This window comes from Triticum aestivum, chromosome 7D, assembly GCF_018294505.1.
Source record: "Triticum aestivum cultivar Chinese Spring chromosome 7D, IWGSC CS RefSeq v2.1, whole genome shotgun sequence".
NCBI lineage: Eukaryota > Viridiplantae > Streptophyta > Magnoliopsida > Poales > Poaceae > Triticum > Triticum aestivum.
In genome coordinates this window covers 11,082,530-11,154,618 of record NC_057814.1, presented here as the reverse complement: position 1 = coordinate 11,154,618, position 72,089 = coordinate 11,082,530, and the positions used below count along the sequence as shown (strand labels likewise).

General features: G+C 47.1%; 3 protein-coding genes across 6 annotated transcripts; 1 reads left to right on the top strand and 2 right to left on the bottom strand.

Moving 5' to 3' along the window:
* Nucleotides 1–11,365: 11,365 nt before the first annotated feature.
* Nucleotides 11,366–16,849, top strand: LOC123166302 (uncharacterized). 4 transcript variants are annotated; one of them, XM_044584086.1, is made up of 11 exons: nucleotides 11,366–11,503; nucleotides 12,117–12,193; nucleotides 12,308–12,614; nucleotides 13,073–13,231; nucleotides 13,686–13,727; nucleotides 13,829–13,891; nucleotides 14,915–15,007; nucleotides 15,104–15,247; nucleotides 15,715–15,822; nucleotides 16,285–16,336; nucleotides 16,430–16,849. In XM_044584086.1, the coding sequence occupies exons 3-11, from the start codon at nucleotides 12,501–12,503 to the stop codon at nucleotides 16,465–16,467; spliced, it is 813 nt and encodes a 270-aa protein (XP_044440021.1). In that variant the 5' UTR covers nucleotides 11,366–11,503; nucleotides 12,117–12,193; nucleotides 12,308–12,500; the 3' UTR covers nucleotides 16,468–16,849. The 4 variants fall into 4 exon arrangements, with proteins under 4 accessions (XP_044440021.1, XP_044440020.1, XP_044440018.1 ...); XM_044584085.1 differs by having other exon boundaries at nucleotides 12,258–12,602; XM_044584083.1 differs by having other exon boundaries at nucleotides 12,258–12,614.
* A 19,282-nt stretch (nucleotides 16,850–36,131) lies between these two features.
* LOC123166901 (brassinosteroid-responsive RING protein 1-like) lies at nucleotides 36,132–37,196 on the bottom strand. The gene has a single exon (XM_044584715.1). It carries the CDS (start codon nucleotides 36,999–37,001, stop codon nucleotides 36,537–36,539), a length of 465 nt encoding a protein of 154 aa, XP_044440650.1. The 5' UTR covers nucleotides 37,002–37,196; the 3' UTR covers nucleotides 36,132–36,536.
* Nucleotides 37,197–41,881: 4,685 nt separating this feature from the next.
* On the bottom strand, nucleotides 41,882–43,243 carry LOC123166900 (brassinosteroid-responsive RING protein 1-like). The gene has a single exon (XM_044584714.1). It carries the CDS (start codon nucleotides 42,914–42,916, stop codon nucleotides 42,431–42,433), a length of 486 nt encoding a protein of 161 aa, XP_044440649.1. The 5' UTR covers nucleotides 42,917–43,243; the 3' UTR covers nucleotides 41,882–42,430.
* Nucleotides 43,244–72,089: the final 28,846 nt, after the last annotated feature.

Below are 72,089 nucleotides of genomic sequence, written 5' to 3'. Positions count from 1 at the left end.
AACTGGGTATAAGCTCGCAGAACTGGCTTCCCTCTTGGCTGGATTTGGTTTGTTTGGGAAGAAGAACAATGTGCCCTTTGTTCGTTTAGTCGCTACTATTCGGATCCAGAAATGGACTAGTGAGGAAACATAAAGCGGCCCCGCAGCTGAGTTAATTTCATAACCACTGTTTTCTGTACTCTGGTGTACCAGACGCACTTTATTAAATGTCGTCGGACATGCACACACTGCTATGCTATATGCATTGGTCTGGTATTCAGACATCACAATTCATTTCCGCAACAGTGGCGCACATCCCGAGGAGGCAGACGATCGGCAGTGATTACGGAGTGCGTCGTCGCAGAGTGCTCCTAGTCCACATCCCATACATACATACATATATACATACATACATACATACATACATACATACATACATCTGTAGCATATTTGTAATTATTTTATGACACCGATATTTGTAAAATTAGTTGCTTCAGTAATTATTTTATGACACCGATATTTGTAATAAAATATTTATGTCTATGATTATTATGATGATTATCATCTGTAGCATATTTTATCTAATTACAAACAACAAACCAAGCCAACGGAATCCAATTAAATTAGACATATAATTCTGAGCAATGAAAACTATGCATGGGATGTTTGCTAGTGCTAAGAAAATAATATAATGTGTTTCAATTTAGAGAATTACAATTAAAATTGAAGCTAATTTAAAAAAATTAAGAATTAATGTGCATGTGTCTATGTGCTATTTCAAATGATCTTGTAGATTAATTGTACCTTAAGTGTGTGATATATATGTAATTTCTGTTTATGCAAACGATCGACTACTACTTGCATCTGTGGTTGTCTGTATTTCATCCTTATTTCTAGTGGAGCTATACTCGTTCGCATATGTGTGAGGCTGCTTTTTTTTCGAACTTTTACTTTGACATAAATGTTTAGTGTATTTGTCGATAGTTTGTACATAGCTTTATATTATCCGTATGTTCTCTTATTGCATCCACAATCAATAGTCCATATTTAAATTGATGTATCACTACCACCTAGCATTACTGACTATTCACTTTGTTTCATAGAACAATTTGCCACATTCATAATGATTCAGAACTTACACGTGTCTAACCTCTTTCAACGAAATTAAGAGTAGAAATATAGTAATAACAACACTACTATTGTTTTCCTCAACAGAAGATTGTTTTGAAACAGATTCTCTTGAAGCCAAAGATGCTAACCGTCAAATGAGGAGAGTAACTTGCAAATTGTAGTTTGACGACCCACCTGGAATGAAGCTACCTTACAAAATGGATACTTACTCTTGTTCTCTTTATATCCCACTGTCATCTCTTAGCTCGGGATACAAACATGAGTTACTCCATCTGATATAGTATCATGTCTAAATGCTGGAAACCCTTAGAGCATCTCTAGCAGACCCCGCATAAGTGGTCAAACCCGTAAATTTTTTGCGTTTTACAGTTTTGGACGAAAAAAATGTCCAGAACAGAAACTGTAAAAGTGGTCCAACCCGTAAAAATTTGAAGGGCCACCGCAAATGCACACCCGAAACCCTTATCTTTGGAGGTTGGAAGGCCGACTCTAGGGGGCCCCGTATACCGGTCAAACCTCGTCGGAGCAAACACGCCGCCGCGGAGTTTGCCGGAATCCGCCCTAAACTCGCCGGAATTCATCACCGCACACCGGAAAAGGCCGCTAAGCGTCGCAATCGATCGCCGCTGGTTTGAATTGGACGAGCACGACATAGCTGTGGCCTCCCATGACCTCAGTCTGGCCGCCGGAATCCTCCAGGTGCGGCAGGCAAAGGGGCACGACTCGGCTGGCAATAGAGTAAGGCGCGGACGGCGGGGCGTGGCCGGCAGGGCTGGGCGCGGACGACGGAGGCGACGGGGCATGGCCGGCGCGGTGATGGGGCGCGGCCGATAGGGGCGGGGTGCGGCCGACGGGCGACGGGGCGCGGCCGACGGGCGACGCGGCATGGCCTGCGGGCGATGGGCCGCGGCCAACGGGGTTGGACGTGACCGGCGTGACCGGCGCAGCCAGCTGGGGGAAGGGGCGGCAGCGGCCGGACTGGAGGAAGGAGCTCTTTATTCCAGTTTTACAGTTTGTTTTACAGTATTTGTTCGGCCGCAGCTAAAATGAACCCTTAAAATGCATTTTTTCCAACCCGTATCCCAGTTTTGCAGTTTGCGATTTTAAGGGGTCTGCTAGAGATGCTCTTAGATATAAACCAACGACTAGCTCAACAATCCATATTATTCATCCAATATAGTAGTAGAAATTATTGGCTCCTCAGTTTACTCATTGTAACTATCGCGAATAACCATCTAGATAGACTAAGAAAACAATAGATCTGAGAGTGAGTTGCTGAGAAATAACCATGCATATCCTTGTTAGCCAAACCTTCTTACATTTTTCAACACCTTTAAGTTGCCTCGATAAACAACATTTCAAAGAACATTCTCTTCATGCCGAAGACACTTATAGTAAAACATAGAGAGTAACATGTAATCTGTAATTGAACGACCCACCTCATCCTAAGCTACATTAGACACAAATGACCATCATGGCAAATTAATAGCAAACGAAAACCACAAACAACAAATAAGCAATGACAAGCGAGGGAATCACATACATTTACTCCTTCACACAGATAAAATGGATGATTGGATTGAATGCACTTTTTATTGATTATATGTATCTAATACAAACTTGTGCAATATGATATTTAAATCACTCTCAAAAAATGGCCAATAAAGCCTTTGTTGGTGAAATAATTTGCCTCCTTGTGCTTTGGAGATTGTTGTCAGAAACGGTGAGGGACTAATGTTTTTGCTAGTGCACACAAAGATTATTGATCCCTGTAGTCAAGAGGAGTTTCGTACAAACTCCGAAGATAATCACCTGCGCAACAGTGAAGATTATCATCAGAGATTATGCGTGACGCAGTTGACCCCCAAAAATTACTGAAGTAAAACAATTGCTTCGGTACCTGGTCTGAGTGTTTTGTCTGCAGCCGAGAAGAATGAAGATGGAGAAAAGACGTAGTGTTTTTGTAGTTCATTTTCTCTTTATCGAGTCATTAGACCACCGTACTATCAAGAGGGTGATATTGTTTGAAACTTTTGTTTCTCTGATGCTAAACCGAAACCTATGATAGTTTGAGAGAAAATCTCTTTGTGTACTGTAACAATGCTCGCCAGCCAGAGATGTCATTCTTCGGGGCTGCGGGAGACTTGATTCAGACTAAGAAGTCATCTTACTTGTTCCTCAAGTAATGTTGTTGGGTTGGTATGAAATCCGATCATTGGAAACGTGTTGGTTGGTCATTGGCTAGATGTCATTTCCAAATTGGTCTTTTCCCCCTTGATAAGACCGCGACTATAAATATGCACCGATCTCCAACGTTGATCGTTGGCTACTCCATATGATTCTGACAAGTTTTTTCTGAGCACGCACTCTCCGAAAGATTTGAGGGTAAAATTCACCGAGAGAAAAAAACCCCAGAGCCCAAAAACTAGATGGTGGTTTAGCACCACAGAGATCTAAGTTTAGTATGCTCCACTTGTTACTCTTGAGAGCTGCCAACTCTCTAGACGGATAGGTGTCAAGTTCTTTAGCAACTAAGAGTCGTTGTGATACGTGAAGACAAAGTCTGTGAAGGTTTGGAGATCACCTCAAGCATCTACCCGAATGATCGGCACAAGTTGACGAACTCATTGTCGAGGAGAATAGGATGAAGAGAGTTTATCTTCTGTGTTGAATCACAAGTCCCTCCAACCAGACATAGTCCATTTGCAAAGCGGCAAACTGGTCTACCAAATCTCATGTTGCCATCGAGCACAACTAGTTTCATCTTAACTCTGTATTACTCAGCGCTGTTTATCATCGGTTAAGTTTCAGCTATCATCGGTTAAGTTTCAGCCATGAAATTTCACCTTGATTCATGTCCTTGTATTGCTTCGGAGTTTTCTATCATAATATATTTTTTTCGCTATTGTGTTATGAGAGATTTGAAGTTTCCCGAAAGAAAAATTAAATCTACCATTCACCCCGGCCCCCTCTGGTAGACATACTTTGTTCCTATAATTGGTATCAGAGGAAGGCAGTCCTTGTCTCTGCTTATTAAGGTCTAACAACCTTGGTTTTTAAGCAGCGCTGAGTAATTGGTATCAGAGGAAGGCAGTCCTTGTCTCTGCTTATTAAGGTCTAACAACCTTGGTTTTTAAGCATATCTTCAGTGAATTACAAGACGAGTGAGAAGGTTCCCATCTTTGACGGAACTGACTACCCATTCTAGAAGGAGAAGATCACCATCAGCGTAATCAAGAACATGGACGCCACTTGAATGCCATCCCGTGATAATTTGTATCATGTGATTTCATGGCTTCATGCATCTCGGTTGGAATGTGACAGCAATCAGTTGAGAATGGTTCGAGTTGAGAATGGCATCGCTGTTCTTGGCTGCAGACCACTGTACATGGCAAAATCAATGGTCTAAACCATACATATATAATCTTGACGTTGCAGCCTTGCAAGATGATGTTTGAGATGTCTAGATGGACAGCACATCAACATTTATGTTCCATTGGCTACGGCCTAAAAAGGAGGGCAATGCCTATAAAATGAAAGATCCCTCCAATGACACAGATGAAGCATTAGAAAACATAGCAGTAGAATAGTCATGAGATGACCAGTTTCCAAGCCTAAGACATCAAGAAATACATGACTATCAGTACGTGGGGAGTGGGGTATTACTAATTAACTGAATTTCCAACATGAATCCACTGTGAGCAATAACAAAGCTTGTCACAACTCACATGTTCGTCATTGGTTGCACTTCAAATAACATGTTGCCAACCGACTCTCCTCCTTGTTGTATTTCTTAGCACGACAATGATGTGAGACTGATTAGGAGGAGTCCGAGCTAATTCTCAATGATGGCAGCCATGATGTGTGCCCCCACAATTTAGAAGAAAATGAGGAAATCTTTGTAATGATATTTGAAAGAAAATTACAAATTAGAGTATAAACCAAATGTAGTATTTCTTTCTCATTATGAGAAGCTTGAACTGTACGTACCTTCCAGCATCTTAATCACTCAATATAGCAATCTTTAAATGGTGAAATGACATACGCATCTTAATTACTCAATTAGCATTCACTGTACAAACCAACTGACAGGTACGATACCTGATGGCAACTTCAATCTGTTTAGTAAAACATCTTCACGTATCAACTAACCATATAATAAACTAATTATACAACCTGAAGAAAAAAAGGGAGAAATCATAACCTAAAGCAACCTGTAGTCTGGGCGCTCGTATTGGAAAAGCATTCATTACTCCTGCTCAATGATGACCTCTGTGGCCATGAACTCGGCTGCACAAACAATAGAAATTTAAGAAATCAGCACAACCCGATCTTCTCGGCCTCAAGACACCAACCAACTTCATTCAAAGCTCAAGATCATCATCATCATGCATGAACTCCACACAAATAAATCAAAATAGGGCGCCTTCATCAGATCGAGGAGATTGAATTAATTATCTGATGGTTTACTTGGCTGTGACGGACGCTGCAGAGAGAAGAGTCCACAATAAGATGGCTGGAAGGACTCGCAGTTGGACCGTGATCCCACGGAGAGTTCGAAATCGGCGACAACCAGTTTCCCGTCAAGCTCGCCTGGGGCTGCTCTTATGAATTGAGGGTGACCATGGATACCTGGCAAGGAGAAGAACGCCTCGCTCGCCATAATGACGCGGCCGAGGCACCGCACATGGGGCAAGCAGCGGAGAATAGGACGGTGAGGTATCCTCGATGGATCCTCTTTTTCTTGGAGGGGAATCCATGGCTGGATGGCAAGGGGCCGACCGAGAAGCTAGATTATGCCATTGTTTTTCCAGAACAATCGTCGTGTAACATGAGAGACGCTACAACGCACGTAAGAGTTTGGGCGTCCCCCGAGGGAGACGATCCAATGACGATTGGAAGAAGAAGGCATATAGGGAGATATAATGCGTGATGATTCTTTGGAAAAGGTAGGATCGATCCTGAAGTTTATAGGAAGTACGATAGATTGTTTTTTAACAGCTACGCTATATGTTGTTGTTTTGTTAGAGCGCAAGCCTCAAGTTTTAGGAAGTACGATATGTAGGTTATTTTTACACGTACCCATGATTTTTTTTACAGATACACCAGGTTTTTTTTCTTACAAAATTTGCAAGGATCATATGAGTGGATCTACACCGTTATAATTCGGCCCCACCAAATTAATGCCGGTAATTTCTAATTAACGTGGTAATTTCTAGGGAGTCTGTGATTAGTATAGGTATAGATAGATAGATAGATAGATAGATAGATAACGTGGTAATTTCTAGGGAGTCTGTGATTAGTATAGGTATAGATAGATAGATAGATAGATAGATAGATAGATAGATAGATGTGCTGTTTTCGTTCTATAAAAAAGGAAACATAAATAAATGCATACAATCACAATATCACGTGCGCACCATTCGGCACCCAAAGAGAAACTTAGTGAGGTATCATGAAAAATAAGAAAAACAATGGCTCACAGTATAAAAGAGCAAAGATATGGCGCATCAGTATATTCTTTTTCTCACATAACAACCATGCTTATGACTCATTTACATGAAAAGCATATATTTGCTCATGGATGCAACTCCGTGGCAGGTGGACCGGGACACTTGGGGTCACAGGCGGGACATTTTTGCCAACACTCCTCTTTAGAACCGAAGCACGGCTGGTCCGGCGGCAGAAGCTCACAGCAGTAACAGGGTCTCGGACGAAAATCCAAATCGGTGCCCAAGCTCATCTGCTCCCGGTCAGAAAAAAATTCAAAACAAATACTAGAAAAATTCAAAAAATTCCAACTTTTTTTGTGTGATAGATAATTTGATGCATGAGGTCCGCTTCAAATTTCAACTCATTTGGATATCTGAGCAGCTCTCCTACATAGTTACATGATTGCATCACTGAGAAATACAATCGTGTGTATATATATATATACTGTGCTATAACTGCAAGGTATCCGATGAGGAGCAGGATTACTGTCAGCGAGGAAACCAAGCCGCTGCCTCTCATGCTGGGGCGCCCGGTGAACTGGCTACCTGAGAGTCGGATTGTGAGCTAATGGCAATGGTGTAGCCTCGCGGTCGTGCTTGAATATATAGATAGATGGGGGAAATCAATTGTGAGATGCATAGCAGGTGAATTAATATTTTTATTATTTGGTGGTGGAGCAGGCTAATTAATATGGAGATCATGTCGATCACACCATTAACTTTACTCCAGCAAAATAAATTGGAGATCATGCAATCAGCATATCCTTCTAGAATCAATTTAGTATATTGCGGCAACAAATTAATGTATATGATCTAGTATATATTACTTACCGTTTGTGCGTGTGTGTGTGCATGTATGAGATACTCCTTCGGCTCCAACATGTAAATAACGTGCAATTGAATTAGAGGGAAAATGGTGCTGCCCAATTTTTGCATGTAAATAAGATACTCCTTGTGTATATATATATTGTGTTCGATTTTTGTCAAAATGGTGCTGCCCAATGTTTGGTTTCAATATATGATGTTGTGTAGTACCTAGATCCGTGATTACTAGTCATTGGTGGCTATATTTTTGATAACATGCATTACTTGCTGCAATGGCTATCATTGTTTGCTGCTGTGAAGAACTTCTAAATTCAATATGGTTGTCAAGTATGTTAGTTGACATGTATGGCTGTAGTGCACTTTGGTTGGTTTTGGATATTTGGTATGTGAACAAGACTTGTATGACCGGTTGCTTTTGTATGTGGCAATTGAACTTGCTACCTTATTGCTACATTACGATATTGTTATTGAAAATTGTGTTCTGTGTGATGTCATTTAAGTGTCATGCTTCTCAATATATAGTTATGTTGTTTTTCTTGAAAATACAAATGAATGCTGCCAATTTTTTTGACATATTGTTATTCCATTTTTCATTCGGTGCTTCAAAACCAAGCACGGGAACATAACCAACCCGTTCTACTTTTTGCTCCTACTATACGAAGAAACGAACCAACCCATTCCTCTGGAATGTAACAATCCATGATAGTTGGTTCCTCAACAAAATACACCCTAAGCTCGCAGGAATTGAGCCCCTGGTGCGTTGTGAGGAGAGGTCGTATGTTACTTCGCCCATAGTGCACGTACAATGTAGTGTAACTATTTGTTCACTGTAGGGGGTTTCTCGTGCCACAGTCACCGCCGTCATCTGAGAAATTTGCCCCCCTGACCTTCGGCTGCCATCTTGGCGCTGAGAGGTGGGGGAATCTCGGATCTTCAAGACCTCTATGTTCTTCATCAACGTCTAGTGATCATCATAATTTTGTGAGAATAAATTTTCTCTCAATCTTTTGGCGGTGCCATGAGGTTAGAGAGTTTTCTGTCCTCGCACATCCGATTATTCGGATCTAATGAGTTTATGTTGCCGTGTCAAGCTTTTTTTTGTTGGTTTGACTTTTGAAGGAGGTGAAATTTTTCATCGACACCATTGTGATGATATAATGATTTGACGGCCTGCATTTTCAGGGGATCATGCCCAGGCCAAGTACATTCGTCGATCAAGGCTTCCCATCTTTTTGCATGGGCGACTCAAGACACTTTCAAAAGCCATTATTGGTAATGTTCGTGTGGGTGAAAGAGTGACAACAACATTGTTGCTCCAATCCAATTGCAGCCTCTTTACCAAAGCCTTTGGAGTATTTCTTCGAGCAGAGATTGATGTTCGTGTGGGTGAAAGAGTGACATTGTTGCTCCAGTCCAATTGCAACCTCTTTACCAAAATCTTTGGAGTATTTCTTTGAGCAGAGATTGATACGGCGAAGAAGATGTTTTCAAGAGATTTCATTGTAATGTTTAGTTATAAGAGTTACTTTGTATTTTCTTGGATCTTAGGTCCAAATCGGTGTAGCTGTAATTGTTATGAGTAATAATAAAGTTACAGGTGTTTCTCAAAAAAAAATTATTCACTGTAGCCCCCTGAGTTGCGGTAGCATCTAAGTTTTAAGACGTTTTGTTTCATTTGAACATTTTTTTAAAGTGAATAATTTTAAAATTCTGAATATTTTTCAAGACAACCAATTTTCTTGCAAATTTCTGAACTAAATTTGGAATGGAAACATTTTTCTGAATTTGTGAAATGGGAACATTTTTTGAATTCTTGAACAATTTTAAAAACAGGAACATTGTTTAAATATATGTAATTTATAAAATGGGAACTTTTATTTTGAAGTTTTGAACAACGTTTGATTTTTTAAAATTCCACACAAATTTTGAAAACAAAAACTTCTTTGAAATTCTGGATTTTTTTACAAAATTCCAAACATGTAAAAAAAGAATTTTAAATAAAAAAGAAAACAAAAAAGGTAAAAGGAACAACAGGAAAAACAAAAATGAAAGAACCAAACCTGAACCGGCCAGGAACTTTCTAGAAAAGTTCACAAAACCGGGATCCGTGGAACACTAACGGCCCGGCCCAATTAGTAGCTCGCTTCGCTCGGTTTGTGTGTTTGCTCGAAAAATCGACGCAAAGAGCGTCATATAGAATTTGCGGCGTGCTGGACTAATTTTCCGAGAATTTTTATTCGGTTTTTCAACTAAACACGAATAACTTATTTTTAAAATGTGATAATTTTGAAATTATGAGGAAGATTTATAAAAAGAGAATCTCATTTTTTTATAAAACACAATCAAATTTTGAAAACATGTACATTTTCTGAAATTTTCAAACAATTTCCAAAATACGCTTTTTTCAAAATTTTCGAAACACATTTTAAAAACACTAACATTGTTTTATGTTTTTGAGCATTTTTAACACGAATTTTAAACATGGATAAAATTTAAATTCAGAATATATTTTTCAGATTTTTTAAACACGAAACTTAATGAATTTTCTTAAATATTTTTAAAAAATTGGAGAAGAAAATTGAAAAAATAGGAACACTTTTTAAAATTATGAATAATGCTGGGGAAGATCAATCCTCTATTGACAATGACCCCCTGCACGAGAGGGGCCTTCTTGTTCCTCCCCTTATCCCTGCAATGCAGAGACTACGCCAATGTGAAATAGCATGGGGGCCACTAGCACAACTTGTTGGCCACCATTTCGATCATTTCCTCGGCTCAAGATCGAGAGAGAAGATGGGTGGTGGCTGCGTTCAAGGGAGATGGATGGAATTGATCGATTACTACAATCATAACAGTTCGCCTGACTTGTTATTTATATACTTGTTGTTGAACAATCATCACGGGGGCGATCTCCACCTGAATACATTAGTTAAATGGAGCCAACAGTTTGGCCAATTTACAGAGTTGCGTTCGGACACGAGGAGAGGTAGTCGCAGGAAGACATGGCAACAATTTTTACATTCGGTTGAATGAACAGATGAGTCCAAAGAGTAAAATCCAAAACAATGTTCTTCATGCTAGGCGGAGGTGGATGGTCCCGTTGTAGAAGACTTCAGTGTTACACGAGTCCCAAATCTTTCAAAGTATGATGAGGACGACCGAGGGCCAAATGTTATCACTAATGCTGGTCCGTGTTGGACGTTCCAAACATCTAGGATAGTGTTGTTACCCTTCTCTTCTAACCCTATCACCATGCACGCGTCCTTTTCCGGTCCGAATCGACTGATGGAAGCTGGGCCATCACCCCCTTCCCCCTCAACCCGCGCCTATCCTCACGCCCAATGGTCCCACGCCAGCCTCCCTTGCTCGGCCCACATGAACCGGCACACTCTACGATCCCCCGTGCCGTCCCATCTCCTTTCTTATGCTCACCTGCGTGCCGCCCGTCGCATGTGCTTATCCGCTCGCGAAATCCGTCACCTGCTCACCACTTGAACTCTGGTGGCCTAAGGATTACCACCGTCCTTCTAATTATCCAATCACATGTTGGTTCGCTGAAAATCACCGTGTTGAAAGTTGAAACTCGCAGCAAAAATAAACCCTTCTCTTCTCTCACAACCTTCACCTCCCCTCACGCCCAATGGTCCCACGTCAGCCTCTGTTGCTCGCCCCACACAAACCGGCGCACTCTACGATCCCCCGTGCCGCCGCATCCCCTCTCGCATGCTCGCCCCCCCCCCCCCCCCCCCCCCCCCCCCCTGCGCGCCGCCGCTCGTCACATGTGCTCCTCCGCTTGCCAAAGCCGCCACATGCTTAGCACTTGAACTCTGGCGGCCTAGGGATACCATCGTCCTTCTAATCATACAACCACATGTTGGTTAGCTGAAAATCACCTTTTGAAAGTTGAAACTCGCAGCAAAAGTAAACCCTTCTCTTCTCTCTAAACCCTATCCCGCTCTGATTTCACCCGAATCGGGGGTCCTCTTCCCCCTTTTCCCCACTCCACCAGCAACACAACAGACGAGCGCGGCGGCGGCGGCGTCCAGCGGAGGTCAGCGGCGGCGGCGGCGGCGCAGGTGAGCTCCCTCCCGCGCCCTCCTCCCCCCCCACCCCCCTCTCCCCGGCGCCCCCATCCCCCTATCTTCCCTGCGCCGTCGCCTCCGCCCCGACGCGCCCGCCACAAGCCCTCCTCCTCTCCCATCTCAGGCGTCCAACCCCCCTCCGGCGCGTCCCCCCCACCCCCACCCCTCCACCATGCGCTACCCAACAACCCCCTCCCCGACGCGACCGCCGCAGCCGCCCACGCCCTGCTTCTCCCCTGCTCTCTGCGCATCCTGCCTGCATGCTGTCTGTTTGTGATTTGTTCTAGCAAGTATCTATTCATGAGAAAAAATTACTGGACCAGCAATTACTTGTTCTAGCATGTTTATTTCAAGCAATTTGTGATCCATGCTGTTGGATGAACCAATGCCTGCGCCGGGAGACCAGCAAGGAACTTTAGTTTTCTCACCAGCATTCACTTATCCTGTTGTTCATGTCGACACACCATTTGTCCTGGTTCCATGCCACAACTGCTGCAGAAAATTTATTAATGTGTCTCTCTGTCCAGTTCTGTTTCTCTTCTCAATAAATTCCCTCTGCCTCTGGTGTACAGCAAGTTGATTGTTCTGTCTGTATATTATTGTGCAGATTCTTAGCCAGGTGTTCGTCGATCTGCGAGCCGGTTTAAGCTGAATTGGCCGGTCCAATTCAACACGGAGCCAAGTGTATGTCGAAACTTTTCGTTCTCACCAGTGCTCTTTCGGCTATCCTCTCATTTCGCGTTAGCAGCTGTCGATGAGGAGTTGCTATTCTTCTTCTTCTCTCTGTGGGATTTCCAGAGCGGCGTGGAGGCACGCGGTGGCCGGCACCCTGACTCTGAGCGGCATCCGCAACCAACACCACCACCAGCACAGTCTGCGCTACCTGCCCCTCAGGCCTCCCGTGCCGCCCATTGCCCTTGGCCTTGCTGAGCGTTTCTTCTCTTCCTCCTCACCCAAGCGCTCCACCAAGAGATCCGCGGCGAAGAAGGGCATGCCGCCGCCGATGGACTCTGCCGGCGGCGACCCGTTCTATGTCGTCCGCAAGGGGGATGTCATCGGCATCTACAAGAACCTCGCCGACTGCCAAGCTCAAGTCAGCAATTCGGTATTGAGTTCTGTTCTTTTTATCTTTGTTTTACCTTCTCCTTACTTGTCACCTTGTTACACTAAGCATTTGGTCTATTATTGTGACGATTATCTGCATTCAATGTCTCCCTTGAAGAGAATGTTAACACCTGCTCACCTGCCAAATTTTTCAATGAATGTAGCATCATAAGAAGACATATCTACACTTGGTAACTGTACCGGTAAATGCTTCCTGGAATAAGGATGGATAACGTAACACTTTACATAAGTCCTGAGTTGTATTCATGCACCTCATAGGGTGCTAATATCATTGTTGCGCTAGAGACTGCATCTCATAGTATTGCTAAAACCGCTGTGTTCTTTCTTGCGTTGCTGCAGAGTTCATCTGTCTGTTACTGATAAGGCGATACTCGATGAAAGAAAAACTTATTATTGCCATTTCAATAGACATTTCTTATGTGAAAATTATAATTGTAGGTCTGCGATCCTTCTGTGACTGTGTACAAAGGCTATTCTCTCCGCAAAGACGCCGAGGAGTATCTCGCGGCCCGTGGGTTGAAGAATGCTCTGTATTCCATTAATGCAGCAGATGCAAGAGATGAATTGTTTGATGATCTGGCTCCCTGCCCTTTCCAGGTAAAAATTCGTTGTGCAATTGTAGTTTCCAACTATTTCCCCTGATATTATGTCTGTAACATGCCAGTGCAGTATAGATTTATTAATCCCTTTCCGCTTACCTATGGAAGCTACCATATGCTCTGTGTTCTACTGTATTTTGCAAACGCTTTGCAATGTGTGGCGGCATTGACGCTACGACTTATAACCAAACTTGTGTTTTATGTGCTTGTTGGTTGTATAGGCATGGTATTAATCTTGATAGAAAGGGTCACCACTAAATTTAATTTTGTAATCTCTATATACTATATATGCCATGATAGCCCATAATTCCAGGGCATTAGTTTTTCTGGCACATAGTTCCAAAGCTACCTTGACAGTTGAGCTGATCTTTCTGGTATATCCTCAAAGGTGGTTGCATTGCTAGCGCATTTGCCCATAAACTCTATTTTTATTGTGTCACCTTTCGTTTCAGCAACCTGATGGAACCTCTACTTTGAAAAGGCCACAGGAGACGGTGAGTAGAGATCTTTTTCTCACTCCAAGCTAAGCGTGAATAAATGCTTGTCAAAAAGTTTTCACATCTCATGTACTCACACCAATAATTATTTGCTGAAGGAAACCGGACCATCAAAGAAGCATCCCAAAGTCGCTGAACAGGAGCTATTACCTGATAGTCATGTGAGTATGGATACCATGTTTTAACCTAAACTGCATGAATACGGTGATACAGTTACAAATATGGACACTACGGTACCGTGATACGTTAATTTTTTTAAACACAGATTTAAACTACAATATGGGTATACGGACACTGCAACATGTGTAGTATAGAACAGCCTAGCAATCAAAGCATCAAGCTTGCTGCGAGTTTCCAGATTGAAGCTTGCTTCAATAGCCGATGACCTCCTTCTCTTCCTCCCACTGATTCCATCGGTTGGCAGCAGAATATCGAGAGGCATGTTAGTAGCCATTGCATTAGCCCTGTGTTGTTCACCTTTGAGCTGAATTAGAACATCAACTTTCACCTTCGGACATGGCTTGACACCATAATTTGACCACTTCAAGAGATGTGCTTTCACTCTTGAGTACCTCCCATTAACTTCACGGTTACAGATCCTGCATATGAGCTTTGTATTCCCTCCTTGGCCTCATCTAGTCTTCTCGATCTTCTGAGCATACCTCCACAGTGGCGACTTTCACATCTTCAGAACCTCTAGCGGCGCTAGCCATTGCTGACCTTAAGAGGAGATGAAGAAATATTGAATGACAGAGAACAGCGGCCTGGATCTCTCCTCCTCCGGTGCGGCGGGGCTCAGAACAGAGGCGGGAGCAATGGCGGACCGGTGGCAGCCGGCCTTCCTCGCATGTGTGCTGTATAGCGGCGGTGCAGAGCTCAGGTCGGATGAGGCCAGAATTAGGCGAGAAAAAGGGAGAGTGATTGTTGTGGGTATTGATAGTTGGCTTAGGATTTTCCTGTGTTAGGGGATAAGTATCAGCTGGTATCCGGATGTATCTAACTCCCAATATGTCGTTTTCCTGCCATATCCGTACAATTTAGGTTCTAACTACTAACAAGCCCTCTTTCTCTGTTCTATTTTGTCATTATGATTTTGATATTAAATATGCATATTTGCAACTTATCTTCACTGAGGAAATGTTGACTTATTCAGTTATTCTCATCACTGAACCTCGTCTTTACAGCTATCCTGCATTCTTGAATTTGATGGTGCATGCAAAGGAAATCCCGGGAAATCAGGCGCCGGTGTAGTAGTAAGGCGGTCAGATGGATCTGTGGTATGTACGCCAACTATTACTGTCCTGGTTTGTTTTCTTAGTGTTTAGTTACCACGACTAGCTGATGCTGAATATGTTCTTCTACTTTAACTGAAGATTGCTCAACTACGTGAGGGTTTGGGTATTGCAACGAATAACGCTGCTGAATATCGTGCATTGCTCCTGGGGTTGAGATATGCTGCTAAGAAGGGATTCAAGTATGTTCGTGCTCAAGGCGATTCTAAGCTTGTCTGTAACCAGGTCTGGTGTTCTACCTTGGCTACTTTGCAGCCTTTATGTTCTACCATGGAACCGCCAATAGATAACTGCTCGATGTGCAGTTTGTACTCACTCTTTGCAGTCCACCAAAACAATAGACTTGTGGTCAAATTAAAAGAGATTGAATGACTTTTGTTTTTTATTTTGTACGTTGTTTCTCCTTTAGTTTAATTTGATCATCATGGTCCTCTGTTTATCCTCGCCAAGGGAAAGTTTTATGCTACATCTATTAAAACATTTACAGGTTATAATATAAGGTGCCCCACAGTCTATTATTTTATTTGGGCAAGGAATAATTGGATTAAGGCCTTCATTCTTAGTGTTAGGGCATTCAAAATCTGGTGAAACTAATCAGAGCTCTTTCAAAAGTTTCTCCAGTAGCTGGAAGCTTTATTAGCGTTCAGTTTTGTTTCCTTCACATAAATAACACACTGAACTTTCTGAAGCAGGTTCAAGATCTCTGGCGTGTTAGGAATGATAATATGGCTGACTTGTGCAAGAAAGTCAAGGAACTGAAGGGAAATTTTCTTCAGTTTCAAATCAACCATGTGTTGAGGGTAGGTATCATATCTTTGCAGTGCCATCTGATATGGTTCAAACTTATTTGTATCAGCCAGCTTGGGGATCTGTTATATGAATGCCTTGCAAACATATTACATACTTGTGCTCTTGTATACAAAAGGCTACACCTGACTGAATGCCTTGTAAAAAAGATACCAGGTGGCATGGATTGATGCTAGTTTTACTTTTGTTTTTGTCAAAAAACAAGACCATTTTTGCTCTTCTTAGGTAGCTCGCCCCAGACTCTTAGTTGGTCTCGGGGAGGCAGGCTTCCCTATCGTTATCCTCTTGTGTTTGTGGTGCTTTTGTAAACCTTTTTGTTCGCTGGGTGTGGTTTGTGTGTGCTTGGGACGGACTGCCCTTGCCTCGCCCTTTGTACTATTCCCTATTAATGAAATGACTGAAGTTGAGCAGCTACCAGCTAAAGCTTGTGACGGTTCCACTTATTTGGTATGCAGGAATTTAATGCGGATGCTGATGCCCAAGCTAATTTTGCTGTTGAACTTCCTGGTATGGAATCATTCTCTGAATCTATCTTGTGAACTGTTATAGTGTCTATCTACGTACGTGTAAATAACACCTGATGCCTTGCTCTCTCTACAGTTGGTGAAATTCAAGAGCAGTCAAACTTCACATGCTAGTGGCTGTGCTTCAGAGTAGTTTGCGGCGCCTTTTTTCTTGCTCATTTCACAATGACAGAAACAGGGATTCATTGTTGAGCAGCTGGTGCGTAGTTTGCAGTTGATCCGTATTTACGACGAGGAGTCGAGATGTTGGGGTAAGCAGAGGGAACTGTGTCTAGATTTTTGGATGAGCAGCTTCAGTAGCCTGGCACTAGTGTTTAGCCTATACTGATATTATGCGTACTGCATACAACGTCAGATACTATTTTGTAGCATAGTTAAATTCGTAAGGGAAAGAAAGATGCTACTGCTGCAATATGTCTGTCTTTTAACGTTGTTCAGAGTCGCGATGGAAGCATATTATGCATACAAAAAAACTTGCAGGGACGTTCTTTTTTCATTTTTTTGCAACAGAGAGGTGCAAATTTGTTGTGATAATTCTCACAGAGCGGTGTTCGACCGCACGTCTACAGCAGCTCCCAGGTGGCTAACCCACTTTGCCGGGTCTCTAGCTAGGCCAAACTGTCCACGCACTTCATGCGCCTACGTGCGCCCGCACGCCCTGCATGCCAGGGGTGCCGTTGTACTCTCTCTCTCTCTCCCTCTGTGTACTCCCTCGATATAAGCCCATCGAGGCCAATGTAAACTGTGTGCGAGAGATATACGACTCAACTTGGTATCAGACACCTCCGATCCTTCTTCTTCATCTCTGCTTCCGCCATGGATCGACTTCTTCGTCGCTCCCGCTCTGCCGACCTCGAGTCTGCCTACGCCTCTCCCTCCGCCCGGCGTCTCTTCGCCGCGGACCCAGTCGCCGCGCGCCCCGCTGCACCGGCCGCGGCCCCCGTCGCCGTGCCCACCGCGGCCACCGTCCCGGCCTCCGCTGCGGCTCCCGCGGCCCCCGTCGCGGTCACCGTGGCTCCCGCTCCACGCCTCGCGCCCGCGGTCGTCCGTGGCAAGGAGCCCATCCCCGAGGCTGCCCCTCCTTCCTTCTCCACGGCGCCCCCCGGCCTCCACCTCGCCGCGTCTTCTTCTGCTTCGCCCGCCGCGACTCAACTTCGCCTCGCCGGGAGTGTTCCGGTCCCGCACCTCAACAACGCCACGCTCCCCCAACTGGCCCCGCCGGACATCGGCTCGTCCTCCTCCGTCGGCCTCCCAGCATCCATCGCGCATCACTTTCAATCCCGGCTGGAGTTGGAATCTGGTAACTACACCAAGTGGCGCAAACTCTTTTACTGCATCTGTCGTCGCCATAACGTGCAGACCCACCTCGACGAGCCCGCCGCGCCTCTTCGCCAGAGCGCGGTTTGGCGCAACGATGACCTCACGGTCGTTCTGTGGTTCCATGGGGTTGTCGCCGACGAGCTCCTGGACGTTGTCGCCTCCCCGGAGAGCACCGCGTTCGACATCTGGTCTGAGCTGCACCTACTGTTCCGCGACAACCAAGCGGGGCGCGCCGTCATCCTCGGCGCGGAGTTTCGCAACCTGGTCCAGGGGGACCTGTCCATCGCCGAGTACTGTCGGCGGCTTAAGTCCCTCGCCAACGAGCTCGAGGACGTCGGCGACCACATCACTGATCGGGCCCTGACTCTCCAGCTGATCCGCGGGCTCTCCCGCAAATTTCAGATCATGGCGACGCTCCTTCCGATGCAGACGCCGTTTCCCTCGTTTGTGCAGGCGCGCTCGCGGCTCCTCATGGAGGAAATCGCGGCTAATGAGCGCGCTCGCCTCGACGGCCGCCCCGAGGCCACTGCCACCGCCCTCACCATCGCCGGCGGCGCAAGCTCCTCCGCGGACCGGGGCTCCTCCGTAGACAAGGGCAGAGGGGGCGCTGCCTCCCCGACCGGCGACCCTGGCTCCCGCGGCCGTGGGCGTGGCCGCGGACGTGGCCGTGGGCGCGGCTCGTCCTCCTCTGTTGGTTCCTCGACCGGGCGCGGCGCCTCTACACCAACTCCAAGCCCGCCGCTCTCTGGCTTCTTCGCCCCGTACGGCACCATGCTCCCTGGCCCGACCCCGCCTCGTCCTACATGGGCTGCGCCCAACGCCGCGGGCGTTCTCGGCCCGCGCCCGCCGCCACCACACCAGGCCTATTCGGTGGCCGCTGCGCCGCCAACCGGCGGGCCTTCATGGGAGCAGTACAACCAGCTCTATGCAGCTCTTCAGAACCTGTCTATGCAGCACAACACCGGCGGCGGCGGCCAGGAGTGGTTCCTGGACACCGGAGCCTCCTCTCATGTGACCGGTATGACGCACACTCTCTCCAAGTTTTCTTCCCCATCTTTGCGTCATTCTTCTGGTATTGTCGTTGGAGATGGGTCTCGCTTACCCGTCACTGCTGTTGGTTCCACTACTGTCTCCTCCTTTTCTCTCAACGACGTCCTCGTTTCCCCCACGATTATCAAAAACCTTATTTCTGTTCGTCGCTTTACCATTGACAACTCTTGCAGTATAGAATTTGACCCGTTCGGTTTTTCCGTGAAGGACCTAGCCACTCGCAAGATAATCATGAGGTGCAATAGCCATGGAGACCTCTACCCCTTCTTCTCCAACACCAACGTGCAAGCCCTTCTCACTGTCATCGGCGGCGACGTGTGGCACCAGCGCTTGGGGCACCCGAGCAATAAAACCATTTCCATGTTATCTACTTATTTCCTTCCAAACTGTAATAAGGGTGTGTCAAACACTTCCGTTTGTACGGCATGCCAACTAGGCAAGCAGCCACGGCTGCCATTTTCTCATTCCCATTCCTTTACTAGCGCTCCTTTTCAATTAATACACTGTGATTTGTGGACCTCTCCAACTAGCAGCTTTTCTGGTTTTCAATATTACTTGGTGATATTAGATGACTTTTCACACTACTCTTGGACGTTCCCCTTACGCCACAAATCCGACACCGTCGACGTACTTCACCATTTCCATGCGTATGTCCTCACTCAGTTCCACGTCCCCATACAGTGCATGCAGTGCGACAACGGGGGTGAATTCCTCACCACCTCCATCCGTGATCTCTTCTCTCGCTATGGCGCCTCCTTCCGTCTCTCGTGCCCCCACACATCACCGCAAAACGGCAAGGCCGAGCGCCTAATCCGCACTACCAACAATATCTTGCGCGTTCTTCTCATCCACGCTAACCTACCCCCCGCATTCTGGGTCGAGGCCCTTCACACCGCCACATACATCCTTAACCGGCGACCTTGCTCTTCCATTGCCTCCGAGACACCTTATCATCGTCTCCTCGGCAAACACCCCACATACGATCACATGCGCGTCTTTGGGTGCTTATGTTTTCCCAACACTATTGCAACCAGCCCCCACAAGCTCTCCCCTCGCTCCTCACGGTGTGTTTTTCTCGGGTACCCCCTCGAGCACAAAGGGTACCGCTGCTTGGACCTCTCTACGCGCAAAGTGATCATCTCCCGCCACGTTATCTTCGACGAACGCGTCTTCCCCTATTTCCCTGGCGACACACCGTCTTCCCCCGCGCCTCGTACGTCCACAGAAAATCTCAGCCCAGAAACATTCCCAGCTTTCCGTGCCGCACCTACCTCGTACCAGCCTCGTCCGCTTCCGGTGTCCGCCAACCCATCGCTCCCTTCCGCTGGACCCGTAGCAACCCCACCTGCCGCTCCGGGATCACCGCCCGCGACCACCCAATCCCCGCCTCTGCGCTCGCTACCGGCCAACTCTCCCCGATCCCACGCGGCCCCCACGCGCTCCCAATCCCATGCGCGCACCCCACCACCCGCGTCCCCGGGCCATGCAGATCCCACGCCACCTAACTCCCATGCAGAACCCACGTCCCCAACTAGCACGCATGCACCCGAGCCATGCACGCCTCCCACAAGCACGCATGCACACGAGCCATGCACGTCTCCAACGCCCACACCATGCGGGTCTCCTACCGCTCCACCTGGCCCCGTGTTGCCTCCTCGTGCCATCCCAGTTACGCCTCCAGTCAACCTCCACCGCATGCGTACACGAGCCAAAACCGGATTTGCTCAGCCCAAGGCCTTCACCACCTCCACTTCGCCCCCGACCACCATCAGTCCCATCCCTTCCTCCTTCCGGGTTGCTCTTCGAGACCCGAATTGGTACAACGCCATGAAAGAAGAGTTTGATGCACTGATGCGGAATAACACTTGGAGTTTAGTGTCGCGTCCTGCAGGTACCAACGTCGTCACGGGCAAGTGGATCTTCCGGCACAAGTTCCACTCCGACGGCTCGCTCGCTCGCTACAAGGCGCGATGGGTCCTACGCGGCTTCACTCAGCGCGCTGGAGTCGACTACGACGAGACATTCAGTCCCGTCGTCAAGCCGGCGACCATCCGCACGGTTCTCAGCCTCGCCACCGGGAAGGGGTGGCCCATCCACCAACTCGACGTCAAGAACGCCTTCCTTCACGGCCACCTCGTGGAGACAGTCTACAGCGCCCAACCTTCTGGCTTCGTCGATGCTACCTCACCCTCGCATGTCTGCTGGCTGAACCGTTCCCTCTACGGCCTCAAGCAGGCGCCGAGGGCGTGGTTCTCGCGCTTCACCACGTACCTGCTCTCCATCGGCTTCGTCGCGTCGCGGGCGGACTCGTCGCTGTTCATTCTCCGCCGTGGTGGGGACCTCGCCTACCTCCTGCTATACGTGGACGACATCATCCTCACCGCCAGCTCCATCGCCGTCCTCGACACCGTCATCCGGGCGCTCCATCGCGAGTTCGCGATGACCGACCTAGGCTCGCTCCACTACTTCCTCGGGATCAACGTCACCAGCTCGGCGCGCGGCTTGTTCTTATCACAGGAGCAGTATGCGTTGGAGATCCTCGACCGCGCCGGGATGCTCAACTGCAAGCCGCTCTCGACGCCGGTGGACACACTCGCCAAGCTCTCCGCCGACACCGGGCCTCTCTTCCACGACCCATCGCTGTACCGCAGCCTGGCCGGTGCACTCCAGTACCTGACGTTGACGCGCCCCGATCTCTCTTACGCCGTCCAGCAGTGCTGCTTGTTCATGCATGCGCCGCGCGACTGCCACTTTCAGCTCGTCAAACGCATCCTCCGGTACCTGCGAGGGACGACACACCTCGGGCTCCAGCTCCATCGGGATACCTCCACTGAGCTCATTGCCTACTCCGATGCCGACTGGGCAGGTTGCCCTGACACGCGCAAGTCGACCTCCGGCTTCTGCGTTTTCCTGGGCGGCAACCTTCTCACGTGGTCGTCGAAGCGGCAGAGTACCATCTCTCGGTCTAGTGCCGAGGCCGAGTACCGTGCCGTGGCAAATGCCGTCGCCGAGGCCGTGTGGCTACGCCAACTACTCGGCGAACTTCATCAGCCTCCCACGCGAGCTACAGTGGTCTACTGCGACAACATCAGCGCCGTCTACATGTCCAGCAACCCGGTGCAACACCAACGAACGAAGCACATTGAGATAGATCTCCACTTCGTTCGTGAACGCGTCATGTTGGGCGAGCTACGCGTTCTTCACGTCCCTACGAGCTCCCAGTTTGCGGATATCTTCACCAAGGGGCTGCCGACACGCGTCTTCAACGACTTTCGGTCCAGCCTCAACATCGGCGAACCCCATGTTTCGGCTGCGGGGGGGTGTTCGACCGCACGTCTACAACAGCTCCCAGGTGGCTAACCCACTTCGCCGGGTCTCTAGCTAGGCCAAACTGTCCACGCACTTCATGCGCCTACGTGCGCCCGCACGCCCTGCATGCCAGGGGTGCCGTTGTACTCTCTCTCTCTCTCCCTCTGTGTACTCCCTCGATATAAGCCCATCGAGGCCAATGTAAACTGTGTGCGAGAGATATACGACTCAACTAGCGGAAGAGAAAATGGTTTATTCACAAGAAAAACAGGAAAATATATACATGCGTAGAGCTACAATCTTGGTGGGCCTCATCTAGCCCAGGATCTGGACCGAACCTAGAGAGACAACGGTGCATTCGCCGATCTAGTAAAGTTTCCAAGAGAATGACCAACTCTGTTCTATTATCAATAAGAACGATCTAAAACTACCATTAATCTGTTGAATATATGAGCAACTTTCCATATGATTAATTCACAAATACGGTAGGTGTGGCGTCTAGCCCGGGTACAACAATAACTAAACAGCCGCCGCACACGTCAGTACGGGATATCAGTGTGCGTGTGTACAACATGTAGGAGAAACATATGCATATCTACCACGAAGTTTTCTTGTTTTCCTTTTGTTGCAAAAAGGGACCCATATCTATTACTCCCTCCGTTCCTGGCAAATTTGACAATTTTGACCTCGAAACGAAATCAATTCACAGAATGAACTGGGTGCGAAACTATTTCACACCCCTGACCCTTTTGTGTAGCGCCCGCCACGCCGGCGCCACACCCTACGGTGCAGCGCCTAGCTCTGGGGCATTGCACTTCTGTCCACCATGGCAGCCCATGGGCCCGCACCCAGCAGTGCAACGCCTCCGAGCTAGACGCCGCACATGTAATGTGCAGCGCCTAGCCGCTAGGCGCTACACATGTGACTTATCTGCAACCGCGCCAGCCCTCTCCTCCCCCACCCACCCCATTGCCAGTTACAGAACAAACAGGGCAGCGGCCCTCTCCACTCCCCCTCTCAATCTCCTCTCCCAAATCCTTCCGATCCGACGATTTGGTCCGTGCATTTCTTCATCAATCCATCGTAGAAGGTACTCTCCTCCGATCCCCTTCTTTCTATCCATAGAAAATATGATATTTCGAAGATTTGGGGAACCCTTGTTTGAATCTTGCATGTATTAGATTTGGGGAACTTTTGTTTGAATCTTGCATATATTAGATTTGGGGAACCCTTGTTAGATTAGAATGTGGTTTGGATAGATAGGTTGACATGTTATTTATATAGTTTGGATACATAGATTGACATGTTATTTCTATGGAAAAGTTATTTGTATGAAGTAGGCCTAGTTTAGTTTATTTGTACTGAAATTATACTCGTATTGAGAAAAATGCTTTGGATACATATGCTTTGAATCTTGCATGTAGTAGGCCTACTTTAGTTTTTTTGAATTGAAAAGATAATCGTGTTGACAAGAATGCTTTGTTGAAATTGTTAGGATGGTTTGGCTTCTGATGATCATTGGGACAAACAACACCGGTCGTACGCTATGTCGGTGCAGCAGCGGGTAATACTGAAAGTGGCAGGTGTTATGAATTTCGTATTTTTTTCAAACACAAATGCCCCATATGTAATGTTATGATTTGTTTGTTTGTAGGAGCTTGCACCTCTGAAGCTTCGGTCTCACGGGATCAGCCTTGGAGGGATGCGCTATGATGAGCGGTACACACCGTATGTAAGGGAGGCAGGACTTCTCCCTTTCATTCAGTTGGTCCGCCGGTCGACGCCACCCAACAATGCTGCAGCACTCACCGCTCTTATTGATCATTGGAGGCCGGAGACACACACTTTCCATCTTCGGACCGGGGAGATGACCGTGACGCTGCAGGATATTGCTATGATCACCGGTCTTCCTATCGATGGCAATCCTTTATGTATGAACACCGATTCTGATGGGTGGCGCGCGCAGATGCAAGCCCTTATCGGTATGGTTCCTCCGGAGCCTCGGGAACCAGAAGCAGAAGATAAGAAGAAGGAAAGAGTCGCAGCGGGCGCTACTTTCACGTGGATATCATCGAACTTCTGTCATTGACCTGATGATGCTAATGAGGACATGGTGAAGACATATGCTCGTGACATGTGGTACATGATATCCAGGACAATGTTTGCTGATGGCACAGGCAAGAATGCTCCATGGATGTGGCTGAAGGCGTTGACCGTCTTCGATAGCAAATGGAGTTGGGGTTCGGCGACACTAGCTTACTTGTATCGACAGGTATGAAGTTGTTTCCTTTGCACTTCATTGATACATTATCAATGCGCTCTTGCGACAAATTTGACCATGTTTTCTTTTATGTGCAGTTGGACGAAGCCTGTTGTAGGCACACTGGAGGTATTGGTGGTTGTCTGCTCGCACTTTCCATATGGAGCTGGGAGCGTTTGCCGGTTGGACGACCGAAGACCGTGAAGTACGAGGATTGGGACGATAAAGACGGCCCACTACGGCTCCCCACTTGGGCTTACAAGTGGGATGTGTTAAATGAGACGACGGATGATCCCTCGGTAATGTACAAGTTGTACAAGAGCGAGCTGGACGCGATCACGCCTGAGCAGGTGAACCGACATTGCATAAGTGATTATCATGCTTGTATCGTAACTCGATATCAATTTTGCATTCAATCCCATTTTGCAGGTGGAATGGGAGCCGTATGGAAAAGGAGAGAGTTTTGGTAACCCTATAGAGTTCAGGCTGAATCCGATGTGCATTAGGGATAGGGATCTCTGGCATATGCGGTGCCCACTGATATGCAACTGGGCGGTTGAGCTTCACCTGCCACATCGGGTGTTCCGCCAGTTTGGTTTGTTCCAGCCACACCCGCCGGAGTGGGAGGACACGGACAAGTTGCTACACGCGTAAGATATAATTAACCTTGAGCACTTAGCAGCTTCTCGACGGTTTCGATGATGCTAATATTCTGTTTCTAACTTGCAGGTTGGATAGGAAAAAGCAGCGGAAGATCAAGGATTGGGCCAACCATCACAGGAAGTATGTCGTGCAGTTCGCTCTTAGTGTGGAGCAAGCAAGGGCTGGAAAACGAGCCCAGCTTCGTGAGCACTGCCCGATCGCGTTCAACAACTATCTCACATGGTATGCCAGCCGGCGTATGCTGAGGAGATTCTGGAATAACCCACCGTTTTTGATGAGGTAGCCCAGCACCAGTACAACGCATTAGTCAGGAAAGGCAACTCAGTGATCCCTTCAGCTCCAATGATGAACTTTGTGGTTAGCCCTTTTTGCTTTTCCATTCGCACTATTCACATCTTCGCTTGCCTAACACTTTGATACCGTTTCTGTTCATAGCGTGCCCAGATCAAGAAAGCAGCTGATGAGACCGAGACTATTCTGGAAACAACCCCGGCTGGCAAAAGCGATGGGGAAGGTGCACTTCGAGCATTCATTAAGGTTCACATCTCCTTCAAACTAGCACTTAACATTTGTTGGTACGTTCCATGTCTCATTCACTAGTACATGTTGCAGCGCCAGGGCCAAAAGTTAAGGCGGCTATCAAACCTTTTCGGTTGTCGTGACCCCGAGTATGTATCACCAGAACGGTCTAGGTCGGCGACACCATCAGATCCCGCTTCGGGGCAGAGCCATGGTGAACCTTTCGAGGATGAGGATGTGGGTGTGGTCACCCAAGAGGTATGTCATGACGATATATATCCATTTGTTGATGCATTGCTAACTATATCCTCACACACGGTCTTTCCATATCTTTTGTTGATGCATAGGTTGCTGATGATATGACCTTGGGGACGTACCAGGCTCGGTCTGCATACGAGTTGAAGCCTAGGAAGGGAATCAACAAGTACACACCTGAAGACTTCACCCAAAGAGGCCAAAGAGGCAAAAGGACGGTCGGCACCTCGCGGATGGCGGCTTTGGATGACTATTTGGATGACGATGTCGAACCGGAGCCGGAGCCGGAGCCGGAGCGGGTTCCTCTTCCTAGGAAGGTGAAGAAGATAAGCGTCAAGAGGGGAGGAGGAGCCAGCAAGCGTGGAAAGCACTAGTCATCGTCATTTTTTTATAATGTTGAACTTAGAGTGGAATTTGTTATGTCATTGAACTTGGAGTGGTCGTACCTATAATGTGGAATTTGTTATGTCGTTGAACTTGGAGTGGTGGTAGCTCTATGTTAAACTGGAACTTATTGTGATGGTCCTTTCTAAGAAATGATGTCTGTGGTGAACCCTTTTTGAACCTTAATGTTTCTTATACGAATTGTTGAACTGTGGCTGAAAATGACCCAATAGAGGGGGGGAGGAGGCACAGAAGGTAGGCCTCCAGTTTGAGGCAAAAAATTTGCTAAGTGTTTGTGCAGCGCCTAGCTCGGGGGCGCCACATTATACGGTGCAACGCCTAGCTCGCAGGCGCTGCACTGTATAGTATAGCGTCTCCAAGCTAGGCGCTGCACAGGTCTGTAACTTGCCATACCTTCTGTTGCTCTCTGGATAGCTACAGACCTGTGCAGCGCCTAGCTTGGAGGCGCCACACTCTACAGTGCAGCGCCTGCGAGCTAGGCGTTGCACCGTATAGTGTGGCGCCCCCGAGCTAGGCGCTGCACAGGTCTGTAGCTATCCAGAGAGCCACAGAAGGTATGCCTCCAGTTTGAGGCAAAAAATGTTTGTGCAGCGCCTAGCTTGGAGGCGCCGCACTCTACATCGCAACGCCTAGCTCGTAGGCGCTGCACTGTACAGTGTGGCGCCTCCAAGCTAGGCGCTGCACAGGTCTGTAACTTGCCATACCTTCTGTTGCTCTCTGGATAGCTACAGACCTGTGCAACGCCTAGCTCGGGGGCGCCACACTATACGGTGCAACGCCTAGCTCGCAGGCGCTGCACTGTATAGTATAGCGCCTCCAAGCTAGGCGCTGCACAGGTCTGTAACTTGCCATACCTTCTGTTGCTCTCTGGATAGCTACAGACCTGTGCAGCGCCTAGCTTGGAGGCGCCACACTCTACAGTGCAGTGCCTGCGAGCTAGGCGTTGCACTGTAGAGTGTGGCGCCTCCAAGCTAGGCGCTGCACAGGTCTGTAGCTATCCAGAGAGCAACAGAAGGTATGCCTCCAGTTTGAGGCAAAAAATTCGCTAAGTGTTTGTGCAGCGCCTAGCTTGGAGGCGCCGCACTCTACAGTGCAGCGCCTAGCTCCCAGGCGCTGCACTGTACAGTGTGGCGCCTCCGAGCTAGGCGCTGCACAGGTCTGTAGCTATGCAGCCACAACAGAAGGTAGGCCTACAGTTTGAGGCACTTGGACTTGGACTTAGTGAATTTTTTAGCTATCCAGAGAGCCACAACAGCTAGGCGCCACACGGTAGATTGCAGCGCCCAGATGCTAGGCGTTGCACTTTGACTTAGTGAATTTTTTAGCATATGCAAACATAGTAAGTAACAACTGTAGATTGCAGTGCCCAGATGTGAAGTAGGATTGATACGTAGCAAGCAAACAACTGTGAAAAGAACATATGCACGAAGTACTTCACGACACATAGTAGTTCATAACACATAGTACTTCACGACACATAGTAGTTCTTATCGAGGAGGAGACATAGTAGTTCACCGCACATAGTAGTTCTTACAACCAAATCGAGGAGGAGACATAGTAGTTCACGGCACATAGTAGTTCACAACCAAATCGAAGAGGAGACATAGTAGTTCACAACCAAATCGAAGAGGAGACATAGCTCTATTGCGTAGAGCAAGGCCCCTTTCCCTTCTTCTTCTTCCTCTCTTCTTCCTCTTCCTCCTCCCTTTTTCTTATGAGGTGAGCCTCCTTAACCACCCTCTCCATGAATATCTGATTGTCCCTCTCTTCTTTTTCAGCTGCAATTGCCCAAAGCTTCATGGTTCTTTCTTCAAAATCCTGTTGACGCTTCTTCTGTGCCTCCTCAACTTTCCTCATCAACGCTTGCTCCCTAGCGCGCATCGCATTTGCCGCAGTCTGTTTTCGCTTCCTCTCCTTCTCAAGCTCCTCTTCCTTCTTCTTCTTTAGCTTGGCTGCATCCTCCTCTCTAAGCTTCTTCGCAGCCTTCTCCCACCATCCCGCCATCTCATCTTCGCCATCCTCCTTCATCGTTGGTTTGTTGGGTTGGGAAGCCGCCATACCTACAATGAGTGAAACATAATGGTTAGTAAGGACAATAAGAACAAATGGAAGCACATATGAAAAAGAAGAACATATGAAAAAACAAGAACATATGATACATTATAGTTAGTGAGGAACATACGGAAACGGTCCATCTAGGTATCCAAACATTCCTCTATAACGAACTTGCGCTTGTCCATCACCACGGCCAAGTCCACCACCAAGGCCAAGACCATCACCAAGGCCGAGACCATCACCACGGCCATTACCACCACGCCGAGCTCTACCACCACCACGGCCGAGACCACCACCACCACCTCTACCACCACCACGGCCTCTTGTAAGTCCAAGTTGCCGACCTCTTTGTTGCCTAGATCCTCTTTGGCTAACACTTGGTTGGCTAGGCACTTGTTGGCTACCACTTGGTTGCCTTGGCACTTGTTGGCTACCACTAGGTTGGCTACCACTTGGTTGCCTTGGCACTTGTTGGCTACCACTAGGTTGGCTACCACTTGGTTGGCTTGGCACTTGTTGGCTACCACTAGGTTGGTTACCACTAGGTTGGCTACCACTAGGTTGGCTACCACTTGGTTGGCTCCCTTGTGTAGCTCCTTGTTGGCTTGTGCTTGCATCATTTTTCTTGGACCTTTTCCTTGGTTTCGTACATTTTCTTTTGTTGTGGCCATGACCTTTGCACTCCCCACAACGGGAGCTCTCACGAGGCTCTTGGAATTGGCCGTTGCCCGCTTCGCGGCGCCCACCATGGCCCCATCCGTCCATGTCGCCTCTAAGACGCTTTGTCTTACGTCTACCCTGTTTAACAACCTTTAACTCCGGATCCGGCCATAGTTGAACTCCATGATACTCCGGCCATTGTGATTGGTCAAAGTATGGGTGAAAGCGGGGAGCCCATGTTTTCTTGACTGTCATGATTGAGAACTCCGACTCCCTCACGGTGCGTGGGTGATTGATGTCCACATTCCTAACGCGACCGGTGGCATACAAATGTGAGCATGGGAGATGAAGCAACAATGGCCTCCCGCAAGTGCAATCACATTGTGTTAACGACACCTTGAAAGCCCGACCTCCATGTTGCCGGCCATCGTTTGTGGTTCCTCTTGGCTCTTTCACTTCGTACTTCCACTCTTCGTTGTCATATAATATAGCTTCTTCTGAGTCCGCCTTCCGTGATTGAAATACCAACCATTCATCAACTTTGGGTGGGAACTTGTACTTGTACTTCCGTGGGTTCTCACCCGCTATCTGTGCATCGGTTTCCATCGAGTACTTTACAAAGTACGCATTCATCTTGTCAAATGTGTATTGAACTATTGCCGTCACGGGTAATCCACGTGCACCTTTGAGCACCCTATTGAAGCATTCGGCCATATTGCTTGTCATTTGACCGTATCTCCGGCCATCTTCATCAAAAGCACGTACCCACTTGTTCCGGTATTGAATGTGCCTATTGAGAAAATCTTGACCCCCGGGATCAAGTTTTTTGTGTGCGAGCAATTTGTTGTACAAAGTGGCGAAGCGCTTATCGGAGAAAGCAAGACAACAATCTTGAAGATCATCGGCCAACTCCTTAAGGCCACATGCCCTATAGAAGTTCGAACAAAAGTGCCTCATGCACCATCGATGGTGCAACGGAGCATGCCCGGGAATGTCAATCTCCACGGCGTTAAGAATTCCTTGATTCCGATCCAATATGACACAAATTTCCCTTTGAGCGGGTAACACCTTCGTCCTCAAAAGATGCAGAAACCACTCCCAGTTGTCATTGTTTTCCACCTCAACCAAAGCAAATGCCAATGGAAACACCCGGTTATTGGCATCACTTGCTATCGCAACCAACAAGGTGCCCTTGTATTGTCCGGTCAAGAACGTGCCATCAATTGCGATGACCGGCCTACAATGTTCGAAAGCCCTCACACATTGCTCGAACGCCCAAAAAGCACGGCCAAATACTCTGACTTTCCTTCCTTCATGAACCGTTGTTTGGTGCCCATGAGGCTCGACCACATGAACCATGCCCGGGTTTGTCACGGCCATGGCTAACAACAACCTAGGGATTCAGTTGTATGCTTCCTCCCATGTACCATACAACATCTTAAATGCGGCTTGCTTCGCCTTCCATGCCTTGCCGTATTTCACCTTCTAATGAAAGATGGCTTTCACAAGGTCAATGACATGTTGGACGCTCATTGTTGGAAGTGTGGATATTGATTTGGAGAGCCTGTAAGCGATGAACTCGGACGTGAGTTGTTTGTGGTCTTCGGACACAATCTTGCCATCCACCCTTTTGCCTTGGCACATGTGAGTTGGCACACAACTCACTACATGCCAAGTTGGACCTCCTTTCCATGGTCTTGCACGCACAATCCACGGACAACCGCCACGGCGTCTTGCCACTCCTTGTTGGACCTCCTTTCCACGAGCTCTACCACCACCACGGCCTCTTGTAAGTCCAAGTGGGACCTCCTTTTCATCTTCACATGCACATGCAACCGTGTAGCGCACATTGACGTCCGAGTTCACCACCTTGTGTGGACGATAATGCGTAACCGAGTAGTTGTCGAGCCACATCTTCAAATCCAACAAGCTGTCGAACTTAGAACCTTTAGCAATCCGGTTCTTGTCGTCTACCAAATCACGGTGAGAGCTTGGCCTAACCCCAAGAGGTACACATTGGCCACCATCTACCACGGCTTCATCCGCGAGACTAACATCCTTGAACAATGTAGTCCGATGATCCCGACCAAATACCTTCTCGAAAGCTTCGGCCTCCTTCACCGTGAACCCCTCCGCATCAACTTGTTCATCGGGACCATCGTCATCCGAGTCCGATGCATATGCACGGGAAAAAGGGATGGAATGGTCCATTGTCTCTTGCAAATGATACTTGTCGAGATCACCCACATTGTTGTCATGGAGATCAACTTCATTGTCATCGTCTGCATACTCATCATTGTCCTCTTGCAAAGATTCATCTTGGTTGTTTGTATACGGGCTCAATGTTGGCCTCACTTCTTGGGTCAAAAGAGGTTCAACAATTTCATCTCGCTTCAAGGGTGTGGGGCTACTAGCAACCAAAGGGGAGGGGTTCCGGTTCAAGTCCAAATGCAAACTTGAATCAATCTTCTTCGTTGCAAATAACTCAAGAGCCTTGTCTAGTGATTCGGCCACCGTCTCCTTGTAGCAACCCAACGTTGCTCCGAGTTGACACGCATTGTCTTCCAACGGATGTGCATTCCAAAACCAACATTATGCCTTCCCTCCAACTCAATGATATCACTAGGGTCCATCCAATTCAAATCTTTCCTAACTTGTTGCAAGAGCTCCGCATAGCTAGGACTACTATCAAACACCATGTCAAGCTCATCCGGGTCCGGTTCTTTATTGCCTTTCAAAAAGGCGTCTTTGTCCCCATGATGAACAAACACACATGTTCTTCCCATCCCTATAAGCATTCAAAGAACACAAGGTAACATTGCTTCCATGAATACTAATCCATGGATTAACACGGAATACAAACCCTAATATATATATGAAACAACAACCCTAACCCTAACCATAACCATAACCCTAACCATAACCCTAGCCCTAAACCTAACCCTAGCACCAACATAAGAACACCCATAAGAATAACCCAAGCATACTAACAAAGCCTAAACATAGAAATTGGCTAACAAACATCTCACATCTCCATGCAAATCTCTAGATCCAAACAAAACTAGGGTTTCCCCAAACTAGCAACAAATGAGCAATGGGAGAACTTTACTTGGATCAAAACAAGGGGATCGGAGATTATTACCTTGAGGGAGGGTTTGACTTCGAAATCCACGGACAAATTCTTCAAATTTGCAAGATTTGGAAGAAGATTTGAGAGGGGGAGAGAGTGGGAGAGGGGGCAAAGCTCGGGGAGAGAGTGAGAGAGTGTGTGGTGGGGGGGGGGGGGGGGGGGGGGGGGGGGCCCAGCCAAGTGGCTGGATAAGTCACAGTGCAGCGCCTAGCCGCTAGGCGCTGCACATTACATGTGTAGCGCCTAGCGGCTAGGCGCGGCACATTACATGTGCGGCGCCTAGCTCGGAGGCGTTGCACGGCTGGGTGCGGGCCCATGGGCTGCCACGGTGGACAGAGGTGCAACGCCCCAGAGCTAGGCGCTGCACCGTAGGGTGTGGCGCCGGCGTGGCGGGCGCTACACAAAAGGGTCAGGGGTGTGAAATAGTTTCGCACCCAGTTCATTCTGTGAATTGATTTCGTCCCGAGGTCAAAATTGTCAAATTTGCCTCCGTTCCTTGATATAAGGTGTATAGATTCTTGAGAAAAAGTCCGAAATATAAGGTGTATTGCATTGCACCACTCGTTTGGATATGTTTTTTTAGGGATTTGATTACATTTCCTTATATCGGGCAAGCTCCTCTATTTCCTCATGTCAATTAGTCAGGTGTAATCTCGCCCAAAACTTGTGAAATTTTCCCTCCACGTGCGTTCTTTAATTTCCGTGCCAAAAACTATACACCCTATATCTAGGAACGGAGGGAGTATAAAGGTTCCTCAAAAGTACAAGGCATCTTAAACATAATAAAGATTTACAAGCCATTGACCAATTTTTTAGGAAAAAAAGATTAATATATATAATACCACATTTGTATCATTGGATCCATTAGAAAAGTATTTTCATATTTAATTTATTTTATATTATGGATTATCATATTTCATTCTATATTCTTTGTCAAATGTACATATGTTTGACTTTCATAAAAAAATGATACACCTTATATTCTAGAACAGAAGGAGCTTAAAAAAGTATTTCGCATGTGAGACTATTAATGGTCCCTAGTTGATAAGATTATGTGGATACATATACTTTCACTAGTATACAATTCGATTGATGACTATGTTTCACAAGTTATGGACCTAGAAATGCTAACCCCGAGCTCGGGATGTGAATCACCGAGTCGGATAGCCCCACTTTGAGATGCAAAGATATCATCATTTTTTAGTTTCAGGTACAATGTATATGTCGTATCCTAGACTTGAGGTTTTCGCACGAAATCGGGATGTGGACCGACTTAGTGTTTATTAAATGCTACTATGTAACTATATAGTTATAATGGTAGCTTTTGGTTTAGTCGCATAATATGTCGTGAGACATGGCCGACCAAGATAGGATTTTCCGCTCCGGCTCCGAGAGATATTCTCTCGGCGCTCTTGATTGATCAAATTTGGAAAACATGACCATGCGACTTGGGTTAAGATGAGATGTCGAGCTAGCAACAAGGATGACAAGTACTTGCCTTAGCTCAGCAACATATATAGTGAAGAAAAATAATGTTGCATATGTCCCATTGTTAAGGTTCGTTGATACATATTTGGGAGTTGGCACATTCTACTATGAGTCACTACCATTATGCTAGATGAGAAGTTACTTGTCTACCCAGACAACTATCTAGTAGGACTAATGTTGAGACTTGAACCAAGCTCTTTTGGCATGGCACAAGGTCTAAAACGAGGCACGACCCATGACACGACATGACCCAAAGTATGATGAACCGGGCCTGCACGACCTAAGGACCGAGGTCCTAGGCTGTGTTTGGCCGAGAAAATGGGCATGAAACAACACGATTATACGAGTAGGCACGGGCACGACCTGACACGAAACACGACCCGATAAAAATTAATAAATGAACAGATGCAACATAGCCAAAACTAACAGAAAAAATCACAACATGTCCTCACCACTAACTCTACCTCTCCCCTTATCTAGTCTCCACACATGATGCAAAATACATAATAAATCCCCGAGTTAGGCAGTGTCGACATTCGCAGCATCCGTGGCGTCCACCAACCGAACGAGCGCTCAAGAGTTCCACCACTCATTCGCCTATATATCCTCCTTCCTTAGTAGCTGCTACAGTTGCCGGTAGATCCTCCTCTCTCTCAACTACAACCAGGTAATCGGCATAATATCCAGCTTGCGGTGATGGACTAACGACAGAAACTGATGGCGAACTGACACGGTAAGACCCGACGACGGCCTGACATACCGCGTGCCGTGCTTCGACGCTCGGCTAGGCATCCATGCAGTCCCGATATGGAAAGATGGGTTTAGTCGGAGTATATGTTTCGAGACCGACATGGGCCGAAGCGCGAGAGCTCTGCTGGGCTGGCCCGACCGGACCAAGCCTCTGCATTAAGTAGGACTTCATAATTACATATTTATACTAAACTTTTTTATTTTTACACCTTATTATCATGAAATTTGATTAGTATTTACATTATGTTTTACAATACTTACCACATATCTGCGTTGTTGATATTTTTTTAAAATTATTGGCATACACACACTTCTATCTTTATAAATGCCACAAGAAGAGTAAGATGTTATTTTTATTGGAAATTATGTTAATTTTTCATATTATAGTTTAGGATGTTTTATGAAATAAATCTGGTTGATCCAAATCTAAATAAAGCACAAAACAGACAAAATCACATGCATCCATCAGTGGAGTAATTTGTTCAATTTATTTAGAGATAACAAAAGATGTAGTTCGCATGGCTTGCACACGTGGTGTGCTAGACATTGTACATGTATTATAGTGTGTATAGATGTGTTTGTGGTTGTTTTATTATCTATATAATATCTTGCTAGAGGATTCTACGGTGCACACGTCTAAGATTTCGATTGTATTCCGTCTCTTATTTGAGTATTAGCCCAGTTAATAGTTTGGTCCACACATTTTCATGTAACAAAGTTATTTTTATATTAGCAGATGAGTAACAAATACATGGTGGAATAAAAGTTGTCCCCTTTCAAAATGAAACCCCCCTCTGATATTAGAGGACGAATTATTGTACACACAAGAACCAAAATTGCATGTCTTGGTAGGTATGCGGCAAGCATATCACCAGTGTTTAGACGTTAGGTCTAGCATAGACGATAAATTAAGGTAATCCAGTCAAATCAAAATGCATTTCCAAGACGTTAATGCCCAATATATCTGCTAAACTGTAAACATGAATTATTTCCAAAACTCCTGCGAAGCACTATAAAAGATGAAAAAAAGAAATGATATTGCTAAAATCTTAGCAAGACAGAAAGTTAGACTAAAAGCTAGTACAGGAAAAAAATCTTGTCAAGTACCCCTACATATATTCAAATTCACCCCTCTATCTACTTCAATGTTGAGGAAATGTTTAACTGGTACCTGCTCGCTCGGCTTGGGAGTAACGATTAATCGATGAATCGGCCTATTAACTGGATTAATCTATTGACCATTAATCGGTGGAATTTTAAACCCAATGGGGAAAAACGGAGATAATGGAACTTGAATGATAAAAAAAAATCTACAATGCAAATATGATGCAAATGGCACTGCTTTCTTTTCTCAATAGACCACGAACATGTATACAACAACAAACATCCATATGGGTGTCGAAAATCATCAACAAACATGTATACAGCAACATTTTTTTGCCGATGATGCTTGCCGCATACCTACCAAGACATGCTCCGCCTCGTCGTCCCCGGCGTCGAAACATTTTTTTGTTGCATCTCCGAGAGATGGTGGCTGCGCGATTGCGATGCACAGAAGGAAGGTGTCAGCAGTCGCGCGGGGCGTCTGAACGCGTCAGTTGCCGGAGGTGGATGGTCAGAAAGGAGGAGGGGAAGTAGCAGCACACAGAGGGAGGAGGGGAAGTGACGATGCGCCAAGGAGGACCTGCCCACGCCATCTAGGACATGAGGAGATGAGAGGAGCGGGAGGAGGGCTAAACACTCGCTATTTAGGAGAGGGAGGGGACTGGGAGTCTGGGAGGGTTACGGGCCAAATAAACGGGTTTTGTTTGCCAACAAGTTAATGGGCCAGCAAGGATTAACCGGCCCAACAACCAATTTGACGGTCTAACATGCCATTTAATCGGCCTGACAAGTTAACGCGACAAATAGGTGTTATACGAGTCGGCCACCCTATGAGTAGCGATTAACATTGGCCCTTTAACCGAATAATCGGAGGAATTCTTGAACAGTGATCTACTTCATGTAATCTATTTCCTGATGTACATATGTCCACTTTTTCTTCTTGGTGTATGGATTTTTTACTTGAGCGAAATCCAAATTAACTGAAACTTGAACAAGGAACTAATCCCCATCCCTGGGGTCTTTATTGTGAGAATGTCTCCAAAGGAGGGGACGATCGGAAAATGTTTCAACAGCTCACCGCGATGGCCTCCTTGGCCCTTGCTGTGGTTGGGTTGATTTCCATAGAAACCCAACCGCAGGCGACAAATTCAGAACACCCTCGTCAGGATACGCCTTCTGCAGTCGCCGGATTGTGCAAACAACACCCAGCGGGAGTCACGACGACGGGAGCGATAAAGGCAGGAGGAAGGGCGGGAGAAGAGGCGCCCGGCAGAGCGGGCAGGTGCGGTGGCCGTAGGCGGCCCAGCGGTCGAGGCAGGCGCGGTGGAAGATGTGCCAGCACCCGCGCGGCCGGCGCACGTGCGCGGCGCCGTGGAAGTCGCCGAGGCACACCGCGCAGCCCTCCGGCGGCAGCAGCGTGTCGTCTCCGGTGGTGGAGAGCGCGTCGAAGCGCACGGCCGGGGAATGCTTCTCCAGCTCAAGCTCAAGGCCATGGTGACGGTGGTGGTGGGCGAAGTCGGAGGCGGTGGGGTACTCGAAGGTGAGGCTCGGGCCGTGTTGTATGCCAACGCCGACAAGGCGGAGCAGCCAGGAGGAGAGGCGTTGGAGGTGGTCGAGCAGGAAGAGGAGGTTGAGCAGCAGCTTGGGCACCTCCGCGTGCACCGCCGCCGGGAACCCCATTAATCAACTGAGGTAGCTAGAAGAAGTGAGGCAGAAAGCTAGCGATTTCTTTTGCAGTCTTGCAGGTCTGGAATGGCAGACGGAGCTCTGGAATGGCCTTTATAAGGAGAAGAAGCTAGCTCGCTAGCTAGAGAGCTTGCGGTCGGAAGGAGGTAGGAGAAGAAGAGAGGAATCAAGCAGCTAGTGGTAGTACGTAGCTACAGGGCGGGGGTTGCAGGATGGCGACTGAAGTAGTACTTATAGTACTACAATCGACAGACACAGAGTCACAGAGAGTGTACTTAGTACTACGTACTTGATTAACGAACTAACTAACTGTTGAGGCGTGACAAGGTTGTGTGTCGACGACGGAGATTAATGGCGAATGATTGATTAATCGGGTGCGGTAGGGTGTGTGTCGATCCACGATCGTGCGTGTGTCGGGAACTCGGGACAGGGAGAGGCAGGTCAGGTGTGCCCGTCGATCGCGGCCGGCTCCGCTCTCAGCTGCATGCGCGCCCTCCAGCTAGCGAAAAGCACGCCGGGAAAGACAAGTGGACAAGTCATGCATGTGGCTGGTACCGGAAGCAATCACGGACATATAGGCACCGGCCGAATTTGTTAGCTGGCTGGGATCAGCCGACGCATCAGAGCACGATCTCGATCTTGTCCCGTACGTAGACATGCATGCATCTCGTGATATGTGTATGCGTTTCACTACAGGAAAATCACATGTTGCCGACTTAAACCGAGTGTAAATTATTGTGTACTCGGCTTATGTAAGTGTAAGCTGAGTATCGGCAAAACAACACTAGGCTTATCCAAGTATAAGCAAAGTCCTGCCAAAAAAACACTCGGCTTACATAAAGAACTCGGCTTATGTTGCTGACATAAGCCGAGTGTAAATTATTATCGTGTACTCGGCTTACGTAAGGCTCCGCTTGGTATCGGTGTATTTGTATACATCTGTATTTATTTTACATGTGTATAACACCGGCCACGCTTGATTTTTGCATGGAAATGAAAACGACGGATGGAGGTCCGTATATATTACAGGTGTATGGCGCTGTGAAACGCCAATCCAATCAGCGCCTAAGTGTAAGCGGAGTATCGGCAAAACAACACTCCGCTTATCCAAGTATAAGCCAAGTCCTGCCAAAAAACACTCGGCTCTTACATAAAGAACTTGGCTTATTTCATGAAAAACGCTCGGCTTTCACGCAATAATCGGCAAAATAACTACCACTTGGTCACTGTCACCGCACATGACGGCTCCGTGATGGTGGGCGCTATAAGTGGAGTACTCGATAAAAAAAAAAGCTCGGCTTACACTTTTTGGTGTGTGTTTTTTCTTCTCCTTTCTCTTGTACCATTTTCTGTATATTATTTTTACCGAGTATATGTCTAGGCCTTATACAACAGAAATAAAGGAACTACAAACATGAGGGTGCCAATACTCAACCCCAAATATGAAGTTTGTTGGTATTTTATTTCTAAAAAATGCATGTTTGAAGGTGATGTGACCGCTACTTCACCATTGGCCTTGAAAAAATTTCTGCACTCAAGATACTCCATTACATGATTGATGTCAAAATTTGGTGCTTTTCAGAATCCGTTTGCTATATTTAATGAATAAGTGCATTTCTAGGCATTTAGTGAACATAATTCAAATGTGAACGGCAAGTGCATGAAAAAATTGTACAAACTGGATTGAAAAATCCTATTTGTTTTATCGAGTATATATTTAGGCCTTATACAAGGAGAATAAATGAACTACAAAAATGAGGGTGCCAACACTCGACCCCGAACATGGAGTTTGTTGACTTTTTTAATTCCAAAAAATGCAAACGAAGTCTGAAATGCAGTATACCACTGCATCAAGATGCCTTGCAAGAATGCAGATTCTGGTGATGAGATAATACAACTTCGATTTAGAGAAGAGCGTTGAAAGCTAATTTTTCACATGATGGGTTATACTCAGTTGTAGGCATATGTAGTCTTGTTGTTGCACCTAATATTGATACTCATTTTTAGCCATCAATAAATTTGCATCAGTGCTTGTGCCAATCAATTATTTATAATTTATTCTTGTGTGTGTGTGTGTGTGTGGACGCGCGTGCGCGTGTGTTTGATGATAACTAACTATTTGGAATAGATTAAATCCCTTCTTAAAATTGATAGATGTGAATTAATTTTCGTGGGCCTTGTCATATTTATAGATATATCTATTAGTATTATATTGCGAAAATAGACGGGCGTGGCAACGCGTGCCACCGTGATCTAGTTATCTATAAGAACACTGTAAAACTACCATTACTATGGGGGCTAATCTGTTGAATAGATGAGCAACTTTCCATATGATTAATTCACAAATACGGTAGGTGTGGCGTCTAGCCCGGGTCCAACAATAACCAAACAGACGCCGCACATGTCAGTCCCGGATATCATGTTGGTGCGCGTGTTTACAACATGTAGCAGAAACACATGAATATCTACCAGGAAGTTTTCTTCTTTTTTTTCGCAAAAGACCTAGATCTATTATATAAAGGTTCCTAAAAAGTACAAGGCATCTTAAACATAATAGAGATTTACAATCCATTGACCATTTTTTAGAAAAAAAACATTAATATGTATAATACCAAATTTGTATCATTGGATCCATTAGAAAAGTACTTTTCATATTTAATTTTGTATTATGGATGATCATATTTCATTCTATATTCTTTGTCAATGTACATATGTTTGACTTTAAAACAAAGTTGATACACCTTATATTCTAGAACGGAAGGAGCATAATAATGTATTTGGCACGTGAGACTGTTAACGGTCCCTAATTGATAAGATTATGTGGAGACATAGACTTTGACTAGTATACGATTCGATTGATGACTATATTTCACAAGTTATGGACCTAGAAATGCTAACCCTGAGCTCGGGATGTGAATCACCAAGTCGGATAATCCCACTTTGAGATGCAAAGATATCGTCATGTATTAATCTCGGGTACAATGTATATGTCATATCCAAGACTTGAGGTCTTCGCATGTAATCGGGATGTGGACCGAGACATGGTCTGCCAAGATAGGATTTGCCGCTCCGGCTCTAAGAGATATTCTCTGGGCGCTCTCGGTTGATTAAATTTGGAAAACATGACCATGCGACTTGGGTTAAGAAGAGATGTCGAGCTACCAACAAGGATGACAAGTATTTGCCTTAGCTCGACAACATATATAGTGAAGAAAAATAATGTTACATATGACCCATTGTTAAGGTTCGTCAATGGATTCTTGGGAGTTGGCACATTCTACTATGAGTCATTACCATTATGCCAGATGAGAAGTCACTTGGTCTATCCAGATAGGACTAATGCTGAGACTTGGGCCAGGCTTTTTTGGCATGGCATAAAGTCTAAAGACAAGGCACGACCCGACATATGATGAACCGGGCAGCACGACCTACGGACCAAGGTCCTAGGCCGTGTCTGGCGAGAAAATGAGCATGACACAACATGATTATACGAGTTGGCACGGGCACGACCCGACACGAAACACGGCCCGATAAAAATTAACAAATGAACAAATGCAATATTGTCAAAACTAACGCAGAAAATTACAACATGTTCCCACCACTAACTCTATCTCTCTCCCTTATCTCTTCAAGTCTCCACGCATGATGCAAAATAGACACTTATAAATCTTTGAGTTAGTCAATGGCGACATCCACAGCGTCCACCAACCGAATGAACGCTCGAGAATCCACCCCTCATTCGCATATACATTATCCTTCCTTAGTAGCTGCTACAGTTGCCGGTAGATCCTCCTCTCTCTCAACACCAACCCAGGTCACTGGCAGAATATTCAACTCGCGGTGATGGGCGAACGACAGAAACCGATGGTGACCCGACATGGTAAAACCCGATGATGGCCTGGCATGTTGTGTGTCGTGATTCGACGCTGGGCGAGGCATCCACGTAGTGCCGATATGCTTAGTCGGAGTATCTGCTATGAGCCCCACATGGCCCGAAGCACAAGAGATCTGCTGGGCTGGCCCGATCCGGCCAAGCCTCTACATTAAGTACAACTCCTTAATCACATATTTATACTAAATAATTCTATTTTTAAACCTTATTATCACTAAGTTTGACTAGTATTTACATTATGTTTAACAATAATTTCCACATATTTGCATTGGTGATATTTTAAAAATAAAAAATTATTGGCATACACAAACTCTTTTTTAAATCAATTGGCATACAAAAACTTGTATCTTTATAAATGCAACAAGAAGAGCAAGATACTATTTTTATTGGAAAATTGTGCTAATTTTTCGTATTATAGTTAGGAAGTTTTATGAAATAAATCTGGTTGATCCGATCTAAATAAAGCACAAAAAAGACAAAATCACATGCGTCCATTAGTGGAGTAATTTGTTCAATTTATTTAGAGATAACAAAGATGTAGTTCACATGGCTTGCACACGCGGTGTGCTAGACATTGTACATGTATTATAGTGTGTTTAGATGTGTTTGTGGTTGTTTTATTATCTATAATATCTTGCTAGAGGATTCTACGATGCACACGTCTAAGAAGTATATTGTATTTGATCTCTTATTTGAGTATGAGCCCAGTTAATAGTTTGGTCCACACATTTTCAGGTAACAAAGTTTTTTTTTGAGATGTAAGCATACGGTAACAAAGTTATTCTTATATTAACAGATGAGTAACAAATACATGGTGGAATAAAAGTTGTCCCCTTTCAAAATGAAAACCCCCTTAAGGAAGCAGATATTAGTGGACGAATTATTGTACACACAAGAAAAAAAATTGAATGTCTTGGTAGGTATGCGGCAACCATATCATCAGTGTTTAGACATTAGATTCAGCATAGATAATAAATTGAGGTAATCCAGTTGAATCAAAATGCATTTCCAAGAAGGCGTTAATGTACAAAATATCTACTAAACTGTAAACATGAATCATTTCCAAACCCCCTGAGAAGCAGCATAAAAGATGAAAAAGGACATGGTATTGCTAAAATCTTAGCAAGACAGAAAGTTAGACTAAAATCTAGTACAGGAAAAAAAAACTCTTCTCAAGTATCCCTACATATATTCAGATTCACCCCTCTATCTACTTCATGTAATCTATTTCCTGGTGTGTGTGTAGGGATTTTACTTGAATGAAATCCAAACTAACCGAAGCTTGAACAAGGAAGTAATCCCCATCCCTGGGGCTGGGGACGTTATTGTGAGAATCTCTACAAAGGAGGGGCCGATCAGAAAATATTTCAACAGCTGACCGCCATGGCCTCCATGGCCCATGCTATGGTTAGGTTTGTTTCCAGAAAAACCCAACCCAAAGCGATAAATTCGGAACACTCTGCTCAGGAGTCAGGATTCGGCTGCTGCAGTCGCCGGATTATGCGCAAACAGCACACGGTGCCCGCGGCAATCACGACGCCGGGAGGAGCGGCAGCGGGAGGAGGAAGGGCGGGAGAAACGGCACCCGGCAGAGCGGGCAGGTGCGGCGGCCGTGGGCGGCCCAGCGGTCGAGGCAGCCACGGTGGAAGACGTGCCGGCACCCGCGCGGCCGACGCACGCGCGCGGCGCCGTGGAATTCGCCGAAGCACACCGCGCAGCTCTCCGGCAGCAGCAGATCTTCGCCTCTGGCGCTGGAGAGCGCGTCGAAGCGCATGGCCGGGGAGTGCTCCTCCAGCTCCACGAGGCAGTGGTCTTCGTGGTACAGCTCCTGTCGGCGGTGGTGGTCGGCGATGCCGGAGGCAGTGGGGTGGTCAAAGCTGAGGTCGTCGTCGACGCCGGCGCCGATGAGGCGGAGCGGCCAGGAGTAGAGGCGGCGGAGGCGGGCGATCAGGACGAGGAGGCTGAGCAGCAACCTGGGCGCCTCGCACTCTGGAAACACCGGCGCCGGGAATCCCATTAGCTAGGTGATCTCGATCGTCGGAGAAGAAGATGAAGAATTATTTGGCAATCTCTCAGCCCAATCAAGCAGAGTTAGAGAAAGAGGAGTGGTCTTGCATGGCACACAAAGCTACCTCCGGCCGGCCTTTATAATTAAGGAGGAGCTGGACAGAGGAAGGAGAAGAGCTTTGTGAGCTACAGGACGGGGGTTGCAGGATGGCGACAGAGATGTTCTGCAGTGGACAAACACAGGCTAACTGTACCGCGTGCTTAATTAATTATGAAGGTTGTGAGTCGATGATCGAGATTAATGCCGGGTTAATGATTAGTTGGGTGGTGGGGTGAGTCTTGTTGGCAAACTCACGGACCGAAAGGAGCCGCTACCGGCCCGACTCAGCCGTTACTCCTCCTTTGACCGAATGTACCCGTCTATATACTAGCCATAGTGAAGTAACTTTAAGAGTAGCATACACATTATTCTAGGCTAGCTAGCTATCTATCTATCTATCTATCTATCAATCTATCTATCTATCTATACCTACCTATACTAATTCTTGACTTCCCGTAAATTCCCACGTTAATCAGATTTTACGAGCCGTTAATTTCGTGGGACCAAATTATAACGGTGGAGATCATACCAGTATTAGTTTTACTCAATTCAGTCACGCAATAGTTTAAAAGACCTACAATGTTTGATCTACTGTATAAAATTAGAAACCATAATAGATACGATCCTAACAGTTACTAAAAAAGGTTCGATCCTAACAGAAAATATAATCACGTGAGTACTTGAGGAGATGTGCCTCGACCTGTTCATTACCTGTTCTCCCACGCAGTTCTCCTAGAAATACGTTTCCTTTTCCTATTAATGCTTCGTTCCAAGCGCACGGCTTCTTTTCCTTTCCCAAAAAACTCTGTCGTCCCCCATCAATCCCGTAGGCTGGACGTCCATCCCTCCAGAGGTTGATCGATCCTCTCGCAACTACCCGGGTCTCTACGAGAGGTTGATCGATCCTCTCCAACTGTCGCTCTTCCTCACCCTCCATGGATCAATCTTGACGCGCCTATCCTTCGGTACGTTCATGATTTCTGTCTTCCATCCATGCTGTAATAGATCTAAAAGAAACTGTGTATGATACAATCCATACTTTACTGCTGCATGTGGTCATGTTCCTCTCCAACATCTGATCAGCTCTTAAGTTCTGTCCATGCTGTAATCGAAGATCTATTTCAGGCTAGCTGAACTGCCTGACGATCGCTGATGGCTTGATGCTGCCGATTAGGTGTGGCTATGCCGAACAGTGTTGGAACCAGACAAGGCTATTGAGCAAAACTTCAAAAGAATGGAGGAGGACAGGTCACGGCGCTGTTTACCTGCTTAACACCATTCGATTTTGTGGGCGGTAACCTTACCAGCAGGTTATTGAAAAAAAATCATGCCCGAGAGTAGTGCGTGGGAGTGGAGGCGCTAGCTCCACCCTACTGGAATCGATCTATGAGATACTATGTACGATCCAATCCTTCCTGTACTGCTGCATGTGATTGTGTTCCTCTCTAATATCTAATCAGCTTCCATGTTCTGGCCATGCAGAAATCGAACATCTATTTCAGGCCAACTGATAAACTGCCAGACGATGGTTGATGGTTTGATGCAGCCATGGAGGTGTGAGTGTACCGAAGACTGTTGGGACCAGATTGGATGGTCATCGCCATTGACAAGGCTGCTGAGCAAAAAAACTGTGCAGGATTGGCTGTGGCGCTGTTTATCTACTTAACACCATTCGGTTTTGTGGGTGCTAACCTTACGAGTAGGTTGTTGATTTATTTTTCATGCCCAACAGTGGTGCATGGTAATGGAGCGGCTAGCTCCTCCCTACTCTGCTCCTGCAGCTTGCCTTCAAGCCGTGTCTCATTGTCAAGCCACTTAAACATATGACATAGCCATGCCCTTCTCCATGTTGATCAGCCGTATACCTAGACCCAAAGGGAATCTCAGGTTTGGTCTTCTATACACAATAGGGCGTGTTAGATGATTATGAATGGATGGAATTAGTGGATGCAAATATGATGGTTGGATGCTTGCTTTGTACCTATGATACCCGTGAATGGGCTGAGCATATGGAACTAAAAATTAAGCATAAGGTTTCCAAATTAATTTTCTTAAAACATCTATACATTAGCACGTCATGCCAATTTTTTTTTACATATTAGTCTACAAAGAACCGAGTACCAACCTGCTAGGTGTCAAGTGTCCCTCAGTTCATCGAGCTCCCATGAAGGCCTCCTTCCAGGTCATGGCTACTCTGGCTTTTTCTACCAATCTATTGTAATCAGAGCTGATTAATATTTTTGTTACTAACCCTTTGTACATACCTATATACAAAGCCTAAGTTCAAATCAACAGAATCAGAATAGATCATTGTCATGTTCTATCCATTGACTCGCATAATTTGATTACCTTTCCTAGCTGTGAAGTGATTAAATGCATAATGTTATTACGCTATCAGAATATTCATTTCCCAAGATAAGCCGACTATTAACAGTTTTAGTAGTTAGAAATATATATTTTACTTAATTAAAATTGTTGCAGGATACAAAGGTGTGTGGTTTTGAAGAAGGCACCATGGCAGAAATCATGTGGTAAAGGTTAACACGGCTTCCTGTTTCTTTATTTATCAATAACAAAACTTCCTCGCAAGTGGTCTATTGGGGGTTATTTTTTTAATAATATATAGATGACATACATATTGAATTCATCTTTTTCGTTGCACGACACCATCACATGTGGTTTTTAAAAAATCATGATGTTAAGAAGCTTAGGCAGAGGTCCAAAAATGACGGTACATGTGAGTACAAATATTAAGATTTTCTTTGCAACGAACTTCACATATGTTGAAGGTGAAAGCATCCTTAGTCTGTTGCTAGGACCAGTTTTTTCGAGGACCTTCGTTCTTCCCATAATGTGTACATGGTAACTTTAGGAATTTATGTAGGAAAGGACAAAGAAATAGGCATCTCATGGAATTATCAATATTTGAGATTGTACCGTTGTGTTAGCTATTTATGTATGACAGAACAAAGAAATGCATGCAAGTCTTTGCATTATAAAGACTCGACACTGCGAATTGGGTACGTCCTAACACAGATTTGATGCATACGACTAATGGCTGTAAAGAACCTTTAATGTTGCCATATGCAGCCCATAATTATTGCATGAGATGAACAGATTAGTAAAGGTTTTAACTCAGACTGTATATATATTCATGTATTAACTGATCATTCTGTTTCGTGACAAATTAGTAACTGATCATTTTGTTTCGTCAACGTCGTTTTGGATATGCTCACAAAAACGGAATTCCAAAATGTGTACTATAACTTCCCTACTATTATGGTTATCCTTCTTAAATATTCGCTTGCGAATACATTAGAGAAAAGTGAGGGGCTTTGTGTGATAATTCACAAGATTGCTAGATAAAGTATGTTCCAGCGACATCCATAATGAAACACGATGACGATACACATAATATGTGGAAGGATTATTGTTTGAGTTTGGGGGTGTTACATTAGACACTTTACCGAGATTGAGGGGTAACAAAGGACAAGTGCGGCATCTTTATGTGCAATTGGTTGGTGCTAATTTGTTTGCCATATTTCAAATCTTAGCATCAGACTATATTTCAGTATCAACTTTAGCACAGTTTGGAAAAGGAAGTGTAGGACTATGATTATTTAAAGCATTTTCCACAATGCAAGGTACTGAAATACAATTTTTATTATAATAATATTAGAGTATAATACCACCCTTCGTAATCTGCAGCTAATATGTACTTCTGTACATATGTACTGGAGGTAAATGACAATCAGCGACAAGTGATATAGAAACTTGTGGAAAGACACTATTTTTGTTGAGTTTTTGTGGGGGTTTTTTTTTTGGAAAAGGAGGCTTGCCCCCATAAAGTTTTTGTGGGTGACTCTCATCATGAGAGATGACTTCTGTCATCATATCACAACTTAATTGGAAGATTGAAACTTTTATAAAGTTTAACATTATTGTAGCCGAGCATGGTATCTTGCATTTTTTTAGTGTTAAATTATTCAAGAATTTTATTGTTAGCATCTGGTTATATTAGTGCATAAATGTTAGCATCAGACTGATGTCTGTGAATTAGTTTGTCAAAGAAAAATGGGTAATTAGCTAATGCATATCTCTGCAAATACATATGATATTACATGACAATGTTGATTATACTAATATGGAATAGCAGTAGTGGTACTATAACAAAATAGTCAAGCATTCAAGGTACTATATTATAGAGATAAATAAATCATTTCCTTCACACATGTAACAAAAATAATAAAATAATCAAGCCATCAAAGTAGGTTGCATTATTACTGCGTACAAATTAACTATATGTAACTTTGGTGACGGAACAAAGTTGAAATGGAAACAACATAAAATACAACGGTAATTGACCTTCATGGGTCTAGCCCGTGCAAATGCACAGGTTCACGACTAGTCTTCATAATGAATAAAGTGTGGTGTCATGTAAATCTTCATTTATTAAGTTATAAAGTTAATTAACTAACTAACTCCATTTGTCTCTCTCCTCATTAACTTAGACAATTTTGCTGAGTTGAAGCTTATGTTACTCTTGAAGTTACTTCCACCATGGCCAGTCTCACTACCAGAATAACTGCGTACGCCGACGGCCTCGTCTATGCTGACGGCCCCCGTCGGCATAGATAGACCTATCCCGACGGCCTAGGATAGGCCATAGGCGTAGAAAAGCCATCAGCATACGTCTATCTATGCCGACGGGGCCGTCGGCATAGACGAGGCCGTCGGGACCGCTCGAGATACGCCTACGGGGCCCGTCGGCATAGACAAGGCCGTCGGCATAGCCCAGGCCCACCTACCCGGTCAGCGCTGACCGTTTGACGGCGTTAACCTACGCCGACGGGAGGTAACGGCGGCCGTCGGCATATCTATGGCAGAGATATGCCTACGGCATAGCCGTCGGCATAGGCCTGGCCCATGCCCCTCTGCCACGCCATCGATCTGTGTGCGATGCCACGTCATCGATCCGTGGGACTGCACCTCCGTGTGCGTAGGTATGCCGACGGCCTTGCCGTCGGCATATATTTATTTTATTTTTACTTTTTATTTTACTTTATATTATCTATGGTAGAGGTATGCCTACCACTAGTGCAGAACATGCCTTTATCACCGGTTCGTAAGGGCCTTTAGTGTCGGTTCTGCAACCGGCACTATGGAGTGGAGACTAAAGGCCCCCCCCTTTAGTACCGGTTCGGCACGAACCGGCGCTAAAGTGCCACCACGTGGCACGAGCCAGGCCCGGGTGCTGGTAGACCATTAGTACCGGTTGGTAACACCAACCAGTACTAAATGTTTGGGGGGGGGGGGGTTTGGTTTTAATTTTTATTTTTCCATTAATTTTGTGTTTTCCATTTAATTCTTTTTTGTTTGCTGGTATTTTACGATACTACATATTGTACACATTATGCATATATATAAATAGATTTTCTCGTAGAACTGATCATATATATAATTGAATGTCTCACAACCACCATTAATTATTCACACATACAGATGTATATATATACAATTTCTCCTACATGTTGCCTTGGTGCCTTCCGAGCACGATGACAAGTGGTTCATGGGGGCGGTAGCGGGTAATAGTATTCTCCTTTGGGATCTATGACCTGGTCGAGCAAAAATCCCGCTATTTCCTTTTGAAGTGCTCGTATGCGCTCCTCTGATAGGAGCTTGTCCCGCACCTCTTTGAACTGTTAAGAAGGAGATCAATATGCATGTGTATTAGTTGTGTGACTAGATATCGACAATCATGTAAGATTTGTGAATAGTGTTGTGGCAAACGTACCCAGTCCTGTCTATCAGATCTGCTCCTTTCGGATGCCATCATGCGAATGTTTTCGCAAACATAGTATGCACACACTTCAGTCCCCGGCGCCTGCTTCAGGGCCTTTAGGACAATAGAATTTAATCAGATAATAATTAATCAAGCATGTTAATTAATTAATGGTATTGAAACAAGAATTAAAGAGATGGTAGCTAGCTAGCTAGTACTACTTAATTACTTACCTTGGGTCGATACCAACATAGTTTTTGTCGCCATTTTCCTGGAGTCACCTTGATGTACTTTACCCAAGCTCTGCCCGCCGGCAAAGAAAATTAATAAAGGGGTTATTAAAAATAGTTCATATCAGGAAATGACGAACTAAATAGGCCGAGATATAGTTAATAATGATTGAAATAACCTGTCGACTATCCCCTTCACGATGCTGTAGTCACTATTTTTTTAAGTAGTGAGTCCAGTACTTCAACTTTTCCTTCGTCAACTTTAATGTCTAACAAGATCCAGTGGAAGCTGCATGCGCATACGTTTGCATGTATAAATTAAGCAGGCATGTGCATAACATTAATCAACTATAACCCTAAACCCTATACACTTATTAACATCTAGCTAGTAAGCAAAAACAGAATTTGTAGTACAAGACAGTGTGACTCACTCGAAGTTGTAAGGAAGTAGTATATCTTCATTGCTATTGAGGCGCTTCAAGAACTCTAGCATGCATTTCTCTACATCTTGTCTACACCATTCCAATTTCCATGTGTATTCATTAACGGTATTTGGGTCAATGAACCCAATGCCATAGCGTCCAGCTTTTTTCATTTCATACATCTTCATCCTGCATAATACCACAGAAAAGAATATATAGTGAGGATATATAATTACAGGTAATTAATGATCAATCAATGAGCACTAGAGCTAGCTTGAGACTTAAATTACAGAAAGAAATCACTTACAGACAATAGCAACTGACGATAGATTTGTCGAGTGCATCTTGATTGAATAACTGAAATAGTTCTGAATACTCAACGGCCAGAGCTTTCTTATGGAAGTAATGATCTTCCTCGACTTGCACCATGAGGGACTCTCGATTGGAAATCTTGGTAATTTTCATGTACCAATCATGCAATTCATACATTCTCGTTGGGAGGTTCTTGACCTCCTCGGGCTCGACCAAAGGTTGGCCCCGGACATATTTCCGTTTTATTTCCTCCTCTCTAAGCGGAGGCATGGGCTCGATCTCGAGGAGTTGTCCAACAGTGATCTTGAGCATTTCAGCCTGCATTATATGCTCCTCGGTTATTACCACATCGCCCAGCTCGGGAACGTAAACGGTTTGCCCACAATAATATTGGGCGCGCGTACTCTCATGTGTTGTTGGCACAACAAGCGGGGGGGGGGTCGATTGCGCCGCCTGTTCTCCCAGCTGGGGAACGGTTTTCCCGCATTTTTTGACAGCTGCTTGTTGGCTCGAGCTCGAGCTCGCTTCTTTCTGTAGTTGTGCTCGATGTGCCTTCCTGATTTGGCGCTCATAGTCTGAGTCAACAGGCTTGGGAGCTGGTGGTCTAGCCATACGAATGAAGTGGTCAATCTTTTCCTCAGGCACTTTCTCCCTCGGCGGCGTTGCCGGTTTCGGTCGAAAATGAGCGTCCACTTCGGCCCGCACTATTGCATCGTTTTGCTCCTTGGTCATGTCGTAAGGCCTCTAAGGAAGAGGAGCGAGGCTGCTTGGACCATATTTATATCGCTTGTCTCCGCCTGTACTTTCTGTACTACCTCGACTCGTACCACTATGCACCATAGCTGCGGCGTGTCTCTTCTGCGATTGCTTAGGCGGCGGAGACGGCTAATGTGGCTTAGTTGGAGCAGGAGGAGTGGCCTGACGCTGTGCCGGACTTGAAGCAGGAGGTGTGGCCTGACACGGTGTCGGACTTGAAGCAGGAGGTGTGGCCTGATGCTGTGCCGGACTTGAAGCAGGAGGTGTGGCCTGACACGGTGTCAGACTTGAAACAGGAGGAGTGGCCTGACGCTGTGCCGGACTTGAAGCAGGAGTCTGCTCACGCGTTCGTGGACTTGGAGGAGCGGGAGTCTGCTGACACGGTGGCGGACTTCGAGGAGGAGTCGGCAGACGCGGTGTCGGTGGACTTCGAAAGATGATGCAATCCTTTTTCCATAGGATGAAACGATGTATGGCCTCTCCCAGTGTTTGCTCGTCGTCACCTCCAGGAATGTCAAGCTCTAGCCCCGAATATGGGCCCACCACCTCATCAACCAAGACACGAGCATAGCCCTCTGGAATCGGGGCGCAATGGAAGGTTGCTTCGGGGGTAATTGTAAAAGCAACGGCGTTCGCCACCTTCATGGATATGTTCTTCATTTTGAAGTGTAGCTCACAGTTAGTGTTCTCTATGATGTCATCCACAGGGTATGTATCCAGCAGTGCGTCGCCCGGGGCGGAACCAACGCTGCTTCTCGGCATGGATGGGACGGTGCTATCCAATGCTGGATGATCATCCGCTTGCTGCTGCCGCTGCTGAGACCCCCTTTCCTGGCTAAGTGAGTCGATCTGCTGCTGCTGCTGGAATTTGAGTGCCAAGTCCGCGTGCCTTGCTTCTAGGCCTTGAAGGCGTTCCGCGTCCTGCTTCCTCTGCTCCTCCTCCAGCTTCCTCTTCTTCTCCTCCTCCATCTTCTTTCTTGCACGGGTCCTGTAGTCGTCGTTCCATTCCGAAAAGCCCTCATACCAGGGAATAACGCCCTTGCCTCGTGTTCTTCCCGGGTGTTCAGGATTTCCCAGGGCGCGCGTAAGCTCGTCGTTCTCTCTGTTGGGCGTGAACACCCCCTTTCGAGCATCTTCTATTGCGTCAAGTAACTTTTGTTCTGCTCCGTTTAGACTTGCCTTCTTCGAAACCAGGCCTGTCTTCGGGTCCAACGCCCCCCATGCGCATAGAACCAAGTTCTGCACCTGGGGGGCCAGCTCCTAGTAACCGGAGTGACCCCTGCATCCTCCATCTCTTGCTCAGACTTATCCCACTTAGGCATTGCCACCGCGTAGCCACCTGGACCCAGCCTATGGAACTGCGTCTTTTTTGCGGCATTGGCCTTGTTTTTTCTCGACCGTTCCTTAGATAATTCTGATTCCTTGAATTTCACGAAAGCGGGCCAGTGTTCTCTTTGCTTCTCCAGTGTTCCCTTGAATTCTGGAGTCTTCCTTTCTGCAGCGAGGTAGTTGGCCCATACAGTTTTCTTGTGGGTGTTGAATGCAATTGCCATCTTCTTAAGAGCAGCGTCCTTGACTTTCTGCACATCTGCATCAGTGAAATAATCTGGTAGGGTGAAATGTTCCATCAGAGATTCCCAAAGCTTTTGTTTTGCTCTGTCGTCGACCCAAGTAACATCTGGGCGTTTAGTTTTTGGCTCTTTCCATTCTTGAATGGAGATCGGGAGTTGGTCCTTCACAAGAACTCCGCACTGACGAACGAACTTGCTCGCAATGTTCTTAGGCGTGAGGGGTTCGCCACTAGCTTTGATGGAATCGATGTTGTACTTTACACCCTCCTTCAACTTTTTGCTCGGGCCGCGCTTTGTCCTGCTGTCTGTAGAAGCAGATTTGCTCGATCCGGAGGGCTGAAAGAAGAAAGATCGATTCGTTAATATATCTTCAAATAAAAAAACATGTGATGATCACTAGATGCCTGCTTATATAAATATACCTCGCCGGTAGTCTTTGTTATTTCAAGATCAACATTGTATTCGTCATCATAATCATTGTCTGCGTCATCATAATCATAATCATAGTTCATGACTTCATCAGCTCGGTCGTCGAGATCGAATATCTTATCATCACCCTCCCCGGTATTGTTCAGATATTGGGAGCCGTCATTTGCTTCATTCAGATCATCTGGCCTGCTAGGGCTGCGTATGATCTCGAACAGGGCCTCTTCTCCCTCTCTGCCGGTATTGTCCGCCATAGCTTTTATTTAACTAATACAGAAGAAATATAAAACAATTTAGTATTCAAATTACAATGCATGGATGCAATCAATAAGGAAAAACTGAATCATATAGTACATAATATGCATCGTCTCGAATAATATATAATCTCGAATACATCGTCTCGAATAATATATAATCTCGAATACATCGTCTCGAATAATATATAATCTCGAATACATCGTCTCAAATAATATATAATCTCGAATACATCACTGGCTAGGTAGCTAATAAAGATCGAATACTATAGAAGAATCTAGGCCACTCGCGGTTCCTGGGGCGCGGGCGGTGGACACCCAAAGACAAGGAACCATCACAGGATCATATCTCCGGTCATCTGCCCAAAGAACCTGCCAGCTATTGGAGAACCTGACGTCCATAGCAGCCATGTAGCGATGGACGTGCTCGTCCTCCTCCCTGACACGACGACGCACCACCTCCGGCGGGGCCGGCTCCCTCTGCACCGAATGTGGCCCACGCGAACGCCACCAAAGGAGATCAGGGTCGACGACGGGACCCGAGGCCGGGTTCCTCGCCAAGCGTCGCGCCCCTCCAGGTAGCACCTCCCAATGCCAGCCCGGCGGAGCCCAATACCGGACATGGGTCCTCTGAAGCAGGACGTCGTCGCGAACGGGTCGACGGCAAGGATGCGGGCCGGGCATCGTCGACAACAAATACTATATGCCACAAAAGTAAAGTAACATTTTTTAAATGTTTGGATTGTGATTTCTTATATGCAAATTCTAAATTTTATAACTAAAAATATAATAAACTAAAAAAACATCGACCATATCTAAAACTAACATTTCTAACATTTCTATAACTAAAATTGTATAACTAATTTTTCTTTAACATTTCTATATGACAAACATTTCTATAACATTAATACAGTATATAACTAACATTTCTATAACATTAATACTAAAAAACTGAAAAAACTAAAAACTAAAAACAGAACAAAAATTGTGTATGTGTGTGTGTATGGTGTGTGTGTGTATGTGTGTGTATGTGTTGTGTGTGCAGGCGACGGCGAGCCAAGGCGATGGCGCCGGTGGCGCGCGCGGCGGCTTCGATTGGAGGGAGAGGAGAGGGGGGACAGAGGCTCACAGCGCGGGCGAGGTCGAGGCGACGGCGACGCGGGCCGGTGCGGGGACGGGGACGCGGGCCGGTGCGGGGATGGGGACGGGCCGGCGACGCGGACGGCGCGACGAGGACGGGGGCGGCGCGGAGTCGACGGGGACGGCGCGACGGCGACGGCGCGGGACGGGGCGGTGGCGATGAAGCAGAGAGAAGTGGGAGGAAACTGACGAAATTTTCGTAAGTGTTTCTTATATAGGATGGTCCTTTAGTACCGGTTGGAGCCACCAACCGGTACTAAAGGTCGATTTTGGCCAGGCCAAGCGGCGGGAAGCGCCCACCTTTAGTACCGGGTGGTGGCACCAACCGGTACTAAAGGCCCACCCTTTAGTACCGGTTGGTGCCACCACCCGGTACTAAAGGGTGTGCGCTGCCAGGCGAGGGGCGCAGAAGTTTAGTCCCACCTCGCTAGTTGAGGAGCGCCAGGACCAGTTTATAAGCCCCGACGCGGGCACTGCATTGAGCTCCTCTCAATAGCAGGCCTTCTGGGCCTACCTCTCCTACTCTGCCTGTGGGCCTACTGGGCTTGCGGGCCTGCATCCTGGCCCAACTACAGGTTGGGTTTCTAGTCGTATGCAGGCCGCTCTGGCCCAGTAGGTGGGCTTTTTATTTTCTTATTTTTTTGCTTTATTTATTTTTGGTTTATTTATTTTTGAGTTGTTTTTTGCTGTATTTAGAGTTTCTTTGGGAATATTTTTGCTTTAGGTACAAAAAATTACAAACTTTCTGTTAGTGCCGGTAGTTTACAAATTTGAATAGTTTACATTTTGAATTATTTGAAATTTGTGTGAATCACTAGTTTGTGAATAACTTAACTTTGAAAATAGATTTTCAGTGATTCTTTTTTCTTATGTTTAATATTAGTGTGTTTTATCATTATATTCAATTTGGTAATGCTTAGGTTATTTAAAAAATGAAATCCCTTTGTAACGGATGAGTTTTCGTCCGAAACCCTGATACTTCGAAAGAGATTGTCCATTTTATACACGAAGTGCATCCAGTTTTTGCGGTAACCCTCTCTACTTTTTTGCACATGCTATGTGGGTGAAATTATGATACCATGCCAACTTTCAACCTTTTCTGAGTTCATTTGAAATGCTTTTCAATTTCAGGGTCATTTAGCTGAAAAAATCAGTAAATGCATGAAAGAATTTGTTTGCACATAAAATTTCTTCGCGTTTCAAATGCCAAAACACATAACTACCCTAACTATTACAGAGATTCCCTCCTGGGTGTGAAACACAGAAGAAAGTGATGATAGTGAAGCCGATCACATCCCAGATCTTTGGGTGTGAAACTTTTTCTTCGCGTATGTCCCTTTGCGCCGTAGCCATGGAAAATCTTCATCATTTAACTGGATGCTCGGGTCAATATTCACTGTGAATGGAGCAATTTCATCAAACTTTTCATAATCTTCTGACATGTCTGTCTTGTCATCCACTCCCACGATGTTTCTCTTCCCAGAAAGAACTATGTGGCGCTTTGGCTCATCGTATGATGCATTCGCTTCCTTATCTTTTCTTTTTCTCGGCTTGGTAGACATATCCTTCACATAGAAAACCTGTGCCACATCATTAGCTAGGACGAATGGTTCGTCTGCATACGCAAGATTGTTGAGATCCACTGTTGTCATTCCATACTGCGGGTCTTCCGTTACCCCATATCGTGTCATATTGACCCATTTGCACCGAAACAAAGGGACCTTCAAATCACGTCCATAGTCAAGTTCCCATATCTCCTCTATGTAACCATAATATGTTTCCTTTCCCGTCTTGGTTGTTGCATCAAAGCGGACACCACTGTTTTGGTTGGTGCTCTTCTTATCTTGGGCGATCGTGTAAAATGTATTACCATTTATCTCGTACCCTTTGAAAGTCATTATATTCGAAGATGGTAACTGGGACAGCGAGTACAGGTCATCTTCAATAGAGGCGTCATGCATGGTACGTGTCTGCAACCAGCCGGCGAAACTCCTGGTTTGTTCACGTGTAATCCAGTCATCAGACCGCTCCGGGTGTTTGGAGCGTAGAAAATTCTTGTGTTCGTCCATATACGGAGCCACCAAGGCGGAATTCTGTATAACTGTGTAGTGTGCTTCAGTGAGAGAATGTCCGTCCATACATATTTTTTGATTCCCTCCTAGCGTGCCTTTTCCATCCAGTCTGCCCTTATGCCGCGATTCAGGAACACCAATCGGCTTAAGGTCAGGAATAAAGTCAATACAAAACTCAATGACCTCCTCATTTTCATGGCCCTTGGAGATGCTTCCTTCTGGCCTAGCACGGTTATGAACATATTTCTTTAAGACTCCCATGAACCTCTCAAAGGGGAACATATTGTGTAGAAATACAGGACCCAAAACGCTAATCTCTTCGCATAGGTGAACTAGGACGTGCGTCATGATGTTGAAGAAGGATGGTGGGAACACCAACTCGAAACTGACAAGACATTGCACCAAATCATTCTCTAACCTTGGTATGATTTCTGGATCGATTACCTTCTGAGAGATTGCATTGAGGAATGCACATAGCTTCACAATGGCTAATCGAACGTTATCCGGTAGAAGCCCCCTCAATGCAACCGGAAGCAGTTGCGTCATAATCACGTGGCAGTCATGAGACTTTAGGTTCTGGAACTTTTTCTCTGCCATGTTTATTATTCCCTTTATATTCGACGAGAAGCCAGACGGTACCTTAATACTGAGCAGGCATTCAAAGAAGATTTCCTTCTCTTCTTTGGTAAGAGCGTAGCTGGCATGACCCTGATGTATGCCGTCTTTTCCATGCATACGTTGCTGGTCCTCCCGTGCCTCAGGTGTATCTTTTGTCTTCCCATACACGCCCAAGAAGCCAAGCAGGGTCACGCAAAGATTCTTCGTCACGTGCATCACGTCGATTGCAGAGCGGACCTCTAGATCTTTCCAATAGGGCAGGTCCCAAAATATAGATTTCTTCTTCCACATGGGTGCGCGTCCGTCAGCGTCATTCGGAACAGGTTGTCCGCCAGGACCCTTTCCAAAGACTACCTTCAAATCCTTGACCATATCATGTACATCAGCACCAGTACGGTGGCGAGGCTTCGTCCGGTGATCCGCCTCACCTTTGAAATGCTTGCCTTTCTTTCTTACGGGATGCCTGCTCGGAAGAAATCGACGATGTCCCAGGTACACATTCTTCCTACAATTGTCCAAATATATACTGTCGGTATCATCCAAACAGTGCGTGCATGCGCGGTATCCCTTGTTTGTCTGTCCTGAAAGGTTACTGAGAGCAGGCCAATCATTGATGGTCACGAACAGCAAGGCCTTTAGGTCAAATTCTTCCCCCATGTGCTCATCCCACGCACGTACACCTGTTCCATTCCACAGCTGTAAGAGTTCTTCAACTAATGGCCTTAGGTACACATCAATGTCGTTGCCGGGTTGCTTAGGGCCTTGGATGAGCACTGGCATCATAATGAACTTCCGCTTCATGCACAACCAAGGAGGAAGGTTATACAAACATAGAGTCACAGGCCAGGTGCTATGGTTGCTGCTCTGCTCCCCAAAAGGATTAATGCCATCTGCGCTTAGACCAAACCATACGTTCCTTGCGTCATCTGCAAACTCCTTCCCGTACTTTCTCTCAATTTTTCTCCACTGCGACCCGTCAGCGGGTACTCTCAACTTTCCGTCTTTCTTACGGTCTTCTCTGTGCCATCGCATCGCCTTGGCATGCTCTTTGTTTTGGAACAAACGTTTCAACCGTGGTATTATAGGAGCATACCACATCACCTTGGCAGGAATCTTCTTCCTGGGGCGCTCGCCCTCGACATCACCAGGGTCATCGCGCCTGATCTTATAGCGCAATGCACCGCATACCGGGCAAGCGTTCAAATCCTCGTACTCACCGCGGTAGAGGATGCAGTCATTAGGGCATGCATGTATCTTCTGCACCTCTAACCCTAGAGGGCAGACAGCCTTCTTTGCTTCGTACGTACTCTCGGGCAATTCGTTGTCCTTTGGAAGCATATTCTTTATCATTACCAGCAACTTTCCAAATCCCTTGTCAGATACACCATTCTCTGCCTTCCATTGCAGCAATTCCAGTGTGGTGCCCAACTTTTTCTTGTCAGCTTCGCAATTCGGGTACAACAATTTCTTGTGATCCTCTAACATGCGCTGCAACTTCTTCTTCTCCAAATCACTTGCGCAGTTTCTCTTTGCATCGGCAATGGCCCGACCTAGATCATCAGCGGGCTCATCTGATGCCTCTTCTTCAGCTTCTTCCCGCATTGCCGGCTCAGCTTCTTCCCCCATTGTTGTATCATCGTATTCAGGGAACCCATGGCCAGGATAGTTGTCGTCGTCCTCTTCTTCTTCATTGTCTTCCATCATAACCCCTCTTTCTCCGTGCTTGGTCCAAACATTATAGTGGGGCATGAAACCGGACTTAAACAGGTGGACGTGAATGGTTCTTGACGTAGAGTAATTGTGATCATTCTTACAGACTAAACATGGACAAGGCATAAAACCATCCGCCCGCTTGTTTGCCTCAGCCGCAAGCAGAAAAGTTTGCACGCCATTAATGAACTCGGGAGAGCATCGGTCATCGTACATCCATTGTCGGCTCATCTTCATTACACAACACCGAATAGACCAAATTAATACAAGTTCATACATAAAGTTCATACAAGACTTAAATGCAACAAACAAATAACTCTCTAACTAAAGAATTTAAATGCAACAACAAATGCGATCAAGATCGCAACTAAGGTAACAATTGATCCAACAGCATAATGATACCAAGCCTCACTATCAATGGCATATTTTCTAATCTTTCTAATCTTCAAGCGCATTTTCTCCATCTTGATCTTGTGATCATCGACGACATCGGCAACATGCAACTCCAATTCCATCTTCTCCCCCTCAATTCTTTTCAATTTTTCTTTCAAATACTCGTTTTCTCTTTCAACTAAATTTAACCTCTCGACAATAGGGTCGGTTGGAATTTCCGGTTCACAAACCTCCTAGACAAAAATATCTATGTCAACTTGATGGGCATAATTTGTCATAAACACGAAATGCAACAACTAGTTTTAAAAGAGAATATACCACATCCGAATCATAACAAGGACGAGGGCCGACGGGGACGGATATCAAAACCATGGCACTATGTATAACAAACAACGTACGGGTAAGATAATTATACGAGTAACTATATATCCAAATCACACAAACATCAATTTGGTAATGTAAAACATTCATGAACAAGAGGCTCACCACAAGGTGGTGCCGGCGACGGAACGGTGCGGGCGATCGACTGTGGTTACGACGGAGATTTAGAAGGCACTAAGTAAACCACACCTACATATGCAAACTAAGTGTTAGTTTTGACCACAAATTGCATATAAATCAAATACTAGCACATATATTTTCTACCAAATTACTAAACTCATAAATTAATCACTATACAAAACATTGCAAGAGCTAATCTAGCAATGAGAGATGAAAGGACAAAGTTGCTAACCTTTGTGATCATTTGAATGGATGGGGGCCTTCAAATCTTGACAAATTTTGGGCAAAATGTGTGATGAGCTCGAGAGGAAGAGGGGAAGAACAGAGAGGAGAGGGGAAAGGGGAAGAACAGAGCGAGCTCGGGTGGACGAAGGGCTTATGTAGGATGACCTTTAGCACCGGTTCGTGCCATAAACCGGTACTACAGGTGCTGGAGGGGCCCCGGACTGACAACATCCTGCCACCACTCACTTTAGTACCGGTCCGTGGCACGAACCGGTGCTAAAGGTCGGCCATGAACCGGTACTAATGAAAGCGGCTGGCTAGCCGTTGGAACCGGCACTAATGCACACATTAGTGCCGGCTCAAAAGCAAACCGGCACTAATGTGCTTGACATTTGACCCTTTTTCTACTAGTGTGCGGCATAGCCGTCGGCATAGGCCTGACCCATGCCCCTCTGCCATGTCATCGATCTGTGTGCGATGCCACGTCATCGATCCGTAGAACTGCACCTCCGTGTGCGCAGCTATGCCGACGGCCTTGCCGTCGGCATATATTTATTTTATTTTTATTTTTACTTTATATTATTTTTTGTTTTTCCATAAGATAATTATGCCTTATCTAAAAACATACCCCGATGGTATATCGATTGCCCCCCGTTACGAACGTCGCTGTCGCCGTGTCACGGAGGGGGGGGGGGGAATGGTCGACACAGAGGGAATCTGGTTAGTGGGGGGATTCGGGGTGTAGCTATGTCACCGAAACATCGCACGGGTCCCGATGCATATGTGAAAGTGTTCAGGCATGCGTAGACGCCCGTCTTGGGGCTCCGCGGTGTGGCCCCCCCTCCACGCAAGGCAGTGCCACCGTCACTTGGAGGGGGCCAAACCCCAGAGACGCGTGCGGCCTCTTCGGACATGCCACCACACCACCCCGCATGTATGAGGTCCCGGTGCGACGCTCCGGTAGCATTGCTACCCCCCAGGCCCCCCGTCCCGCCTAACCCTATAGCGTTTGACCACGGGATCTAGGCCTTTGACTTTGCACGGACGGGCTTTGATCGGTGGACCTATCCACCCGGTTGTGTTAGGTCAGCCCATAGGAACACTTTGGAGCAACATCCGGGCCAGACCCACAGCAAGATCCCCTCCGTGTAGACCCGACGCGTCCGTTTCCCCCCTCCAGGTGGCGGCGGCGGCGCCGTCCATGAGGGGCACACCCCGGAGACGCGTGCCGCCTCTTCGGACATGCCACCACACCGTACGGTATGTATGAGGTCCCGGTGCGACTTTCCGGTGGCATTGCTACCCCCAGGGCCCCCGTCCCGCCTAACCCTGTAGCGTTTGACCACGTGATCTAGCCCTTTGACTTTGCACGGACGGGCTTTGACCAGTGGACCTATCCACCCGGTTGTGTTAGGTCAGTGTCGGTGTCAAAACCGGCGGATCTCGGGTAGGGGTTCCCGAACTGTGCGTCTAAGGCGGATAGTAACAGGAGGCGGGGGACACAATGTTCACCCAGGTTCGGGCCCTCTCGATGGAGGTAATACCCTACTTCCTGCTTGATTGATCTTGATGACATGAGTGTTACAAGAGTTGATCTACCACGAGATCGTAGAGGCTAAACCCTAGAAGCTAGCCTATGGTATGATTGTTGTTGTCCTACGGACTAAACCCTCTGGTTTATATAGACACGGGAGGGGGCTAGGGTTACACAGAGTCGGCTACAAGGGATGAGATCTACATATCCGTATTGCCAAGCTTGCCTTCCACGCCAAGGAGAGTCCCATCCGGACACGGGACGAAGTCTTCAATCTTGTATCTTCATAGTCCAACAGTCTGGCCCAAGGATATAATCCGGCTGTCCGAGGACCCCCTAATCCAGGACTCCCTCAGTAGCCCCTGAACCAGGCTTCAATGACGATGACTCCGGCGCGCAGATCGTCTTCGGCATTGCAAGGAGGGTTCCTCCTCCGAATACTCCATAGAAGATTTTGAACACAAAGATAGTGTCCGGCTCTGCAAAACAAATTCCACATACCACCGTAGAGAGAATAATATTTCCAGAAATCTAATCTGCTGACGCATTTTGCAGCATGACATCACACCACGGCCCAGTCTTTATTCGAACCGTTCTTTCACAACCAGCCACTGCACATATTGCGACGTGGTTTCCTTGGCACGTCTTGTCGAAGCAGAGATCGTGTCCCCTTATCACGGGATTCTCATCAATACGGGTGTGGGTAACCCAACCGCGCCATCAATTACGGCGCTTGGGGAATAAGCGATTTTACCAGGTAGGTGGGGAGGCGCATAGCTTCTTCCGTCCTTATAAAGGGACAAGGATTTACCCTTTTCACCCACGCCTTCTTCCTCCTCGCTCATCCATTCTTGCGCACTCGAGCTCCAGCGCCCAAGTTCGCGTTTTAATCCTCAAACCACTCCAAGCATGTCCGGAGCGGGAGGCAAGTGGATGGTCTCCTCCGTTACGGAGGAGGACATCACCAAGCTACGGAGAGCCGGATATCTGGCCGCGGATATCGCACACCGGCTGCCAGATGAGGGGCAGATCATCCCTACTCCAGAACCCCATGAGAGGGTGGTTTTTCTTACCCACTTCGTCCGCGGATTGGGATTTCCCCTCCACCCATTTGTCCGCGGGCTCATGTTCTACTACGGGCTGGACTTTCACGATCTGGCCCCGAATTTCATCCTCAATATCGCGGCGTTTATCGTCGTGTGCGAGGCCTTCCTCCGCATCCAGCCACATTTCGGCCTGTGGCTGAAGACCTTCAATGTTAAACCGAAGGTGGTGGTCGGCCAGCAAGTGGAGTGCGGAGGCGCCATGGTGGGCAAAATGCCCAACGTCACCTGGCTCGAAGGCTCCTATGTGGAGACCATAAATGGATGGCAATCGGGGTGGTTCTACATCACCGAGCCGCGCGACACCAACTGGGTGGCGGCCCCCAAATTTTGATCCGGAATCCCCATGCGGCTCACCTCCTGGAAAGAGAAGGACCTGTCCTGGGGTTCCCCGGTAGAGCTGACCGGACTCCTGACATGCATCAAAAACATGATGAGCAAGAAAATCAAGCTCGTCAACGTGGTCCAAGTCATGCTCTTCCGCCGGATCCTCCCGTGTCAAAGACGGGCATTCACCTTGTGGGAGTTTGACCCGGCCGAGCACCAGACGCTGCGAGAGCTCTTCGACACGACACACAAGGACGTCTGGAGGGTGTTGTTCAAGGGCACCGAGGTACCACCTCCCCTTACCGAGGACCGCGGACTCAGCGCAAAGCGCCTTGCGAATCCGGTAAGTCTTTTATATCTTATAAGATGTTCATTTCCCCAGTGTAACTACGCGCGGGATTTAAGCCTCCACGCCGTTTAACATGACTGGGTAGCGACAGCGGAGCGGATCGATTGTCTGGCTCCCCTGCCCGAAGATCCAGTAGATGCTCTCCTAACGGAGATGCTGGTTCCGGCACCTTATGAGGTGCCAGAGAAGAAGGCCAAGAAGAAGGCCACGGGGACCAAGAAGGGTCTCCGGCGCAAGGTTATATCGGACTCATCGTCCGAAAGCACCGAGGCGCACTCCTCCCGCGAACACGAGGAGGAGGAAGAGGAAAGTTCTCCCCCCCAGCCGGGGGAGACAGGAAAAGGAAGGCCGCCTCGTACGGGGCGGCCGAAGGGTCCAACAAGGGAAGAATCCTCCTTCCGGACAACTCCACCACCGCCGCCTTCAGCGAAGAGGAGTGGTTTCCCAGAGACAAGCCCCTAACGAAGTCGTAAGTATCCGGATACCATAATAATTCTTGGTATGTTTTATTGAACTGCTTCTCATCACGCCGAACATGATTATGCAGTCCGTCCCGAGCCCATATCGACGTATCTTCATCGGATGGTTCTTTGGACCCGTCGGATCTGAACAGTGATTCACTTCCGACCGCCTCCTCCCCTCGTCCTACGGACAACGCCGAAGTGTTGTCTCAAAGGGCACCGAGCCGAGGAGAGGTAGTCCTGGAGGCGCCTCAAGGTGACCTTCCGGATGCTGGGCGCAAGGGGAGCAAGACTCCCATGGGCTCTGATGATGGGGGCAGCAAATTCGGCCCCCAGCCGAATACTGCACCGGAACCTCCAGTGGTTCCGGACTCTGTTAGGAAACCCCTCGCTAAGAGGGGCAAGCCGCCTGTGCCGATGGCCTCTGTCCATCCAGAGGCATAGGACAACTTGCTGGAAGCGCTTCCATCGACGAAGAACACCGCACTATCATAAGTGCGGTGGTCAAGAAGGTTCAGTCCGCAAGAGCGGACTGACTGAAGCCTGTGCCAGCCTCCTAACAGGCTTTGAGGTAAGTAACCAGATTATAAGAGAATGTTACCGCATAGACACTAGCCCCTGATGCTCTGTTTGGCGTTTGCGAAGAAAGGCCGAATAGAGGATCAAATAATAACCGCAGGAGTCTAATCGCAATATGTCTATGTGCATATGCAGGCTTCACTGCTAGCCACTGCCGCACGTACTGCGGAGGTCGCCGCACTGAAGCGGGACCTTGAGCGGTCCAAGGAAGAGCTCGGCCTTGCCAAAAGGCAGCTCGAAGAGAACAAAGGTAAGTTATACCCCGTGTGTATATTAATAAGAAAAACAAGGGTGGTTGCTTAGATCATAGGATCGTCATGAATTTTGCTAGGGGCCATGACCGAAGTGGCGAATCTGAAGAAGGCGCTGTCCGAGGCCGAGGACAAGGCGGCCAAGGAGCGCATTGAGCGAGAAAAACAAGAGGCCCGGGTGGGCGAGGTGCAGCAAGAGCTCCAGGCTCTCGTCAAAAAACACGAATCCTTGGAGCTTGACTCTAAGACGCGAGAGTCCGAGCTTGCGAAGGCCCTCGAAAGCGCACAACACACCAAGGCCGAAGCCCAAAAGGCCCTCCAGGAAATTGAGGCGGTTAAGAAGATAGTGGCAGGTAAGGAATTCATTATGCAAAGCAAGCATGTGAAAGAAAATTTCCTTTTGCTTACCCGAGTTCAGAGCTCTCCAGGAGCGTTCGCAGATCTGCCCCGCAGTGTGTCAGATGCTGCGGAGTTCTACCAGGCCGAGGAGGGGAGCTCGACGGAGAAGTTGTTCTGGTCTCAGTATACTAGGACCAAAAACCCCATGCCATTGAGCAACCAGCTGAAGCAACTGGTCGAGCTCCACAAGGCAGCCGAACAGGCCATGAAGGGTCTTATAGTCCAGATGTGGCCTGGCGATCCCCTGCCCGATAGCTACTTCGGCCTGGTGAGGCGGCTTGTGAATGCCTGCCCACGACTTGAAGTCATAAAGCAGTCCGTCTGCATCGAGGGTGCGCGCAGGGCTTTTCCCCGGGCAAAGGTGCACTGGGCGAAGCTGGACGCCGAGAAGCTGGTGAAGGAGGGGCCGCCGGAAGGCAAGGAGCATCGCCACCCCGAAATGTATTATAACAGTGTCCTGAAGGGTTCTCGCCTTGTGGCGGAGGAATGTACTAAGGATGTAATATTCGAATGAATGTACTCATGTGATCCTGTAATATGAAACGAGTTCATTTGCGCTATGCAACGCTTGTGAATTTAAAATATTACCTTCTGTGTGACCGTTTATAAAATCTGAGAGTTGGCCAGTCGTCGGCTTCTGCCCCATGTAACTAGTACTGAGGTGTTCGGGATAAACCCGAGCACTCTTTATCCCAATTTTGGGTCCTTCGAGGGAGGTGTTCAGCACGACGAACGAGGCAATTGGACTATAAGGCTTTATTACTCTCACTTAGCCATAGAACTCTACAATTTTAAATTTTGGCGAAGCCCCTAGTATTCGGAAGGCCGAATTTTTGGGGCGCTATATACGCCTAAGTCGGGCAAGGACGACTCCTCGCCCGAAGCGGAAAAAGTCTTTAAGGACTTGAGACCTCTCGAACAGCGACCAGCTCTCGCCTTATCATGACAGTCAGTTTTCGGCTTTCTCTACTGAGGTGCTCGTCCGGAAGAACCGGGACACAATCGTAGTAGTTCTCCCAGCGCTACCTTAGCCGATATTGCGGAACGTAAGGTACCAAAACATGGGAGCCGGGCAAACCCAACTATTGACCCAAGACATGATTCAGAGCTGATGCATATAATGCTATAAGTTCGGGGTGCCGCACTGTCGAAAGTGTTCGGACTTCTCACACCGTATTATGGGGTATACTGAAGCCCCTGTCATACTTGGTCGTACCAGAATGTACGGGTGCAATTTGTCGTAAACAGACAAGGAAAAAAAGGGGAAGGGTAATGCAATAATAGACTAATGCTATGCATTGTTATTTAAATAATACGTCGAAGCGTACTGATACAAGTAGTGCAATAAGCAAAAAATAGGACTATTTGACATATCCTATCCAAGGGCAAGTTGCGTATGGGTATTTAAAACGGGTACTTCGATCGTTATTAGAGACCACCTGGGGATTCCCTTGTACGTCTTAGCTTCTTGCCTCCTTGGTTTTTCCTTCCCGTAATGTGTCCAGCAATCAGACTGCCGAAGTGGGGCTTCCAGAGAGTAAGGTCCTGAAAGAGAAAAAATGATAAAGATATACAGCCCCTGAGGCGGTTGAGCCGCATTGTGGGACGTGCCCTGGTCGTGCCCCCACCTATGCCCATGGTATTTTTAGTGCATAATTATGTACGCGCGGAATAGATTTTGTCGCTTGACTGGGACTAGGACGGGGGCCGAATTGCTAGGCAAGCTCTGAACGTGCCAGGCGATCCTGTTGCAGGTTACTCCGGACTCACTTGAAGGTATCCGGGGGATTTATCGCCGAATTGGCGGTTTGCCTTAAAAGGTTGCTTTGTGCCTCAGCTGCGAGGGCCGCACTGTGCTCCTCCGTGTGGAGCGAGCGTTCTGTGTTTCCATTGACTGTTATAACCCCACAAGGTCCTGGCATTTTGAGCTTGAGGTATGCATAATGTGATACCGCATTGAATCTGGCAAATGCGGTTCGCCCGAGCAGTGCGTGATAGCCACTGTGGAACGGGACGATATCGAAGATTAACTCCTCGCTTCGGAAGTTGTCTGGAGATCCGAAGACCACTTCCAGTGTGATTGAGCCCGTGCAATGGGCCTCTACACCTGGGATGACACCTTTGAAGGTGGTTTTAGTGGGTTTGATCCTCGAGGGGTCTATACCCATTTTGCGCACTGTATCCTCATAGAGCAGGTTCAGGCTGCTGCCGCCATCCATAAGGACTCGGGTGAGGTGAAATCCGTTGATGATGGGGTCAAGGACCAATGCGGCAGTTCCGCCATGACGGATACTAGTGGGGTGGTCCCTGCGATTGAAGGTGATCGGACAAGAGGACCATGGGTTGAACTTTGGGGCGACTGGCTCCATCGCATAGACGTCCCTTAGTGCACGCTTCCGTTCCCTCTTGGGAATGTGGGTTGCGTATATCATGTTCACCGTTTTCACTTGTGGAGGGAATCTCTTCTGTCCTCCTGTGTTCGGTGGCCGAGGCTCTTCCTCATCGTCGCTATGCAGCCCCTTGTCCCTGTTTTCGGCATTCAACTTGCCGGCCTGCTTGAACACCCAGCATTCTCTGTTCGTGTGATTGGCTGGCTTATCGGGGGTGCCGTGAATTTGACACGAGCGATCGAGTATGCGGTCCAAACTGGACGGGCCCGGATTGCTTCTTTTGAACGGCTTCTTCCGCTGACCGGATTTAGAGCCGCTGAATCCGACATTGACTGCCGTGTCTTCGGCGTTGTCGCCGTTCTTGCGGCGCTTGTGTCTGTTACGACGTGGTTTGCCGTTAGTATCCTTTGTATCTGAAGTGCCATGACTTCTTGATGTTTTGTTGCTGCGAGCCAGCCAGCTGTCTTCGCCCGTGCAAAAGCGGGTCATGAGCGTCGTGAGGGCTGCCATAGACTTCAGCTTCTCCTGGCCGAGGTGCCGGGCGAGCCACTCGTCATGGATGTTATGCTTAAATGCCGCTAAGGCCTCTGCATCCGGACAGTCGACAATTTGGTTTTTCTTAGTTAGGAACCGGGTCCATAATTGCCTGATCGATTCCCCTGGCTGCTGAGTTATATGGCTCAAGTCATCAGCGTCCGGTGGTCGCACATAAGTTCCCTGGAAGTTGTCAAGGAATGCATCTTCCAAATCCTCCCAACTGCCAATGGAGTCTGCTGGCAAGCTATTCAGCCAATGCCGAGCTGGTCCTTTGAGTTTTAGTGGGAGGTACTTGATGGCATGTAGATCATTACCGCGAGCCATGTGGATGTGGAGGAGGAAATCCTCGATCCATATCGCGGGGTCTATTGTACCATCATATGATTCAATGTTTACGGGTTTAAAACCCTCTAGGAATTCGTGATCCATTACTTCATCAGTGAAGCATAGGGGGTGTGCAGTGCCTCTGTGCCGAGCTATATCACGACGCAGTTCATATGAGTCTTGTCTGCTGTATTCGGCCCGGTCGGATTTGCTTTTAGTGTATCCAGCGTGACGGTCATCGTCCCGCATTGGTGCGCGCCCTCGTGATCCGTAGATCGATCTTGCATGTTTTGCCTTGTTTTCCAATACGTCTCGCAGGTCCTGCATGTTCCGGGCCTTGGTATTTTTGTTTGAGTGGCGGCGGGGTGCGGGCTGGACTTCGGGCTGATATGCCTCTCTGTCTCGGCCACGAGGTGGCCGTTCTGCCGCATCATACGCTGGTGATGTGGGTTTTAATGCTTCCTCCTCGAGTTGAGGTAGCAACCTGCGCTTTGGGGAACTCTTGGTTAGGCGATCGAGTTCGTATTCCTCTGCTGCCAGGACTTTGGTCCATCTATCCGCTAGCAGATCTTGATCAGCTCGAAGCTGTTGTTGCTTTTTCTTCAGGCTGTTTGCTGTGGCTATAAGCCGGCGCTTGAAGCGCTCCTGCTCGACGGGATCCTCAGGCACTACAAATTCTTCATCGCCGAGGCTCACTTCGTCTTCGAAGACAGGCATGTAATTATCATCCTCTGATTCTCCGCTTGCTGCCTGTTCCGGAGGGCTAGCTTGTTCATCCTCCCGCTCGAGGTCTGGCTAGAGGGGATTATCGTCGTCTTCGGCACTATCCGGAGCGTCATTGTCTCTTGTGCCGGTATCGCTGCTTTTGCTATGGCGGGACTTAGAGCGGCGCCGCTGACGTCGGTGCTTGGGTTGCTTCTTGGAGGGATTATCCTCCGTTGTCTTATCGCCATCCCCTTCTTTGGGGGTGTGCACCATGTATATGTCATACGTTGAGGTGGCAGTCCAGCGCCCTGTGGGCGGTGGTTCTTGTTCGTCTCCTGCATCGTCGTCCATACCGTCGATGTCTTCGGAGTCGAAATCGAGCATGTCGGTTAAATCGTCGACAGTGGCTACTAAGTGGGTGGTGGGTGGGGAGCGAATTTCTTCGTCGTCCGCATCCCATTCTAGCTGGATATAGTTCGGCCAAGGTTCTCCTGACAAGGAGAGAGACCTTAATGAATTTAGCACATCGCCAAAAGGCGAGTGCTGATAGATATCCGTGGAGGTAAACTCCATGATCGGTGCCCGATCAGATTCGATAGGCGCGGACGCGGGCGGCTCGGAGCCCATGGCCGGGGACGAATCCAATGGTTCGGCAGCACGGGTCTCGTAGGTGGTGAAGTTGGTATTCGGCTCTATCGCCACCGAGTGTGCGGCCTCCGAGGCGGGGTCCATCCACCCGTCCTGAGATGGCGCAATTTGTTCCGGATTGAGGGCCGGAGTGGTTGCAGGTGTGATCTCCCGAACACTGTCCGACGGCAGAGCTAAATCATGCTCGTCGTGATTGTGCGGCGCACCAGACATGGGCTCGAATCCGTCGAAAGATCAAGTCTCCGCGGATGTCGGCAGTGTAGTTCAAGTTTCCAAATCTGACCTGATGGCCAGGGGCGTAGCTTTCGATCTGCTCAAGATGGCCAAGCGAATTGGCCCGCAGTACAAAGCCGCCGAATACGAAGATCTGTCCGGGGAGGAAAACCTCACCCTGGATCGCATCGTTGCCAATGATTGAAGGAGCCATCAAGCCTTATGGTGACGACACAGTGGAACTCTCAATGAAAGCACCAATGTCGGTGTCAAAACCGGCGGATCTCGGGTAGGGGGTCCCGAACTGTGCGTCTAAGGCGGATGGTAACAGGAGGCGGGGGACACAATGTTTACCCAGGTTCGGGCCCTCTCGATGGAGGTAATACCCTACTTCCTGCCTGATTGATCTTGATGATATGAGTATTACAAGAGTTGATCTACCACGAGATCGTAGAGGCTAAACCCTAGAAGCTAGCCTATGGTATGATTGCTGTTGTCCTACGGACTAAACCCTCAGGTTTATATAGACACCGGAGGGGGCTAGGTTTACACAGAGTCGGTTACAAGGGAGGAGATCTACATATCTGTATTGCCAAGCTTGCCTTCCACGCCAAGGAGAGTCCCATCCGGACACGGGACGAAGTCTTCAATCTTGTACCTTCATAGTCCAACAGTACGGCCAAAGGATATAATCCGGCTGTCCGAGGACCCCCTAATCCAGGACTCACTCAGGCAGCCCATAGGAGCACTTTGGAGCAACATCCGGGCCAGGCCCACACCAAGATCCCCTCCGTGTAGGCCCGACGCGTCCGTTTCCCCCTCCAGATACCGGCGGCGGCGCCGTCCGTGAGGGGGGCACACCCCGGAGATGCGTGCCGCCTCTTCGGACATGCCACCACACCGTACGGCATGTATGAGGTTCCGGTGCGACGCTCCGGTGGCATTGCTACCCCCCAGGGCCCCCGTCCCGCCTAACCCTGTGGCGTTTGATGACGGGATTGATACGTCTCTGTTGTATCTATAATTTTTGATTGTTCCATGCCAATATTATACAACTTTCATATACTTTTTGGGAACTTTTTATACTGTTTTTGGGACTAACATATCGATCCAGTGCCCAGTGCCAGTTCCTGTTTGTTGCATGTTTTTGGTTTCGCAGAATATCCATATCAAACGGAATCCAAACGGGATAAAAACGGACGGAGAATATTTTTGGAATATTTGGAGAATTTCGGAAGAAAAATCCACGCGAGACGATGCCCGAGGTGGCCATGAGGCAGGGGGCGCGCCCCTGACCCTCGTGGTCCACCCGTAAGGCGGTTGATGCCCTTCTTCGGCCGCAAGAAAGCTAATTTTTGGTAAAAAAATCACGGCGAAGGTTTCAGTCCAATCGGAGTTACGGATCTCCATATATAAACGAAACGGTGAAAGGGCAGCGGGGAGAACGCAGAAATGGAGAGAGACAGAGAGACATATCCAATGGAGGCCAAGGACCAGAGGGGAAACCCTTCTCCCATCTAGGGAGGAGGTCAAGGAAGAAGAAGACGAAGGGCCCCCCTCTCCCCTTCTCTTCCGGTGGCGCCGGAACGCTGCCGTGGCCATCATCATCACCGCAATCTTCACCAACAACTTCACCGCCATCATCACCAACTCTTCCCCCTCTATACCGCGGTGTAACCTCTCTCTTACCCGCTGTAATCTCTACTTAAACATGGTGCTCAACGCTATATATTATTTTCCAATGATGTATGGCTATCCTATGATGTTTGAGTAGATCTGTTTTGTCCTATGGGTTATTTGTCATCAAGATTGGTTTGAGTTGCATGTTTTATTATTGGTGCTGTCCTATGGTGCTCTCCGTGTCGCGCAAGCGTGAGGGATTCCCGCTGTAGGGTTTGCAATATGTTCATGATTTGCTTATGGTGGGTGGCGTGGGTGACAGAAGCACAGACCCGAGTAAGTAGGTTGTTTGCGTATGGGATAAAGAGGACTTGATGCTTTAATGCTATGGTTGGGTTTTACCTTAATGATCTTTGGTAGTTGTGGATGCTTTCTAGAGTTCCAATCATAAGTGCATATGATCCAAGTAGAGAAAGTATGTTAGCTTATGCCTCTCCCTCAAATAAAATTGCAATAATGATTACCGGTCTAGTTATCGATTGCCTAGGGACAAATAACTTTCTCGTGACAAAAAGATCTTTACTAAAACTAACTTAGTTGTGTCTTCATCTAAACAGCCCCTACTTTTTATTTACGTGCTCTTAATATTCTTGCTAACCTATCCAAAAACACCTACAAAGTACTTCTAGTTTCATACTTGTTCTAGGTAAAGCGAACGTCAAGCGTGCGTAGAGTTGTATCGGTGGTCGATAGAACTTGAGGGAATATTTGTTCTACCTTTAGCTCCTCGTTGGGTTCGACACTCTTACTTATCGAAAGAGGCTACAATTGATCCCCTATACTTGTGGGTTATCAAGACCTTTTTCTGGCGCCGTTACCGGGGAGCAATAGCGTGGGGTGAATATTCTCGTGTGTGCTTGTTTGCTTTATCACTAAGTAATTTTTATTTGCTGTTCTTAGTTGTTCTTTATCTTTAGTTATGGATATGGAACACGAAATACCAAAAAAATAGGTGTACTTGCTACTCATGGAGATGAGGAACCTCCTAAAACCCTCGATGCTCGTTATGTGACAGATATTATGTACTACTTTAATAATCCCGAGAAAACCCCATTCAATTATGTAATGGGAGTAACGTTGGATCAACGTGAATACTTTAGGGATTATCGCTTGACACAAAAAGGGAAACTGTTATGGGATCAAATTCATATATTGAAGTGGTATGCTCGGC

Excerpts from the sequence above, each read along its gene's own strand:
- LOC123166302 (XM_044584083.1), top strand. The coding sequence starts at position 12,264 with ATGAGGAGTTGCTATTCTTCTTCTTCTCTCTGTGGGATTTCCAGAGCG. Across the intron at positions 13,232-13,685 it reads TGGCTCCCTGCCCTTTCCAG|CAACCTGATGGAACCTCTAC; the intron begins GTAAAAATTCGT and ends CTTTCGTTTCAG. Across the intron at positions 15,248-15,714 it reads CTAAGCTTGTCTGTAACCAG|GTTCAAGATCTCTGGCGTGT; the intron begins GTCTGGTGTTCT and ends TTTCTGAAGCAG.
- LOC123166901 (XM_044584715.1), bottom strand. The coding sequence starts at position 37,001 with ATGGGGTTCCCGGCGGCGGTGCACGCGGAGGTGCCCAAGCTGCTGCTC.
- LOC123166900 (XM_044584714.1), bottom strand. The coding sequence starts at position 42,916 with ATGGGATTCCCGGCGCCGGTGTTTCCAGAGTGCGAGGCGCCCAGGTTG.